The 69868-nt window shown below is 45.9% G+C and overlaps 14 protein-coding genes across 14 annotated transcripts; 8 read left to right on the top strand and 6 right to left on the bottom strand.

Moving 5' to 3' along the window:
- Positions 1-2883: 2883 nt before the first annotated feature.
- On the top strand, positions 2884-3216 carry F5891DRAFT_962309 (uncharacterized protein; the record flags this gene model as incomplete). Its single annotated transcript, XM_041375892.1, has 1 exon — positions 2884-3216. A coding segment is annotated over one exon (333 nt), but the record flags the coding sequence as incomplete, so codon positions are not given.
- Positions 3217-4946: 1730 nt separating this feature from the next.
- On the top strand, positions 4947-5415 carry F5891DRAFT_924962 (uncharacterized protein; the record flags this gene model as incomplete). The annotated part of the gene is made up of 2 exons (XM_041373857.1): positions 4947-5175; positions 5228-5415. Coding segments are annotated over 2 exons (417 nt in total), but the record flags the coding sequence as incomplete, so codon positions are not given.
- Positions 5416-5676: 261 nt separating this feature from the next.
- F5891DRAFT_898351 (uncharacterized protein) lies at positions 5677-5994 on the top strand (the record flags this gene model as incomplete). Its single annotated transcript, XM_041373411.1, has 1 exon — positions 5677-5994. A coding segment is annotated over one exon (318 nt), but the record flags the coding sequence as incomplete, so codon positions are not given.
- A 1887-nt stretch (positions 5995-7881) lies between these two features.
- Positions 7882-8696, top strand: F5891DRAFT_1195837 (uncharacterized protein; the record flags this gene model as incomplete). Its single annotated transcript, XM_041368199.1, has 3 exons — positions 7882-8097; positions 8152-8448; positions 8496-8696. 3 exons carry the CDS (start codon positions 7882-7884, stop codon positions 8694-8696), a joined length of 714 nt encoding a protein of 237 aa, XP_041219486.1.
- Positions 8697-17108: 8412 nt separating this feature from the next.
- F5891DRAFT_985452 (uncharacterized protein) lies at positions 17109-18245 on the top strand (the record flags this gene model as incomplete). The annotated part of the gene is made up of 7 exons (XM_041377595.1): positions 17109-17125; positions 17147-17195; positions 17246-17461; positions 17513-17654; positions 17856-17903; positions 17928-18120; positions 18146-18245. The coding sequence occupies 7 exons, from the start codon at positions 17109-17111 to the stop codon at positions 18243-18245; spliced, it is 765 nt and encodes a 254-aa protein (XP_041219485.1).
- Positions 18246-18480: 235 nt separating this feature from the next.
- F5891DRAFT_1195833 (uncharacterized protein) lies at positions 18481-19886 on the bottom strand (the record flags this gene model as incomplete). The annotated part of the gene is made up of 6 exons (XM_041368198.1): positions 18481-18858; positions 18902-18919; positions 18978-19160; positions 19211-19402; positions 19449-19700; positions 19749-19886. 6 exons carry the CDS (start codon positions 19884-19886, stop codon positions 18481-18483), a joined length of 1161 nt encoding a protein of 386 aa, XP_041219484.1.
- Positions 19887-33889: 14003 nt separating this feature from the next.
- Positions 33890-34491, top strand: F5891DRAFT_1256826 (Alpha/Beta hydrolase protein; the record flags this gene model as incomplete). Its single annotated transcript, XM_041370036.1, has 2 exons — positions 33890-34043; positions 34091-34491. 2 exons carry the CDS (start codon positions 33890-33892, stop codon positions 34489-34491), a joined length of 555 nt encoding a protein of 184 aa, XP_041219483.1.
- Positions 34492-35453: 962 nt separating this feature from the next.
- Positions 35454-36746, bottom strand: F5891DRAFT_1195829 (uncharacterized protein; the record flags this gene model as incomplete). The annotated part of the gene is made up of 5 exons (XM_041368197.1): positions 35454-35641; positions 35704-35956; positions 36018-36371; positions 36426-36500; positions 36570-36746. 5 exons carry the CDS (start codon positions 36744-36746, stop codon positions 35454-35456), a joined length of 1047 nt encoding a protein of 348 aa, XP_041219482.1.
- A 6346-nt stretch (positions 36747-43092) lies between these two features.
- F5891DRAFT_1131121 (uncharacterized protein) lies at positions 43093-45051 on the bottom strand (the record flags this gene model as incomplete). The annotated part of the gene is made up of 6 exons (XM_041364629.1): positions 43093-43124; positions 43253-43379; positions 44245-44460; positions 44515-44645; positions 44667-44751; positions 45037-45051. The coding sequence occupies 6 exons, from the start codon at positions 45049-45051 to the stop codon at positions 43093-43095; spliced, it is 606 nt and encodes a 201-aa protein (XP_041219481.1).
- A 448-nt stretch (positions 45052-45499) lies between these two features.
- On the bottom strand, positions 45500-46224 carry F5891DRAFT_985447 (uncharacterized protein; the record flags this gene model as incomplete). Its single annotated transcript, XM_041377594.1, has 2 exons — positions 45500-45979; positions 46045-46224. The coding sequence occupies 2 exons, from the start codon at positions 46222-46224 to the stop codon at positions 45500-45502; spliced, it is 660 nt and encodes a 219-aa protein (XP_041219480.1).
- Positions 46225-46651: 427 nt separating this feature from the next.
- F5891DRAFT_985446 (uncharacterized protein) lies at positions 46652-48621 on the top strand (the record flags this gene model as incomplete). Its single annotated transcript, XM_041377593.1, has 8 exons — positions 46652-46804; positions 46857-46866; positions 46978-47050; positions 47515-47549; positions 47654-47711; positions 47766-47942; positions 48003-48149; positions 48351-48621. The coding sequence occupies 8 exons, from the start codon at positions 46652-46654 to the stop codon at positions 48619-48621; spliced, it is 924 nt and encodes a 307-aa protein (XP_041219479.1).
- A 462-nt stretch (positions 48622-49083) lies between these two features.
- Positions 49084-50843, top strand: F5891DRAFT_1195822 (uncharacterized protein; the record flags this gene model as incomplete). Its single annotated transcript, XM_041368196.1, has 10 exons — positions 49084-49123; positions 49176-49285; positions 49341-49472; positions 49525-49765; positions 49814-49923; positions 49973-50041; positions 50095-50239; positions 50297-50393; positions 50445-50613; positions 50673-50843. The coding sequence occupies 10 exons, from the start codon at positions 49084-49086 to the stop codon at positions 50841-50843; spliced, it is 1284 nt and encodes a 427-aa protein (XP_041219478.1).
- A 2175-nt stretch (positions 50844-53018) lies between these two features.
- Positions 53019-54415, bottom strand: F5891DRAFT_1131120 (uncharacterized protein; the record flags this gene model as incomplete). The annotated part of the gene is made up of 7 exons (XM_041364628.1): positions 53019-53142; positions 53199-53327; positions 53511-53524; positions 53579-53711; positions 53777-54082; positions 54136-54229; positions 54382-54415. 7 exons carry the CDS (start codon positions 54413-54415, stop codon positions 53019-53021), a joined length of 834 nt encoding a protein of 277 aa, XP_041219477.1.
- A 3134-nt stretch (positions 54416-57549) lies between these two features.
- Positions 57550-60247, bottom strand: F5891DRAFT_985444 (uncharacterized protein; the record flags this gene model as incomplete). Its single annotated transcript, XM_041377592.1, has 8 exons — positions 57550-57662; positions 57760-58024; positions 58276-58344; positions 58535-58617; positions 58703-58722; positions 59451-59718; positions 59919-60028; positions 60090-60247. The coding sequence occupies 8 exons, from the start codon at positions 60245-60247 to the stop codon at positions 57550-57552; spliced, it is 1086 nt and encodes a 361-aa protein (XP_041219476.1).
- Between the last annotated feature and the right edge of the window lie 9621 nt (positions 60248-69868).

Genomic DNA, 69868 nt, shown 5'->3' with positions numbered 1-69868 from the left:
CCAGTTTGAACAAGGTCTTTGAAGACTTACAGAGGGTTCTTGTTATGGGGAAGGAGGTCTACAATCCCATCAGTATCTGTGAACATAATACAAGCACGAGTTGGCGACTTACCATGGTTGCATATGTTACTTATACAGGTGTTTCTGTGTCCTCGGTGCTCGTGTCAACAGTGTCATTGCCATGATCGAGACGGTCTTGGGGAGTGGTATCTGCTATGTTTGCATGTATGAAGCTTCCAGAGAGTTGCTCGCGTCATGAGTAATCGATAATCAGCGAAACACAGGGCACAGGAAGAGACACGGGCCCAGGACCAGATCAACCTGGGATGAAGCCATCATACTAGTATGTAGTTGAAAGTGAGGACACGCGTCGCGTACACTTATCAAGTTAAAAACAACACAAACAAGTGACAAGTGATTCGAATTTCGCTGTGTTCGATTGATTGATTGACCTATGTCTGCAAAAATGTGCAAGAAAATATTGACAAAATTGTGTGTTTGCTTCTTTTAATCGAGACGACGCACGTCAACTTTCTCGATAATATGCTGAATTCACGATTTGCGTAGCTTTGACAATATTTGTAAATATATCCATTGTTTTCCATCGATACGGTGAGGTCCAGTTCTCACTGGGGATGAACTATTACAGCAAGCTCTGGAGAATGACCTCCAGCATGTTTCCACACCTTGTTCCAGTAATGCCTTACCCTCTTCATCTACTGGACATCATATTGACAAAGCACATTGCAAGGACCGATACAGAGAGCTCATGAGGGTCGCTCGACAGTGGAGACAGTTGAAGACAATGAAATAGCATGGCTTTGGCCATCATTCTGATAACCTGAGCACAGGAGAACTCGCATTATTTTGTCCAGTGTCTTCTTAGATAGATGATCTATAGATAAACACCTATAAAACAAATATCTCCACGGTCAGCGATTCAGACAAATACCAATGACTGATAACGTGGTCATTTGTGGGTGGCTAGTTGTATACTACCCAAAGTATATTCAGCTAAGGATACTTCTGCAAGATCAGTAATACAATGGTCAATCCAATCTATGGACTTTGACAGGAAAACAAACAAACAATGGTCAGCCTGACAGTATGGCAATGACCGAAAGAATATACGGGATTCTTCCTCAAGTTCCCTTTCAACAACAGTGCTTTGTACCAACTATACTCCAAAGAAATGGTGCAGAATTTACAATGATAAACCCCCTCAGCACAAAACAGGTAGAATCAAAGGTCAAGACTAATCAAATGCTTTATTGTAGAACTCTTAGCTCAATATTGAACCTGCTGTCAAGGAACTCTTCTTTGAGTATTCAAACAGACTCAGGAACGGACGTCCTTGGGTTTACTACCAAGTCCCCTCTTCAACGGCTAAAGCCTAGCAGGCACAGAATATCTTGGCTCAGTATCACTACTCAGATGAGTGAGGTCAAGCTTCACTATCAATTCCTAAAGTCTCCCCACTATGCTACTTCTGAGTCTTAGGTGGACGTAGAGACAACATGAATATTTTGAAAATATATTTCTGGACAAAGACCACCAAAGGTTGGTGAAAGTAAAAGAAAAGAAAAAGAATAATAGAAATCAGAATATAACTGTGGCTGTACCTTGCTTGCTGGTTGTTGCACACAGTGAGCTCACAGCTGGTTGTTCAGTATGATGAGCTTGCAGTATTACTGTCTCTTGAGAATGTTCCTCTCAGTCTTGAAACAGTTCTTGACACTGGTACTGACACTTATCACACCTTACTCACAACTTGATGTTAGATGGGCTGAAAAACACCCACTAGAAGTGCTGCTGTTCACTTTTTTTATTTCAAAAACTGGGGTCATTATATACACAATAAATGTGGCTGTGCTACTAGTGTATTCAAGAGTCATCAAGAGTCATAATGAGTCATAGTAAGTATCTAGAGTGAGTCATAGTGAGTCGTTGGGTATTTTGCTAAGTCATGTGACCTGTCCAACCCCTGATGACAAATCCAGAAGGAGAGTAAGAATTGTCACATGATATGAATCCTGTGTGTGGCTGTCTTTGCTTTGCTTTGTTTGAAGGATGAGAATGACGCGAGCCTAGTATTTAGGGGTTTACTAATGTTTTTCCAGGACAACATATGTGGGAAATATTTTTCACAGTCCCCTGACATGTGTGGGATTTTGTCTGAGTCATCACCATGGCTGACTAAGCAAAACTCATTGCAGAATTAAATGTACTAAAATATTCAGGCTGCTGGTATACAGACTTGGAAAATAAAAAGAAAAGCAAAAAATATTCCTTTAGCCTCAGTCCAACTTCAGATAAAAGGGAAAAGGGTTTCATAGTAGTATTTCAGGGTATATGACTCATGAGAGAGTATTGGTCATCCATGCACCGAACCGGTTTGGTGCAGGTCACCGGCATGTCCTCAGCCTGGGATTAATGTGCTGTTGTCAGAGGATGAATCTCTTGATGAGTGAGTCCTATTCTCAACCGCTGTGGCCTTCATAATAATACTAGCAATCCAAGCTGGAAATACACCTGGTCATTTGTGATGGACGGAAATTTCAAAGCCAAACATCTGCATCCCATTGAGCCATTCAATGAAGTTTGGCTGTCTGATGGGCTAGGATTCATGGTAGGAAAGGACAGGTATAAAATGCATCTGGCAGAGGCTGCTGACACAGTGGAAAAATCAAGCTGCAACAATCACCAGGCAGTAAATCAAGCTAATGCTGCTCGGCACAAGCTGGAGTCCACCAGTATCGGGGGAGTTGCCTGTGCCAGACACGGTTGCTTTGTCCCTCACTCCATGGTGGATTTTCAGAAAGGTGAAAGGCAAGCCACATCCACCATTCCCCATTCACGAGTTAACCATGGGTCACTTGCAGACAAATGAACATGGACTACACCCTTTGCGAGGCTTCCCGGCACAACATGGAAGGCATCACCAGGGCTGTCACCTTCTATGATATTAATTGTCAATACAACAAAGACTTTCGGGTTCGGGTGGATCGAAGTCGATTTCTAGAAATGGCACCACAACTAACCATCATTCCCGGAATTGGGTTGTGGCACGTTCATGGCCATCAGGACAGCTGCTATGTCCGATATGCTTCTAACTTTATTGAAGGCATTGGTCGGATCGATGGAGAGATCATGGAGACGCTATGGGCACGGCTCAATCTGATCTCCCTTCTGCTCGGTGTCTTCTTAGATAGATGATCTATAGATAAACACCTATAAAAACAAATATCTCCACGGTCAGCGATTCAGACAAATACCAATGGCTGATAATGTGGTCGTTCGTGGGTGGCTGTTTATACTTCCCAAGCTATGTCAGACCACAGTACTTCTGTAAGGTCAGCAACAATGCAGTCAATCCAACAAAAATAAAACTGAAATGAAATCACTCCAACGGTATGGCAGTGATTGAAAGACGAAAGAAAACTAGTCAACCCAACGGTATGGTGATGACAAAAAGAAACAAAGAAAAAAAGACACCTCTTCAAACCTTCCTTCAACAACAATGCCTTGTAACAATCGTATCTCGAAAGAGTTGTGTGGAATTACAGCAATCAACTCCCTCAGCACAAACAGGTAGAATCAAAGGTCAAGACTAATCAATGCTCAGTAGAACTCTTAGCTCACTGTTGAACCTGCTGCCAAGGAACTCACAATGAGTATTAAACAGAATCAGGAACGGACGTCCTTTGTTTCAGTACCAAGTCCCCTATTCAACAACTAAAGTCTAGCAGACAAGGAAGATCCTGGCTCAGTATCACTACTCAGATGAGTGAGGTCAAGCGTTACTGTCAATCCCTAAAGTCTCCCCACTAAACTATTTGGAGTCTAGATGGACGAAAGAGACAACACAAAAGCTTCTGAAAATATGAATGAAAGCTTAGCACTGAAACTTGAAAGAGAAGAAAGAGAGAGGATCACAGAGAGAGAGAAAAGAGAGAAAAAACAAAAACAAAAACAAAAACAAAAACAAAAACAAAAACAAAAACAAAGAAGAAAAAAAATAAAAATAAAGTTCTGTCGGTCATTGAGCACAGTGAGCTCAAGGTCTTGGTCATCGTTGGTGGTGATGAGCTAAGGGTGTTGCTGATTACTGAAAGTTGCTGGCTGACTACTGGTTACAATGACTTTGCTGAAGGTACTTGACAGCCCTGGTCACTGTTGTTGACAATGATCACACTTCACACACAATTTTATTCTGAAAGTGGGGCTAAAAAGCTCTCTTCTTTGGGCAAAAATTTGGGTCTTATATACAAAAAAAGGGTGGCTGTGCTACGTTTTCCCGCCATCTATGAGGGGTGAGCTTAGTCAGCGGTACCAAAAATCATTTTGCAGGGGTTGCTTATGTTGCACCAAATGAGACCATAATTAGTCAGCATTAGTCAGCATGCTTGGGCTGAGTGTTCTGTCATCACTTGATTTGGATCAAAAGTCACCTGACTTAAGATCATGTGATTTAGCATCATGTGACTGAAGGGTCATGTGACAGGCTGATTGTGCACTGCAAGAGAAATATTCATGATCATTGGTGTTCCGTTCTGATGTCACTTTGTTGAATGAGAAAATGACGTGAGGCAAGTATTTAGGGTTTTGAGGAAGTTTTCCCAGGGTAACCCATGCGAGAACTATTTTTCACAGTCACCTGGCATGTGTGGGATTCAGCCTGAGTCCTTGTTGAGGATGACTAAGCAAAATTCATCGCAGAATTAAATATACAAAAATATTCAGCCTGTCCGAGTTCCATTGAAAAGATGAAATGAAATATTTGTCTGAGTTGCATTCTGGCTTTAGAATAGAGGGAAATGGTTTTGTAGTGATTTCTAGGGTATTAGGCTCATGGGAGAGCATTAGTCATCTATGCACCGAACCAGTTTGGTGCAGGTCATCGGGGAATGTCATCTCCCCACCAAAAGGAATGCCTTGATTATCAGATGAATGACTCCAATTTCTGCAAGATGATTCGCATGAAAAGGACTCTATGCCAGAAATACAAACTGGCTAGGAATGGCATCTCAGAAAGTGGAAAGGCATTCGACAGACTCGATGAAGCAGCACCCTCACATTTGAAGACAGAATGGTTAGCCAGGGAGAGGATAGCTCAGTCAAGCAGATTGAATGATCCTTCAGCCATGGATAAATATGAGATCAATATCAAAAAGGGTACATTGAGCTCCATTGTCTCCATTGAGGTCTGAATTAATATTGCACTCAGCACCTAGCAAAAAGGAGATCGAGCTTAGATTGTTAGAGGAGGGTAACGCCCGCAATGCAGCACCCTCTCGCAGATCTGTGGCAACATGGATATCAACAGGGTTAGCAATTGAAGAGGCTCAGATTGCATTGCTCACTGAGGTCCGAAGGATCGGAAGAAGATCCACCGAGACACAGAGATTAGACATCACCCATCAACGGGATCGGCTCCAAGGCCAGATAGATGGATTTGCTCGGTCTGCTCTAACACATCTCAGGGAGGGATTTGATGCAGATGATGAACCTGAGGACTTGGACGTAGACATTCTAGATGATCTCGATGATGACCCGGCGGATTTCACAGAGACATCTCATACATGGACAAACTCTCCCGAGCTCACTGTAATCCCATTGCCATCGAACCTGGGGGTTGATAGATGCAGACAATGCATGGCAGAGGATCTGATTCCCCTGGAGATGTCGCTTCATGAAGGGCAGGCCAATGATGCCCTTCACAATCTCCGCATTTACCTTTGCAACAAGGCCATCCTGTTCCGAACAACTGTTAGGCAGGCCAAATCTCAGGCCCTGAAAACTCGAGCTTGGTCCCAGGTGATGTCGGTGCAGCAGGCAGTCTCCCTCCATGCCAGCATATATACAAAGACAAGGAAGCAAATGATGAAACTTGAGCCGGGGCAAGACCAGCTTCAGAAATACAAACCCCTGCTTCACGAGCAACTCAAAATCAGCACTGCAGTGGGCAACCCAAATGCCCGAGGTCAACGAAATGAATCTTTGGCTTAGGTTTGGTCTGTTGAAGTCGACCTCGGGGGTCCCGATCAATCGTGGAATGAGGAATGTGAGTTTCTGCTTGCATGTCATATCCAGAGGTTACCTGACTGGACCCATGCCAAGTTTACCAAGTCCATTGGCTGAGGGCCAAGGCACTATGAGATCGATGGAGGGAAGAAATGCTATTGGTCAAATTGGAGATGGATTGGACGTGTAAGTTCTTTTTGTGGAAAACAACCCAATGGGGCGACCACATGCAGGAATCATTGGAGAAACACCTTCCGGGTCACGGATGCTACACCGGAAGGCAATCCCAAATATATTCATTGCTTGCACAGGATGCGCAGGCAGCTTTTCAAGACCTACAAAATGTGTTGATAGAGGCTGGAGATGAATGAACATTGTTTTCTCATGAAGTCCCTTTTTCCACATACACAATTGACACTGGGGGCAGGAACCAATTTGCCCATGGGACAAATGTTGAACCCAGTGTGATCTTAGACAAACTCAGGTCACCTTTGGTTTTGGCAAAAAATGTTAACAAAAATTTAAGTTTTGCCTGCATATTTCTTAGTTTATAACAGTTTGAGTTGTTTTTTAAAATATAAATTCTGCTCAGCATACATATCTACACATTTTCATCAGACATAACATTTACCCTGTCATATGTTTTTGTTGTCATTTTTCTGTGGGGCCACATAATGTTCATATTTTCAACATGTCACAGACTTATATTTTGAGTGAATTTCAACTGTGATTAATTTTTCTTTATTCTTTTTTCATTGGAATCAAGCTAAGAAAATTTTGCTTATGAATGCAAGCAACATGTCACTATGATTCTAATCATATTCTAGAGAGTTTTTAATTTATAACACCCTACATTCCTCCTATTTCTACACTTTTGTTTCTTTGAGATATGATGAAAAAGACAATGTTAGTTGATGGAAAAAAGTTTGACCAGATGTTAAAATAATATATGCTTTTCTCTGTGAACAAAATTGGTAATAAAGTAAAATTTGACTTTTTTTGTCAGCAAATCAAATTTTGATCAAAGTCAACATCAACAGTCAGCAGTCAACAGTTCACAGGTCGACCTACCATAATCAATCAACCTGTTGACTGTCGACTGCTGACTGTTGATGTTGACTTTGATCAAAATTTGATTTGCTGACAAAAAAAGTCAAATTTTACTTTATTACCAATTTTGTTCACAGAGAAAAGCATATATTATTTTAACATCTGGTCAAACTTTTTTCCATCAACTAACATTGTCTTTTTCATCATATCTCAAAGAAACAAAAGTGTAGAAATAGGAGGAATGTAGGGTGTTATAAATTAAAAACTCTCTAGAATATGATTAGAATCATAGTGACATGTTGCTTGCATTCATAAGCAAAATTTTCTTAGCTTGATTCCAATGAAAAAAGAATAAAGAAAAATTAATCACAGTTGAAATTCACTCAAAATATAAGTCTGTGACATGTTGAAAATATGAACATTATGTGGCCCCACAGAAAAATGACAACAAAAACATATGACAGGGTAAATGTTATGTCTGATGAAAATGTGTAGATATGCTGAGCAGAATTTATATGTCAAAAAACAACTCAAACTGTTATAAACTAAGAAATATGCAGGCAAAATTTTAATTTTTGTTAACATTTTTTGCCAAAACCAAAGGTGATCTGAGTTTGTCTAAGATCACACTAGGTTCAACATTTGTCCCATGGGCAAATTGGTTCCTGCCCCCAGTGTGAGACCTGGGAATTGTCCGGGTCAGCCCATGTCGGAGTTTGAATTTCATATCCATCCATCAGTGATTCTTATCTTCACATCTTCACCATCTTTCACTTGCATTGCCAGCGCCATAGTCCTGTATTAGCCATGTCTGCAACTCCTGCATCCACTTCTGGCATTCTGAATGCCAGAAGCCATTACCGACCCCTGAAGCTGAGCCTTGCAACTATTTCCTGCACATTGGCAATGGCTGGATCGCGCGTCTGTGCATGCATCTCTCAATATCGGACGGAAGCTGCCAACAATGGTGTATCTTCTGACTGGATCAAGTATTTTAAAGCTGGGCTGCAATGGGAGATGAATGTATGTTACCACTGCCCTGATGACTTTGTTGGTCAATGCTAAGAATTTGAGCAGACTTTTGTCACACCACTCCTGCAGTACTCCACTTCACAGAATATCGTGTCGGTGGTTCTGGTCCCTGTTGCTTATATCCTTAAGTTGTATCCCATGCTAACCTGGAACACGGTTCCGGACGACGTCTTTTCATTCCACCTCCTTTCATTTCATGATGAGCCAATTGCAGGACATCCGTCCCGGATTGTGTTCACATATACATGTCCATGGTGGATGGGAAACACCACAATCCCTGATCAACCATGGCAGTGGGATGAAATAATGGCTTCCTGCGTCTCTCACTACCAGTATTGGGCAGTAAGATCTTAGCTGAATTACCTTGATTGATGACTTATCTGTTTCAGCTTAATGTTGAGGATGATGCTTTGGTTCTTCCAGAGAAGTTGAAAAACACTTTGACTCCACCACTTATGGGACTGAGGTTCATTAAAGAACACATGGAAGCATTGATGGAGGAGCAAGATCAGGGCATCAAAGCCAAGATGGGAGAGGTGAAGATGTACACTGACATGTTAGAGAAATTGAGGAAAGGCAAAGGAGTGTAGTCCCATTCAGTCTTCATTGTATACAAGATGTAACATATTCTATGCATTCAAAAATCTCACATCCAAGTCCTGGATGCCCAGGTCCCAAGTCCCAAATTTCGGAGGTCAGGGTTCGGCGACCCGGAGCTCAGCCACTGGGGTGGGTGTCAGGGTATCCAGAGCATTGGAGATAGCATGTGTCAGTATTTTGTGTTTCATGGTTCATGTTTCGTGGTTATGGAATCGGGTGTCAGGGACTCAGTATTGAGAACAGTGTCGAGTCCCAGGTCACGAACTCCAAGTCCTGAGTGCCGAACCCCGGGTCCCGAGTCCTGAATTTCAGAGGTCAGGGTTCGGCAACCTGGAGCTCGGCAACTGTATTTGGAGCATTGCAGATATTATTTTCTGTTTCATGGTTCATGGTTCGTGGTTATGGAATCAGGTGTCAGGGACTCGGTATTGAGAACAGTGTTGAGTCCCAGGTCGTGAGCTCTGAGTCCCGAGTCCCAAACTCCAGACCCAACAGTTGCCGAGCTCTGTGTCGCCGAACCCCGACCTCTGAAATTCAGGACTCGGGACCCGGGGTTCAGCACTCGGGACTTGGAGCTCGTGACCTGGGACTCGACACTGTTCTCAATACTGAGTCCCTGATGCCTGATTCCATAACCACGAAACATGAACCATGAAACACAAAATACTGACACATGCTATCTCCAATGCTCTGGATACCCTGACACCCAAACCAGTGGCCGAGCTCCGGGTTGCCGAACCCTGACCTCTGAAATTCGGGACTCGGGACATGGGCTTCCAGGACTCGGTATTCAGAACAGTGTTGAGTCTGGAGTCCACAATGTCAGGGCTCAGGATTTTGTCAAATGTGTATGGCAATAACAAATGTTAATTCGAGCGTATTTATACATCTTCCCCCAGTCTCAAATATCACGTGCTGAGGTCCGGGTGTCGGGACTCAGTAACCCGGCACTCGGGACTCCCGCATGTCAAGTCCCGAGTTCCAATTATCGAATACCGAGGCTTGCATCCAAATTATTCAGTCCCATATATCACTTTGCAAATGCTCAAAATTGAGTATTGAGGTCCAGATAACTATTGGTACATGGTATTCATTTGTCGGAATGTATATAGGTCACAATGCTTGCTCTTTGTTTGATCTTTCACACGCTGTATGGACCATCCACACTAGCCCATCCACATGATGGAACACCAGCGTAAATGTGAACAGCATCCCTCATATACCATGCCCAAGCAATCCGATCCCCTTCCATATCATAAACTCCATGTCTCACAATCCTTCTGGAAAACGCAATCATACAGCCGGAATTGTACTTGAACTCCAGCTGAAGGCTTGGCATTGTCATCCGAGCATTAGAATAGTTCCCCACGGTGGTGAGAATGTCGAAGCATTCAGCAATGGACATGTGGTCTCGATGATGGGGGGTTTCCCGATTGGAAATGATGGAGAGGGTGTTAAACACGGATGCCCAGTACTGCAGGGCCTCCGGCATCTGTGGCAGATCCTTGCTTACTGCTATATTTCCAAGCTTTGACAAGGTTCTCAACCCTGCCCAGTACTGCTCAGGATGCATGACTCTGAGTGCTGCGGACGCAATGGCTGCTGGCCTTGCAATGGCTTTGAGGATATTCTCACAGGAAGGTCCCTTCAATGATGCAGATACCTCCGGATCTGATACATTCTTTGGGATTGGTGAGTATGACTGCTGGAATCACCATCTCATCAGATCCTACCTCGTGTCCCTGTTGAAACCATGCCGGAGATAGATTGATGCATCCGTGAGTTCAACATCTTCCGAACCCTGGTTGAACAATGTTTGATTAGTTCGCCAATTGCCATCAGCCCTTACACTTTTTTCAAGGCTTGGAGCGAGCAAATCGGTGGCCTCCCTGATTTCCTTCTGTAGGTTTCATTAATATTCAATATCCATTGAGTAGCAATGTATATTACACACCTGGGTGGTGTCGGTCAGGGTGTCTGGGAGGTACCATGCAATGATGGCACCGGATGCATCGAGAATTGTGGCAGGTTTGTCGACCAACCTTTTGCCTTCATGGCCAGGAGGACACCTCTCAAGCAACCTCGCCTCTCTATGTTCATTATGCCCGGTGTCCTTCAGGGAGATCAATTTGCTACAGTGGCTCAAAAAAGTGTCCCAATGTTTGTAGGTTTTCATGTAATTGTGTTATTGCGAGCCAGGGTGTGAGAATCTGACTAAGTCAAAGGGAGGTCCCAAAAAGCTCCGCTTCTCGGCTACAATTATGTCCCCTATAGCGTGAGAATCCATTGACGCCGTGCATGCGAAGATATGGCTATTTTAATTAGGTGACTCATTGGGACACTTTTTTGAGTTTCTATTAAAATATGAAAATCAGATCATTTAGACATGACACCATTTACAAATATATATATAAATGGTCCCATATTGACAATATGGTCTCATTTTAATATCCTGTACATATATAAACCCTTCCAATAACATCATGTCCCTCATAATCAGCATGAAGTCTATTTCCTCTTCTCAAAGAGATAATATCCTTTTTCTCTCCACCTCTGGTCTATCTATCAGGCAGATTGCCTCCAAAACTGGTCTGGGGAAGTCAACTATTGCCAGGGTTATCAACCAGAATATTCCCAACAAAGAAAATGTCAAAATGGGTCGTCCTTCTAAACTTACTCTGCATGACAAAAGAGCTCTTGTTCATCATATTATATCTGGAAAGGCCTCTACTGCTGTTCAAGCCACAAAATACATCAATTCCATCATCACTACCACTGTCTCCACTCAAACAGTCAGGAACACCCTCAAGGAAGCCAATCTTAAAGCTGTAGTCAAGAAGAAGAAACCCCTACTGTCACCAGCCCATAGGAAAAGGAGACTAGCATTTGCTTTAAAGCACCAGCACTGGACTATAGAGGACTGGAAGAGAGTTGTTTGGTCAGATGAAACTAAAATCAATAGGATGGGGTCAGATGGTCAAGAGTATGTTTGGAAAAAGGCAGGAGATCCACTTGGAGAAAAAGAAGTGAAAGGTACTCTTAAGTTTGGAGGAGGAAATATGATGGTGTGGGGCTGCATGGGGTGGCATGGGGTGGGAAATCTATGTGAGGTGGAGGGGAGGATGAATGCAGAGCAGTATGTCTCCATTCTGGAGGAGTGTCTGCTCAAAAGCATGCAAGAATCAGGTATTGATGAAGAAGACATTATCTTCCAACAAGATAATGACCCCAAGCATACCTCAAAGTTGGCCACCAAATGGTTTAAGGACCATGATATTACTGTCCTATCATGGCCAGCACAGTCTCCAGACCTCAATCCCATTGAACATCTTTGGGAATTACTCAAGAGAATGCTTGCTGCCTATCAAGACCCACCTAATGGACTATTTCAGTTATGGGAGAGAGTTGTAGTAGAGTGGGGAAAGATTGCTAAGGAGGAGTGTCAGAAATTGATAGAAAGTATGCCTAGGAGGGTAGCAGCAGTCATTAAAGCTAAGAGAGGAAACACTAAGTACTAGAATTATAGAGATTATGTATAATTGATTCAAACTCAAAAAAGTGTCCCAATGAGTCACCTAATTAAAATAGCCATATCTTCGCACGCACGGCGTCAATGGATTCTCACGCTATAGGGGACATAATTGTAGCCGAGAAGCGGAGCTTTTTGGGACCTCCCTTTGACTTAGTCAGATTCTCACACCCTGGCTCGCAATAACACAATTACATGAAAACCTACAAACATTGGGACACTTTTTTGAGCCACTGTATATCTTGCAATATCCATCTGCATCTGAACTGTCATGCAGGAATTTGAATGACAAAATGAATTTTCTGAATCTGCACAAAGACCCACTGGGATTTTTATATGCCTTTATGAGTACATCAGCCAAGCGATTGCACGCCATCACCTGATCAGTGTCTAGGTTGGGAGAAGGTATGACTGGGCCTCCTCCAGTCTTCTCTGCCTTGAATTTCTGTTTGGTATATTCCCCTGCTTCATAAGTCACAGTCAGGGCCCAAGTGCGCCAGATGTTTATGCTATCAGGAGGGGAAGGGGAAGAACTGTTCATGCTGGATGTTAATCTTGGGAAATCAGACGCTGAATGCTGGATGTCCGGACTTTGGTGTTATAGGGGGTGGAGATAGAGAGGATCAGATAAGGGAGCCTGGGATAATTTTGGCTGTCAAAGATGTATTATTATTCATTGCTCAATGAAATACTACCTGATTGGAAGTGTGCTGGTCATCAGATATTCATTTGTTGACTCCCGGGTCCCAGAACTTGGAAGTTGGTACGGTTGACCCATATTTGGGTGGTCGGAATTTGGTGTCTCATAGGGCAACACAAGCTTCGCACAGCCATGTCAGGAGATCACCTGCTGCTCTGGGAACTCGGTAACTTTGATTTATTACCTCCTCTGAGTATGGTTGACTCACATTTTGGTGGTCGGAACTTGGCTTCTCGTAGGGCAACACAAGCTTCACACCCCAGATTCCACATTCTGCAAGACAACCTAAGCACCATCAAAGGTCATGTCAAAAGAGCACCTGCTGCTCTCTTCAGAAACATCTCAACTTCAGTTGGCCATTTAACATGGAAAGTATTAACTAAATTATGTGTTGAGTTCCGGGTCCTGGAACTCAGTACAGTTGACTCAAATTCTGGTGGTCGGAACTTGGCTTCTTGTAGGGCAACACAAGCTTCGCACCCCGGATTCCACATTCTGCAAGACAACCTGTGCACCATCAAAAAGTATTAACTAAATTATGTGTTGAGTTCCGGGTCCCAGAACTCGGAACTCAGTGCAGTTGACTCAAATTCTGGTGGTCGGAACTTGGCGTCTCATAGGGCAACACAAGCTTTGCACTGCCATGTCAGGAGATCACCTGATGCTCTGAGAACTTGGTAACTTTGATTTATTACCTCCTCTGATTTGGTTGATGTACAACTACCTCAGCTCCATCATGTCTACAATTATGATACACATGGGCCCACTCATCTATATTTTATACCACCATCAGCCCACCCGTCTAATACAACATCCCATACAACACCCTCGGCCCACCGGTCTAATTAATATGTGTCTGGGCCCACCCGTATAATACAATATTTTATAATACCCTCGGCCCACCCGTCTAATACAATATTTTGTAATCCACCCATCTAATTTAATATGTGTCTGGGCCCACCCGTGAATGTGATAACAACTACCTACCCATCTATCCCATACACATCTACCTTAATACACCCATCTGCATAATATCCAATTACCTTGGCCCACCTGTCTACCTAATATTCATGTACATCGGCCCACTCATCTACTCTATATATTCCCTGCATGGGCCCACCCGCCTCCATCAGGAATAATTTGCCTCCTGGCCCATCCGTCATAGTCGAGGATATTGTTATCCTGGGCCCATGGTCCGCTGGCCCATATCATACGGGATATTATGCACGTCCGTTCCCTTGTATTATATGGAGATAGGTCACTGTAATATGTGCATGTACTGTAATGGGCAATGTAGAGACTCATGCCTCTCATGGTGCAATATGGCACCTTTCACTAGGAAGTTCACAGCATGAACTTGTAGTATCACTCTGTGTGCTACCCACAGCTATCCCTATATGAGGCGCAGCTTTCCTGTGCAATGCGCGCACCCTTCCCGCGCTTCGTGATGTATATGCGTGCGCACGTGTTCCTGTGCTTGAGCGCCCTATAGCACCAGCCATCCAGATCCATCCATCCACTGTCCTCTAAGTTCTCTAGTGCGTATATTTCCGTTTCTCTCATTTGTATATTGTTCCACCTTATTTTTATCATGGACCCTTACTTATAAATATCTTTACATACCTTACTCAGTAGCGCTTCGGCTCCGCATTACAGCGCTTAGGCGCGCTATATAAGCGCCAGCAGTAGATACTACTCCGGACTATTTTTTTTACCTTACTTCACCTCTCACTTTACCTAGCACTTACTACTTAGTAGAACATAGTAGAAATCTATTCCTCTACACTTCGCATCTCTCTTCACTTATCTTGCATTATATTATCACTTAAGCTTAGTCTCTCTATCATTTCCGCACGCGCTTTCCCACGCTTCGCGCTAATACGCGCGCATGTTCCCACGCCTTGCGCGCACCTGCATGCTTTCTCGTGATTCACTTCAGCGCATATCTCTAGACCCTTGCTGCACTTGCTTCCTCTTAAGGGTCGAACGCGCTTGCCACCTCAAGCATAGCAGACTAGGCAACGCACGACCTACAACATTTTTTAGATACAGTCAGGAGCATCATTTGTTTCTCACAGTATTGTTGTTTCTACAGTGAGCCCATCACTTTCATCGGGCCGTGATATGGGCTTGCTGGTGCAGTTCTATACATGGTGTTGTAGAGACTCATGCCTCTCATGGCCTGATATGGCAGTTTTCACTAGGGAGTACATAGCATGAACTTGTAGTGTCACTCTGTGCACTACCCGCAGCTATCTCTATATGAGGCGCAGCTTTCTCGCGCTTCACGATGTACATGCGCGCGCGCTTTCCCGCGCTTGATCACCCTATAGCGCCAGCCATCCAGATGCATCCATCCACTGTCCACCAAGCTCTCTAGTGTGTGTATTTCTGTTTCCCTTATTTGCATATCATTCCACCTTATTTTTATCATGGACCCTTACTTATATATATCTTTACATACTAGACCTTACTCGGTAGTGCTTCGGTAGTGCTTCGGCTCCACATGACAGTGCTTAGGTACCATATATAAGCGCCAGCATCACCTAACCACCACCCCACCTTACTTCACCTCTCACCTTACCTAGCACTTACTACCTAGAAAGTTGCAGTAGAACTCTATTTGTTTACATCTCACACTCCCACATCTCTTATCTTGCATCATATCATCACTTAAGCTTAGTCTCTCTCATTTCCACATACCTGTGCGCACTTTCCCGCGCTTCGCGTTCCCACACCTTTGTGCCTTGCGCGCACCTGCGCACTTTCTCGCGCTTCGCATTGGCTGAACAGTAGCGCCTTCAGCGCATATCACTAGATCCTTGCTGCACTCGCTTCCCCTTTAGGGTTGAATGCACTTGTCATCTCAAGTATAGCAGACTAGGCAATGCGCGACCTTACAACATTTACAGATACAGTCAGGAGCCTCGTTTGCACCTTGCAGTATTGTTGTTTCTACAGCGTGAGCCCTGCCATACCAAGTAGTTGGCCCAATTTCCACCTGCCGAGGTTATGGTGGGCTTACTTTATTAATTTGTACCTCTAGGGTGGGCCCATATCCGTCCATTTTAACCTCACTGTGGGCCCACTATTATTTTTTGCATACTGCTGGCAGGCCCATTTGGAGTGTTATACATTTTGTGAGCCCCACCACACCAAGGTCACAAGCTAGTGGGCCCATCTATGCCTCTGGCAGATACGGCGGGCCCCCTTTGGTATTTAGTAATTCTGGGGTGGGCCCTCATCACTCAGTTCAGTCCTTGATGTGGGCCCACCCCCGTTGTTCTGATACTGCTGGCAGGCCTGTTTGTTCTTCAGAACATGATCTGCACCTGCCTCACTAAAGTGCACACCGAGAGTGGGCCCATTCCTGTGCTCATGTGAGGTGGCCCTGCCGAAACAGCCTCAGCGGGTAATGCACATTGGCAGCAAAGCACTGCCGACGATTACGTGATGAGGATAATTCTGCCGGATGTGCGTGTCATTTCCTTATTTCGGCAGACGCTTGCTGACAATTTGGAAATGCATTCCTCAATCATAATCGGGATCATTCAGCTGGTGCAGATTGCAATTTAGATCCGCCGGGATGTCCCATGTGCCATCTCTATATTCTGGTGGACGCTTCTGAATATCCATGCACCAGTTATAATTGGAATCATTCAGCTGTTCAAATTCACATTTTGCATCCACAGGTATATTTGATGTTCACCGACCCTAATGCCATCGGCGGAGGTAATTGATCATTCAGCTGATGCAGGTCGATATTTTGATCCACCAGCGTGTGCTGTGTGCCATTTCTAAATTCCGGCGAACACTTCTGAATCTGCAGGCACAGGTTATAATTGGCATCTTTTGGCTGTCCAAATTCACATTTTGCATCCACCGGGATATCTGATGTTCGCCAACCCTGATGCCATCAGCGGATGTAATTTCGCTACATCGGAAAACCACGGGCCCACTCAAAATTCTTGAGAGATAGCCTTTCTGCTGTATCATAGGCCCACTCGTAAATAAAGGTTTCTTCAATCTGGACACCCCATGGGACCACTCTACAGTTTTGAGTAACATAGGTAAGGGCCCACAGCCATCCCTTGGTACACAGCATATAGGAGCCCACCCAGACATATATACTTACAACATATGCTGGGCCCATAGTGGGTTGACCCTGGTGTCATGGAAGAAATGTCAAGGTGAGCTGACCATGTTTATAGGGTTAGGTCACTGAAGGGACTCTTTGAATACACTACCGAGCTAATACATGTAAGTCTTCCTCACTTAACTGACATTTACTGACATGCTTTTACTACAAGCTGTATAGTTCTGGCTCAGTCAAACCTAACCATCACTTTGTGACCCATGTTGGTGCTTGTGTGCGCAATTTTGGCCCTCTTAACAATTTCTGGACTTTCCTGTTCGAGCGCCTCAACAAGTTGTTGAAATCGTACAAGACCAACAACCATTCGAACGGTGCACTTGAAACAACCTTTTTCATGGAGTTTCACAGGACTTGTGAGCTCGGACGACTGGTAAGTTGTTGAATCTCTAATGTGCGTCTCAACTAGTAACAATATCCATAGACGTACACATTACAGCATTATCCTAAGGATTCCCTTCCAAGTCAGACAGCATCAATCATGCTGAAGGCCTCCAACGACGAGAGGGGAACAGTAGCTGGACTTGCAGCATTGTCAAAAGACCTTGATAATGCTGGTGCAGATGGTATGTTGAGTTCTCTTACATTTTGTCATGATGACCATCTCAGAAAACATATTTAGCTGGTCTGGCTTATTCACTTAGTCCTCGACACTGAAAGCAAGGAGTGTCCACTGAGACATATTGACTACTCGCATCCACCCTCTGCTATCATTTTCCTTTGACTCCAGTTCATTGTCATTTTGACCATGCCATCATACCTCATAGCCTTCCACTCGATCATGACAGTCTTTTTTGACTATGTCATGATTGATAGTAAGCGCTACTATGCTTCTAGAGCTGTTGGGACAAACCGTTCTTCTCTCGTTTATGTCATCATCCCTGGTACAACTGTGATTCATGCATATGGCGAGGTTCTCAAAATATTTCAGTTTAATCAAAGGTTTCATAATGTGGATGACTCACTCTGGTTTGCCCGCATGTGCTGGTTCGTACCTTGGAGGGGAGAGCATGAAAAAGTTTGGGATGATTTGTGAGTTGGATGCCGTATCTCACAGGATAAATATTAATATTCTTCTACCCAGCTATTCAGCTGATGTCCACCTATGGCAACTGGGAGAGTATAAGAGCCAAGAGACCCACCCTTATCAACCCTGACTGGATCATTGGTCACCTGGGGATGACCACAGTATCAATTGGAAAGGACAGAACAAAAGTTTGGGCGACAATTGATCTTAAAGGTATGTGCTCCATTCATCACAACTTACTTGACAACTATTGATTGAATCACAGTCATTGACACTGATACATGACAGGCTTATGGTACAAGTAACAAGCTGGCACTTCGTGATTTGAATTGCACTGACCCACTCACAGTACTGTTCAAGATAATTCACTGGTCGCCACTCTTGTCACCTTCATCACCCTTTTGTTTGTGCCACTCCCCCAGCTCTTCCAAATACTCGTAGTCCTCCTTTATCAGATCATCTCTTGTCAATGAAGCCCAGAATCCCTTGAGCCATGGAACTCCCTCAAGCATCTCCATGTCTGGATGGCTATTCTTCCAGCTGTCCGCAACCATGTTTTCAAACAGCAAGTTCTTTTTGGCAGATGACGGTGCGTCCTCATTCATTTGCTCCGGGCTGATGTCAAACATCTTTTTCACAATTCTCTTCAACCTAGTGCCCCCTTCTGCAGTTTTGTGATGCTTTTTTGGAGGCTGAATGGTGTTTATTTTGTCAGTGTCCACAGTGGTAGCTTTATTGTTCCCCTTCATTTGTCACAAAGTGAGGAAGCGCAAAAATGCAACATACTGATTTATATTTAGTGAGCTATAACCATGCCTAGACACAAAGGACTTACATCACTGGATCACCACTCTAATCCTACAACCATATTTGCCAAGTTCCCTGCTCCTGACTTCATCCACCTGGTTAATGTGTCTTCACTCAAGTCATCTTCTGAGTAAGACAAAATGTCTGATGCAAAATCAGTATCAATCATCGCAACTGCACCCTCCCTCCCTGTCTCTTTCTCATAGATAACTGCAGTTGCATGACGGCTCTTTGTAACCTGGTGATTTGGGTACATCATATGTTTCACACACAAAGCACAATACTTACTGCTGCACGATGTGCCCTTTGACGTCCATGTTCCTTCTTCTGTTCAGCCTTTTGAGCTTTCGATGTGTTGCTACAGCACATTGCCTGCTTGTGTATGTTGCGAAAATAATCCTTCGTGCACTGCATAATGACTTGCATATCAAAGTCTTTGTCAGGTACCTCAGCCTTTAGGTTTGGACTTTCACGGTGACACTGAGAAAATATGTGAGCAGGAACTCTACAGACTTTGGGGGCTCACCTTCTCATTGTTATAGACATGGTCAATTATTTCTTTGATGAACATAGCATTCACAGCTTCGTCGACATGACCTAACCAATTCGGGTGCCAGGTTTTACCACCTCCTTCCTCATCTCTTTCCTCACCCTGGTGCATCTCATAAGCATGACCATTTCCTAACAGTTTTACCTTCATTAGTGCTTCTGTATGTTTGTTTCTCCCCATGGATGATTCAATCCCACAGAGATCACAAAACATTGGCTGAATTAAGCGCTGCACAGTATGAGTTTCATTCACACAGATAGTAGTACTATTGCTTACTTTTAGGGCAGGGTGGTCGTTTGAGATATGCTTACCCATCACCTTCTTCTGTGGCTTCTTGGATTCAGCTTGCAAAGTCTTGACAATTCCATCAAGTCCATTGACTTGCGCTGTAAGTGCATCATTCGTAACTGACATTTGTGCATTAATGAGACATGTTCTTTGAACGGACTCTGATAGGTGTTGATTTGATTCATTTGATCTCACTACATCTGCAATGAGGCGCACAACAGTTGAGTTCAAATCCTGAATTTGACCTTCGAGTGTATTGCATCAGCAAACTACCAATTTCATCACAGGTGTCACAAGGTTTCACAAGGTGCCACAAGGTTTTACAAGGTACCACAAGACACCACAGGTCCTACAAACTTCACAGACACATAATCAAATACCACACCACTTATAGTGTCTACTATCCTTAACCTACTATATGTTGTTGTAATTACTGAAAATATAGTTGAAATATATATTAATCTTTACTGTACAAGATCTATTGACTCTGAATGAAAATTGAATAGGATATATAATCAGTAAATTAGTGTATAATTCTATTGCAACTATCTGAAGCTACTGTAGTCTTTTTATGTAGTAGTAAATAGAATGGTAGTGTTGTAGTGATAATTGACTAGACTGACTTGGTAGAATTTTCGCATTTTGGTCATGTGACATTTCTTTGGTATATATTGCTATTATTAATAAGGTTTATCAATAGGCTATGTGAAGTAAGATATCTATGTCAACAATATCTAATGATCTGCTCACTCTCTTTGTTGTATCTAGACCACAAGAAAAGATGTCATCAGGCTGTGGCAGCACATGGTTTCCGACGAATAATGGCGATGCATGAAGTGCTGCATTAATATTCATCTGGCCTGGGGTGCGATATGCGTCTGTCATCTGGTGAAGGTCCTCTCGGTCTATTCCTCCAGCACTTTGGCTTGGATTGGTCACAGCACCGCTGGGACGGTGTTGACTTGGAGGGGCTTGACCAAACATTGAGGGCTAGAAGGAGCGGAGAGGGAAGGAATTGATTGTTTCAGGAAGGCCCACCATGGGGAACATGAATCCCTAGAGGCCATGGGGAACGCGAATCCCCGGAAACATCATATAGAAGATGCGATGTTTATCTCTACCTTAATCCAACCTCTATTTGTTATATCCAGACATGATTCAGACATTGAGTTAGGAGTAAAAACGGCTATCCTACCCCAGTGCACATGGTATAACCCACTTTGGGATTTAATCTCGAATGGTCACTTTTCTCTACTTCAAGCGGTAGTGATTCACACACTAGCTATTGTCTAGTTATGCTATGTTTATTGTTGCTACTTCTACCTCAACCCTATCAGGTTAATTTCTCGTTTCCGCAGTGACTATTGTTCTATCATAACGAAAAATATCACCAAGTTGCAATTGAAACTCACTGTATTTAGCATCAGTAAGGCGAACAGCAGAACTCATCTTCGCATCCAAAAAGATACTAACAACATGAGGTTCGTAACCGTTCAGAACCGTTCAGAACAGGTTCAGAACCGATGAAGAACCATCCCAGACAACACAGACCGAGAACCATACTTCAGTTCGGTTAGGTTCAATGGTGTAACGGTGGACCGGACTGTCTAGAACCAGACCGTTGGTCGGGTTCGAACCACAGTTCTGGACCAGACCACGGCAGCACTAAGCACCGGTTGCAGAGCTGAGCACTGAGCACTTGATCTACTATCCCTTCCACTGCAATCAGCACCCCACAGAAGTCGGCACTTTCACAAAACTCATATAATGTGAGTCGTATTTTGTCATGTTACAATGCACATGGTCTCCCTATGTATCCACCTCGATTTTACAACTACGGCACTAATAACAGTCGCCCTTGTACTTATATACAGTGGCTTAAAAAAGTGTCTCAATGTTTGTAACATTTTATGTAATTGCTTTATTATGAGCCAGGGTGTGGGAATATGACTAAACTATAGGGAGGTGTCATAAAGCTATACTTCTTAGCCTCATTTGAGTTCCCTATAGTGTGGGAAGCTGATGTCATCATGTGCAGATATGGCTATTTTAATTTGGTGACTCATTGAGACACTTTTTTGACTTTTAGTTTGATCAACACAATCTCAATAATTATGATACTTTATGTGACCTTCTGTTGCTCTAATCACTTCTGCCACTCTTCTACACATGCTATCTATCAATTTTGAATATTTCTTCTTAGCACTCCTTTCTCACTCTGCTGCAACTCTGTCCTACAGCTGAAATAGCCCCTATGACGAATTTTGATAGGCTGCAAGCAATTTCTTGAATATTTTTCAGAGATATTCAATAGGGCTTACCAAGTGGTACATCTCTATTTTAGATGAGAGTCTGCTAAGAAGCATACAGAAATCATAGATTAATGAGGAAGGTACTATGTTGCAATAAAATAATGATCCTAAATATATGTCTAAATTGGTCACTAGCAGCTCAAATACCACGATCTCAATGTTCTATCATGTCTAGCATAGTCTCTATACATCAGCCCTATTGAATATCTCTGAAAAATATTCAAGAAATTGCTTGCAGCCTATCAAAATTCGTCATAGGGGCTATTTCAGCTGTAGGACAGAGTTGCAGCAGAGTGAGAAAGGAGTGCTAAGAAGAAATATGCAAAATTGATAGATAGCATGTCTAGAAGAGTGGCAGAAGTGATTAGAGCAACAGAAGGTCACATAAAGTATCATAATTATTGAGATTGTGTTGGTCAAACTAAAAGTCAAAAAGTGTCTCAATGAGTCACCAAATTAAAATAGCCATATCTGCACATGATGACATCAGCTTCCCACACTATAGGGAACTCAAATGAGGCTAAGAAGTATAGCTTTATGACACCTCCCTATAGTTTAGTCATATTCCCACACCCTGGCTCATAATAAAGCAATTACATGAAAAGTTACAAACATTGAGACACTTTTTTGAGCCACTGTATATCTACTATTCAATACTATACTTGCTCATTCAAATGAATATTAATTGACCTTGCCCACTTGCTTGACTGCCGAACTGACTTTAAAATTGGCCTACATGACATATCATGACTCACAGTGACATTTGTGTGACTGCCGACTTCTGTGGGGTGCCGATTGCAGTGAAAGGGATAGTACACAGCAATAAGCTGTAAAGCAAACACGAGGATGATGCATGGGACGAACCTTAAAAACGACTTGAACAAACAGGTGCCCAACTTCCTCAACTCCCAACTAAACACATTCTGATCGCTGGTGATCGAGGGGTCATCTACAGCGTTGTTCGTAAGTGGTACTGTAAGCTTTTCTTGCAGGACACAACTGCATCAGCAAATCCCCGGGTTCCTTTTTGTGCCTTAGATTCCTTAAAAATGGAATTAAGGCGGCTAAGGAGAACAAGGACTATTAAGGAGTGATTTCGTACTTAATCATATTTATTCTAAGGCACATGGTGGCTGCAAGTCAGCCTAAGGAGAATTAAGGAGGTTATCTGTGTGCCTGAACTTTCTTGAACACACCAAAGTCTTTCTAGTATTTTGCTTATAACTCACTAGGATGTCAACCAAAAAATGTCATGAGACTATGGATAGACTACCCTTGACAAGGGTTACAACTTTGATTTTCTTCGAAAAAGTTCACATGGTCTACCATCATCACTTATCAAAATCCTAATGGTAGACTTGTATTTTATTCTAAGTCCAATGGATATGGTATATATATTAATTGCTGCCTACATATGTACAAGGTAATATAGCCTACCGGTAAAGATGCTTAACAGTTTGAGAATTGATCATGTGATCTTGCTGGGTCACCTGGATGGTCGAGAGTTCAAACCAGCTCTGTGGTAGGAAACAAATTATACTTTTTAAGATCACTTTGACTGCCTTAATTTCCTTATTCTAAGGAAAGTTAGTTAGTTTAAGGCAAGGGACCTCCTTATTCTCCTTAGAAAAAACAGCCTTAATATTCCTTATTATATGAATTAAGGCATATAAGGACAAATAAGGAACTCGAGGAATTGCTGATGTGACGAATAACGACTCGATAGACAGTCCTGAAGTTAGAGCTCTGGGTAACATCAGGAAAACGTTAGTGTGCTTAAACAGGCTTAAACGTTCCTTAAAGTGTCTTATTTGCCTTAAGTTCGACTTAAGGCCAAGATTTTCGTTGCTCAAAACAAGGAGATTAAGTAGGTCCATCTCCAATTTGTGTTGCGAAATGAAGATCTGGACGGAGAATAGGTTGCATAGGAAAACAAAGCACCATCCGTGCGCGTGCTAGTCATCGCCTTAGTTGATCTTATAATGTTCCTCCTGCAACGGTTGGTATTATCGAGTTCGATACATTGCACGAGTTTCATGGCGAGGAAACAAAATCGATGCACATAATTGCCAGATGATATGAAGAGATGAGTACTGAAGAACTAGAAGCAAATGTGAAGTAGTTGTGTACCTGTATTGATGAGCATCGGCGTGTGGGGGAATTGTACAGTAGAAAGGATTATGAAATGAGTCCGCCATAGAAGGGGCTGTAGCTATGCGCTTGCTGCACTTGGCGCGGTAGGACTAGTCGCAGGGGCAGGCGTCGTAGATGTCGAAGCGGCAGTAGACTGAGTCTGCAATGATTATGCCTGGGGCTGGGCTTGACTTATTGATTGACCTTGCTGCTGTGTTGGTTGTGCATTGGCATCGACATGTTGAGGAGATGCGCAGCAGAGAAAAAGCACGAGATGACCCAACAATCGGACGGGTAGTGAATGCGGATGTCTGGGACGTGGTGTGGTAAGGGCAGGCTGTGTCGTGGATGACCCCTGGAGGGGTGATTGGGTTTGCTGTTGTGTTTTTTCTGGTGGCAACGGGGCAGTGAATATAACCTGAACAGAAATCATTAAACCACGGCGATAGGGAATGTACGCGAAGAGATGTATACCTCTCTGTCCTTGACTGCAGCCACTTCGACGATACGAGGCCCGCGAGACAGTAAGGCTCGCCTTGAGCGTTGCTGGGGTTCAGTATTGGATTGAGACCGGCGGAAAGACAACGAAAGGCGACCGAAGAGTGTATTGACACTCCCAAAAGAGGATGCGAGAGAGCGAGGACTGCGGGAAGAGGAACGGTGATAGTTACCGTGCATTCTGGAAGACTGAGATCAAGAGGTCAGCACTGGAACCGATTAAGAACGCTGATGTCACCACATTAGCACCACCTGTGGCATCGTTGAAAAATTCTGGCGAAAGTTCATCATCCACGGCCTGCGTAGCATCCGCCTAAAGAGAATATGCAGGTTACAACCACTGGGAAGGTTGAGAGACAAATCACCCACATCCATTACCTGCGAGGGTGAGATTAGTATACTTTTGACTGAGGAAGCATGAGCTTTACATCAGATGAAGGCAGAAGGAGGTCTTCAAGGCCAGCTTCTTCGAGGATGGCTTGGATGTCCCACACGTACGTGTCTCCGTTTCGGCAGCCGGTGACTAGCAGCTTTCCATCGGTGGAAAAGGCTGCGCAGTTTACGTGACCGTCGTGCTGGAGGAGTGGTCCAACTGGAAGGTTTGTGTCAAGATTCCATAGACGCACTGTTTTACCCCATGATGCAACAAAGAGGCGGTCGTTCTGAGACAAGATAATGACGTTGACCCAGAGTGTGTGACCCTCCAGATTCAGAATGGCGATCTCCTGCCAAGTGGTTGTGTCATATATCCTAATTGGGCTATATGAACCGCAGATAAGTTTCTTTCCGTCGGACGTCCATGCCAAGCGGCGAACTGTGAAGTCGTGTGTGAGCGTGTTAAGCAGCTCGCCCGTCTTGGCATCCCAAATTTTGACTGCATTCTCGTCGTCTCCGCCCGTTGCAATTTTCATTGCATCGGGCGAGTATATCACCGCGTTCACCCATGTGTGCCCGGTTTTGATTGTCAGGACAGTTTTGCCGCTCTCGACATCCCAGACTCTTGCTGTCCCATCCCAGGATCTGCTCAACACTCGTTTACCATCTGCACTCCAGCACGATGCACCCACAACTCTGCTGTGTCCTGACCATCTGGCGATAACTTTTCTCGTCTCGACGTCCCATAACTTCACTTTCCCACTACCGCATCCACTTGCAATTGTCTTGCTGTTTGGAGACAATGCTATGGACCGCACTCCTGACTCATCCTCTTCATCTCGCCAGTCCTCTCCTATCCGTGTGCCGCTCTCTAGGTCCCATAGTTGCAGTGAGCCGTCCATGGAAGATGTGATGATCTGTCGTCCGGCATGCAGATGTACAACGATAGTTACCCACTCAATATGCCCTCCGAACATTCGACGTGGCGTGATCGCCCGCGTCTTACCGGAGGAAGACATGGTCGGCGCTCGGTATCTCAACTACGGCAGATTAGGGACTATGTGAGAGAGGTAGGATCTTGAAATCAGGTCGAATTATCCGGCAACAGCAATAATTGCTGGCAAGTCCTGTTTTTGTCATATTACTTCTTGTCAGAGCACGCAGGTAATTGTTAACAAGACAGCCTACTTACGGGTCTACTCCTTACCCAGAACTCTCACTTCAGGACTGTCTATGCAGTCGTTATTTGACAAATCAGAACGTGCTAGAGATCTTTGTGGTATTCAAAATTGCTGGTAAGCATAGCGTCAGTTGTGTCCTGCCGCAAAAGCTTACAGTACTACTTACGAGCAACGCCGTTTAGACGATCCCTCGATCACCAGCGATCAGAGCGTGTATAGTTGGGAGTTGAGGAAGTTGGGCACCTGTTTGTTCAAGTCGTTTTTAAGGTTCGTCCCATGCATCATCCTCGTGTTCGCTTCACAGCTTATTGTTGTGTAGATCAGGCGCTCAGCGCCCGGCTCTGCGACCGGTGCTATGCCTATACGTAAGGACTACATCGATGGCTGTGGCACATATTCGACAAGGTGCTGCACTCCTTCCCCACTCCGCATATCACATTCGGTCTATCTTACAACTCGGTTCCATCAACCCTTCCAGCATGTTTGCAGGCGATACGGCAGCGTCTATCTGTGAACTTATTCGTATTATAAAGAGGTCACTGTTCACATCAAACAGTTGACAAAACGATTCGCGGGTGTTGCCATCATCGCTCCCTCTTAAATGCACATCTCAATCCAGAAATCGATATTATCTCGAAAATTCCAGATTGCACAACCTGAGCGTCGACATGGGTTTTGAGGAACGTCAATGCGATCCCCGTCGTATCATGTAGAAGGTGTCTTATGAAAATGTTATCTCATGGACAGGAGCTGTGAGTCTAGGTGTTTCGTTCGCAATGGCCATCTCATACATATGTATCAATTCTCCGATCCTTGCTCAGACACGAAGATGACGATGACGCTTATGCCACGCAGGAATAGAATAATACGACACGAATATCTACCACTTCATTTTTTTTTTTTTTTGGTTTCCAATTTTTGTCCATTGAGAGTGAGACTCTATGTAGGACATTACTATCTAGTCTCGGGACCCCATGTCCTGTCCCCATCTTGAATCCCCAGATGCAGTGATGTAGGGCGTGCCCCCATCAATCCGCCGTTCCCGCCGGCCGTTTTAGGTGGGCAATTCGTCGAAGAAGGGGTGACTGTAAGTAAGCTAGCGTGTAGGTAGTACTGGCTGTGGTATAAAATAACGCATGCTCGGCTGCTTTCGCGGACCTAACAGTGATCAAGTAAGGTGTGCAGAAGGTTAATTGTGAGCGTCCAGAAGGACGAGTGAGACAGGGACCATGTCTCGAGTCTCCCACAGGGTGGTTGGTGCGTGTGGGTTTATCTGGGAAGTCATATTCTCCGATTGACTGAGGCCTCAGGGTTGTACCATTGATCTCGTGTTGACGAGCGAGAAGGGTTTTAGTTGGTTCTAGGAGCTGTAGCATATATTAGGGTGGAGTAGAGTTATGCTGAATTAGGGAGAGTAGCGGCATAGATGTAGGAGGAGGTGGGGAAGGCGTCAATGTGTCGAGTGTTGGGGTTTCGCTGGCATGTGTTCATCTGTGTTTGTTGTATCTGCGAGGGGGACATCAGGCTGGATTCAGTTTGGGCATCAAGATTTCACCTAGTGTGGGTTTCAGACGGCGGGTTGCATTTACATAACGGGCAAGATGGGGGATGGCATTCTCATCAGCCAACAGGTAGGGGAGGGAGGTGGCTTTACGACCTAATGCGCACACCAGAGTATGGCGTTCTCTCTGATACTGCCGACATTCAAACAGGAAGTGGCGGACAGACTCTTCGATCTCTGGACAGTGAGGGCAATGCGAAGAATCTGCCCTGGCAAGACGAAACAAGTATTTGTTGAGTGGAATGTGATTGATACGAAGGCCTAGGATAAGCCCCGTCAGGCGTTTGGAATAGGTGGAGGTGAGCTTGAGGAATGAACGCTGTAGGATACGAGGGTCAATGCCGTGGAGATGCTGATGTCTAGGGGATGCAGGCCATAGTCTGGACCATCTTGCGTGTGTTTGTGCCTGATGTGCTTGTTTGAGCGCGGAGATGCTGAGGGGTAGAGTCTTGTGACGAAGATAATGTGGGAGAGTCAAGTTGGGACTGCTACAATGTCTGCCTTCCGCTGCCTTCTTCGCCGCTTTGTCTACCTCCTCATTGCCGTGAACCCCCTCATGGCCCGGCACCCAACGTATCGTGACATCAAAGTCAGGGTTGTCGTGCTTGATTGTCCGCATCATTCACTGAAACTTGGATGCAATATAAGATCCTGGACTTGAGTGAAATCTCTCACCAGATAGAAGCGCTGCTTGGTTATCGACTGAGATGGAGAGTGGGAAGATAAGGTCTCTTTCCGTTGCAAGGAGTCTGGCTGCCAATGTGAGTCCCACCATCTCGGCCTCATAGACCGTGTGCTCCTCGTCCGTGCCTAGATAGTATCAAAGAGTCCTTGGGCGTGCTCCGCCGCGGAATAGCACCGCCACTGCGCCTATCCGGCCGTCATGACCCGAGCCATCGCTGAATACTTGAATCTTGTCTGTGAGTGTGTGATGCTCTTGCGCTGCTTCTTCACGGCTGATTCCGATGTGCGTCTTGTAGGGACATTTGGTGGTGGGGGCGCATCTAGCAGGAGTAAGTACTTCGATGTCGTCGGGTTGGATCTGGAGAAAGTGGGTCAGCCGGTGGAGGGATGAGCGGTGCAATGATACAAAGTGCTTTGCTGCGCGTCTGATTGGGACATATAACGGGTGAGTGTCTGGATGAGCGGCTAGGCGGATTGTTGCACGCTGGCAAGCATTCTGTAGGAGCAGGGTCATGGGGAGAAGATTAGCATGGACTTCTAGTACATCAGTGGCCGTGCTTCGCATAGCGCCCGTCATTGCAATTGCAGCGATACATTGAATGGATGTGAGTTTCCGGGCAACTCCTATAGACCCTCGTTGGAGGGTGTCCGAGCCTTCATGAAAGGCTGGTGCAAACCATAAGTCCGCCGCATAAAGCATTTTTGGGATCGCTGTGGCCTGGTATAATTGTCTCATCAGGTGGAGGGGTATGCCCTTCGACATGGTGGACAGACGGCGGAGTTGCAGGATGTAGGCCAAGCCTTTTGCGAGAGCATGGTCAACCTGTGCCTTCCATCGGAGCTCCTGGTCAAGGATGACTCCGAGGAAGCGATGTGTTGGCACCAGGCGAATGATAGCACCTTGTATATTCATAGCTTGTCTGGCGCGTTTCCTGTTCATAGAGAAGTCAATTAAAGCAAATTTGTTAGTTTCGAAATGTGAGTTGTGGTCGCGGGACCAATGAAAAGCCCCCCCAGGCCGTTCCAACATGTTGTTGAGGATGCAATGCATATCGACAAAGTCCTTACCAATGGCCACAAGGGCTGTGTCATCCACAAAGGCTAAGGTTAGTTCTGCGATAGACTCACATCCCCTGCGGGGTTTAGCGATGTTGACCAGGTCCGCACTATAAATAATATATAATATCATAGAAAGAGGATCACCTTGCCTGATACCATTGTCGATGCTGATCCAATCTGACATAAAGCCATCGAAGTGCAGCTGCGTCTTGCGGCCAGTGAGGACTTGCTCCGTGAATTTGATGAGCTCCAGGGGAAGACGTTGCATTTGCATATTGTGCAGGAGACGCTTGGTGACTGCGTTCGGGAAGGCTCCCTCGATATCCAGGAAGAGAATGGAAGCGACCTTGTGAGATCGCCATGCATTCTTGATGGTATCTTCGAGCAGATGTAGCGAGTCAGTGGTGGAGCGGCCTGGTTGTCCACTGAAGTGTGTATTAGGTAGGAGCTGGTGGTGTTCTAATAAATAGGTCAGTTGATCCGTGACAACAGCTGTGAGTAATTTGCAGGTGGTGTTGAGGAGGGCGATGGGTCGGTAGGCCTTTGGGACAGTGTAGTTAGGCTTGCCGGGCTTCCGTAGTACCACCGTGGTGAACTTCTTCTTCCAGGGGTCATAGTAGGTGCGGTGCGTGAAGACGGCATTGAAGAGTGATACCAGGTAAGGGGTTAGGACAGCAGCGCACTCCTTAAAGACGATATTCCGTATACCATCGGGGCCTGGAGCCTTATAACCGCTAAGTTTAGCTATGGCACGTTTGATTTGATCCGAGGTGATGGGCGTATGGGGAGCGATAGGATCTGGATAAATCTGGTCAGTGGGAACTGAGTTTATATCGGGAGGGGGGGGAAAAGGCTTCAGCTATCAGTGTGCTCTTCTCGGCGTTAGTGGTTGCCTCAATTATGCTGCCGTCAGGTTTCTTCAGTGCCAGGGTCGGGATGCGAGCCTTGCCACCATCGCTAGGGTTGGAGGAGATATAACGGTTGGCTGTCCAGAGATCATTACCCTCAATATCTTCCAGCCAGTCGAGCCAGTGCTGCTTTTTTGTTGATGCGATCTCGTCGGCATATTGGTTCTTAATTGACTTGTACTCTTCATGACAGGGGTGAAGTGGGAGACCGCGCATCTGGTGGGACTGCCGGCTGAGCCGGCTGACGCACTTGTGCATGTCGGTCAATGTGCGAGTCCACCATCGTTTGGAGTGGGGACATGGTTTGGATTGAGGTACGAGTAGCTTTGCAGTTGATGTGATGGCCTGCGTAATGTGTTGGGCCATCTGCTGGAATTCATCAGCGGATGCGAGAGGTAGTGGAGGGAGGGGATCTAGAGCAGTGCTAAGGGTTTTGTTGAATTTGGTCCAATTGACATCGCGCCAGTTCAGGTGTGGGGTACTGGTCGTACGTGGGACTTCCAAGTTGAGTGCTAGAAGGATGAGTAAGTGGTCAGTTTTCAGTCCGTGTAGATAGGGTTCGGTGGTGCATGATACAACGGCATTGAGTAGCCCCTCCGTACCAAATACATTATCAGGGCGGGTCCAGTTTCCAGTGGCTGTAGATTGCAAGGTGGGGATGTTGCCGGGAAGGAGCTGCAACATACCATAGTCAGTGATCAAGTCAATGAGTGGACGTACGAGGGGGTAATTGAAAAGATGCTGATTGCATATCTCTTCCCACATAGGGTGATGGCGGTTGAAATCCCCTAGCCAGAGCATGTGATCATTTGCGGTGGGACGGAGCGTAACAATGTTCTGAGCAAGGAAGGTGTCTAAAGCCGTTAGAGTGTCCTGGTGAGTGCAGTTGTTGTAGATGTTGATGATGGTGCAGATGCCGAAGTCGCCGCAGATTTGAATGATGACCACGTCAGAGGAGGGGAAGGGAACTTGCTTCCAGGTGTTTGTGTCGAGTGAGGTATTAACGAAGGTGATGGCACGTGAACGTTTCTGAGGGTGTGAGTAATGATAAGTGGGATATATGACGTGCCAGTTGTGACTGGCCCGAGTATTACAAAGGAAATTTATATGTGGCTCCTGGATAGCCAGGACATCTTGCTTGGTGATTTCCGGGCTATTCATCATGGATTCTTGGGCAGCTAACGAGGCGTTAAGGTTCTGTTGCCAGATCTGAAGGCTAACATTAGTAGGTTCCGGTTGTTCAGACATTAAGGGGGGTTAGTGGGGGGGTCGCGCTAGGAGTCGAGTAGTTTGAGGCAATGGAGGCAGGAGAGGTAGGTGTGGGGGTTGAGAGGGTCGAGAGGGTCGAGTTTGGAGTCCGTGCCGGGATTGGGGTGGTTGGGGTCGAGTCAGAAGGGGGAGAAGATGCAGAGGCAGATGCGGCCGGTGTATTGGGTGCCAATGGAGTCAATGGTGTTACGATCGTCGAAGGAGATGTCATCGGGGCAGGAGAAAGTTGGGCTATTGGTTGAAAGTGCAAGGTGGTCTGTTTGGGGGGGACAATGTGCGAGCATGTAGTTGGGTTGGCCAGGAAGGAGGGAGGTGGGAGTGAGCGGGATGGTGTGAGTGGAGCTGGGGCTGGAGTCTTGGGTTTGGCAGGGCGTGTTACATGAGTCCAGGTAGATGCAGTAGGGAAGAAGGGTAGTTTATTCTCTGGATGCATGTCATCCAAGGTTTGGCAATGACGAACGAACTCTGGGCATTTACGGCTCCAGCTAGAGTGGGTTTGGCTTCTGCAGTTAGCGCAGCATTCAGTTTGGAAGGCATTGCATTGAGAGGTCCAGTATCGGCCACCACAGGTACCGCATACATCATGTGGGGTGGAGCAGTTACGTGCCATGTGTCCAAACTTTTGACATTTGGCGCAGCGAAGAGGCTCCTTCTTGTCCTTGTGGACCATGTACCGGTGGGCATTGATGCAGATGCCCTCCTTGAGAAGGTCGTTAGCCGTAGCAGCATCCTTTACCTGCATTATAGCAAATGCAAAGCGTTGTTCTGGCGAACAACGTTGAGGGGGTTTAATCCAACGGATGGACGCAATGGAGTTGGGAGGAAGGTGATTGTCCCTTTCGATGAGGTGCAGGAAGTCCTCACGGGTGACGTCAAGGGTGATGGGAAGGTATTGCGCAACAATTGCGTAGGTTCGGTCGTGGATGTAGGCTGTGGAGTCAAGGTGAGATTCCAATGCCAGTCGTCCAACTGGGCTCCTCAGCCAATTTGCTAGGTTCTCGCTGTCCAACTCGACGATCAAGCCCCCGTTGTGGAGACGCTGGATGGCTCTGACCTCCCCAGGGGGGTATCTTCGGTCTCGGTCTTGGCAAGGATATCCGAGATTTTCTTGGCGATGGAGGCATTGGTAGCATCTGGAGCGAAGAGCGAGTTGCCTGGTGTAGGATCCAGGAGAATTTGTTTTGCGCGAATGGAGGCTCTTGTGACAGCTTTCTCCATTGCTGGGGGGATGGATGAGGCAGCAATTGAGCTGTAGGTAGGGCGAGATGGGGCGGACGCGTTCAGCAATGTTGACTGTACTTGAGGCTGCTGTGAGAGCTGGGTCGATAGGGTGTTAAGTCGATCTTGAGTGAATTCAAGGGAGGGCGTGAGGAGTTTGTACGAGTTATTGCAATCTTCAATAGATTCATATAGCGTATCCACTGCTTCTTCGAATCTTTCCGCTGTGACTTTAAGCTCACCCTCCTGCTCATCTCTTTCCCGGCTAATTTAGTTTTGAAGTGTCGTCGATTGGACTAGCATGTCCCGTAGGGTTTCAGAGGTGGTGAGGATGTGAGGATGGAGGCGACTTGCGGGGCGATGGCTGCGATGATGCTGTTCACTATTTTGGGGGTTAAGGATTCTGTGATTTGTTGTGCGACAGTTTCGGCAAGTTCAGAGGCCGCCTATTGCTTCAGGATGAAGGCTACCGCGCGGATAGCATTGATGATAGGGCGTGGTGTGGTCTTGACCATTTGCGTGATTTGGAAGAGGATACCAACCAGGTGTGGTAAAGTGAGAGGTTCGTCGGCTTGGCGTAGCAAAGCGCTGGCTAGGTATTGCTCAGCCGAATCATAATCTTTCACGGCACTCGTGATAGCTTCAATGTCTTCCTGAGGTAGGGGGGTTTTTGCGGTGTTGGAACTACGAGTGGCTGGTGGGCCTGGGCCGTTTAGACCCTTCTTTTTAGGCGCCTTTCCTGATGCCATGATCTGTGAAAGTTAGTATCTAGGTTATGTTTTTTGAGGTTTTTAATTGGTTTTTGATTAAAGTCGGGTACTTGGGTATCGCCGTTGGGCGCCGTTGAGCGCAGTGACCTGGTGTGGTGTCCGGGGTTCTGATTCGGGGTGCCACTTAGTGTGGGACTAAGAGGCGATCTACCACTTCATTAATGAGCCCCAAATCCATAGAGACATTTCAGTGTTTCTGGAATGAAACTACCCTGGATAGTCAAGCGTCTGGTCGACCGGTCAGCTGCTACATTTTATCAAACTTGTCACTCGCGCCTCCCACCCCCATCATCTTCCAGCTATTGATTATGCCTGGTAAGCATAGAGCACCACATATGCCCATCTCTCTCACCAGCTTGCAGTGACTGACAATATGGCATCCACCACTGACGAGAGATACCCGTCTTGGAAAGAGTGCCAGAATACCATTTGGCTGTGCAAAGGGCGGATGATGTGGTTCCGCAACATGTACCTTCCTGACCCTGCGACCTTGACAGAACCAGACAACTCACTTATCTTCGCGTCGGACGCTTTGCTAGCCAAGGTCCCCCCTGCATTCGTTAGCGTCTGCGAGCTCGATATTCTGTGGGATGAAGGACTGGTGTATGGCGAGAAGTTGAAGTCGCTTGGGGTAAAGATAGAGGCAAAGGTTTACCCAGGAGCGCCACATCAGATTCTTGGGATGGATGCTGCGCTGAAAGTTGGGAAGCAGCAGGCTGACGACGCCATCAAGGCTGTGGGAGATGCTTTCAAGGCGGCATAGGTATTGATATGAATGTCACAGAGAAGAGCGATGAATTATGTACGATTACATTGAATGCGAAGACATGCAAGGGCCGCAGTTACATTATAAGGCAGCCTTGTCATTGTCTCTCGGAAAGATGGTTTGTTTGCCAAGGTCCAGTCTGCGTACATGTCTGTGAACTAGATATTTTGCAGAGTTAAAGAATCGCGCGTCAAAGTCTCTTGGAGTGGATGCAGAGGTGAAGGTTTACCCAAGAGCCAAAAGCACCACGTCAAATTTTCGGGATGAACAGAGCACTGAAGGGTGGAGACAGCGATATAATGAGGCCATCAAGCTAAGGGGAATAGCATATCAAAGTTAGCGTACCAGAGGAGACCGATAAGATGTTACTATGGGCATGATTCGAGGCGGATGGGCATTAGGTTAATATAAAGAATTTACGGCGGCAGAATTACCCACGACCACTATGCTGCTGAATCTGCACAAATATTATTGTGCCCCCCCAAAATAAAAAGTGTGCCCCCCCCGAAATTGAATTTGTTGACACCCCAAAAAAGGAAATTGTGTCGCCCCAAAAACTATTGTGTGTGGCCCTGAAAACTGCAACATGTGTCGCCCCAAAATTATATCATGTCGCCCCAAAATTAAAATTGTGATACCAATATTTGACAGAGTGTATTTTATCATCGTCATGCTCATTTCCACCCAGGCTTACATGAAACAAGTCAATTAAAAGCATTGTAGTAAGAGATAGTTACTATGTACGAGTACCAGAATATAAACAGATATAATAAAGTCAGTGTAAAAGGATTATAATCAGTGCTGTCAATCGGTGATGGGTATATTTCAAGTTGAACAATATAGGTGCCAAAAAAATCTAGAAATTGAAAAGACGATTCCCTTCCCATGGGTTGTCAATGCTGGTATCGAGAACAAAAGACCCAGAGGCCTGCAAGGTTGGGGGGTTATCAAGACTGGGATCAATAACAAAAGATACAGAGGCGTGCCTCTGGCTCGGCAACAACATCATGATTATCTAAACTGAAAGAACCAAAAAAGTCACCAGTGTATTTGTCATCACTTGCAGTCAAGTCAACTATAGTGGCCAACTTGGATATGGTTTCAGAGTCTGATGCAGGCATAATCTTGTCATCAGTTTCTGTTGATACTGATCACAAAAGTTTAATATGAGCCTCGCTCGCAATCAACAAAAAAAACAATATACCATACCTCGACAATATTTGGTCTTGCGAGGGGGCTCTGATAAGCTTGACTCAGATGAGGTGGAGCTGTCTTCTGAGTCACTGGATATACTCTCAGACTCGGTACGACCATGGTATGCTGAGCTAGATGAAAGAGTGGCCTTCTCCTTCCCTTTTGATTTCACCCACCCTTGCAACACTGACAGTGGGATGCTTTGATGAGTGACTAAGAAGGCAAGAATTGGCATAGTCTGTTTGAAGCGAACAACCTGAGGAGTGACCTAGAATCACCACATTTTCATGAAATCCACCTCTCGAATTCGTCCTTGCATTTTGTGCCACCAATGACCCATCAGGGAATTGGATACCAGGAGGAATTACGATCCTGCGCTTCTCTTTGACACAAAGATAGTATTGGGGCAGATACTGAAAGATCTCATCTTGGTCCTCCTTGTAATCTGGATTCATCAACTTTGGCAAGGCATCAAGATAAAGGAAGAGCCGAGGGAAAAATTTGCGAAGCTCTAGGTCAAAGAGCTCGAAAGACCAGTTCTTGCTGATGATGATACCATCGACATAATCTGTGATCGCCAGTCTCATGACCTCAAGAGTCTGGACCTCCACCAAAGTTGGTGCTTGGGGATTGCGAAGAACAGGTATCAGAAGTGGGATGTACGAATGTGAGGTCTTCTTAGACTAAAAAGCAGTCAGCAATTTCAGCCAATCACAGTTATGATACTGACAGCTCACCTGTTTTGTTCCACAGGGAATAAAGATTATTTCTCCAGCTTTAAAGTGGAAGTTAGGAAGGCGAGCTGGCTTTGACTAATAAACAAACATTCCAACAGTCACTTGCCTGAGCAACAACTCATTTTAAAACATGCTGACACTTACTTTAGAGACCATCTGAGCCTTTGGCCTGCTGTGAGATTGAGAAGCAGACTTTAAGCCTTGATTAGCCTCGCTATTGGCCTTTTTATAGGCAGTTGATGATCCAGCTGAATTACTGAGCAATTCCTGCAAGATGGAATTAACTGCTAGTGTCGAGGTTGACTTTCTAGCATTGTCCATTTGGCTGCTGGCCTGTCATTTGCTCTATGCTTTCAATGTGTGGTGGCTCTTCAAAGGTAAAGGACAATGAACAAGTTAATTGGTAGGAGAAGGAAGATACATGAATCTTGCAGCGGGTACTAACAAGTGGGAGAGATAGGTAGTTTGGGTAAAAGCCCGTAGGGCTTTTCGGCCCGGTGTATGTGTCTGGACCTAAGGGCTTCGATGATGAGCTGTGATCCCGCATGGAGTAGGAGGGTAGCGACGCGCACTGTGAAGCTTGATGCCCATGAAAAGTAGGAGCTGTACTCACTTGGATCTATATCAACGCACTGGTGGTAACGTTTGACGCAAGAAAGGATCAAGCGCAGGTGATAATGCTTGAATATATGGGGCGATAATGACTGCATGCTCTCTCAGGTATATAGTGAAGGCATCACCAGACCACCTGCCCATGGACTTGACAACGTCAAATGGTACTCCCCTCAGCAAATACTCTAATGTTCTGCCGATTCTGAGACCATGTCCCTTGAGATCCGGTGTAGAGACTCATGCCTCTCATGGTGTGATATGGCACTTTACACTAGGAGTACATAGCACAAACTTGCAGCATCACTCTGTGTGCTATCCGCAGGTATTCCACTATGAGGTGCAGCTTTCCCGCACAATGCGCACCATGCGCGCACCATTCCCGCACTTCACGATGTATATGCGCGCGTGCGTTCCCACGCTTGAGCACCAGCCATCCAGATGCATCCATCCACTGTCCACCATGTTCTCTAGTGCGTATATTTCTATTTCTCTCATCTGCATATTGTTCCATCTTTATTTTTATCATGGACTCTCACCCATATATATCTTACATACCTACTCGGTAGCGCTTCGGCTCCGCATGACCGCGCTTAGGCATGCTATATAAGCGCCAGCAGTACATAGTGAAACCTGGGGGGATTTTTACCACTTACCTTACCTTACTTTACTTTCCACCCACTATCTGCCTAGAAGAACATAGTAGAAATCCATTTTGTCTATACTTCACATCTCTTTTCTCTTATCTTGCATCATATTATCACTTAAGTCTAACCTCTATTGTTTCCGCATGTGCGCGTGCTTTCCCACGCTTCACGCTAATATGCGCGCGTGTTCCCGCGCCTTCGTGCCTTGCGCGCACCTGCGCTTTCTCACACTTCACTTCAGCGCGTACCTCTAGATCTTCACTGCACTCGCTTCCCCTTTAGGGTCGAATGCACTTGTCTCCTCAGGTAATGCAGACTAGGCAATGCGCGACCTTACAACATTTTTTAGATATAGTTAGGAGCTTCATTTGTTCCTCTCTGTATTGTTGTTTCTACACTGGTAGATTGGCTGCTTGGGCAATGGACACGAGTCTTTTCATTAATTCTCTCTTGGAGAGAGGTCTCATACCTTTGGGATGTTTCCACGCAAAAAGGTGATCATCATTTCCTGCTGGGTTGACACGAAAGTGATTCTCTAGCGCTGGTTTCGGGTCGGTAGGCCCTACTTGCGCTGCCCAGAAAGCTTCTTCCCCATTTAATGGGGAAGATTTCGTGCTTGGTATGTGAAACTTGGTGACTGGCAACCCATTGCGATTGATTGCAGATGAGACGTTGTTGCAAGAAATATGCTTGGCTGGATTATAGGACTTGATTGTTTGGACGGTAAACTCTCCCAACCTAGCAACCGTGTAAAAGGTTGTGGTGATGCAAGCGAATATCGCGGTGTCACGGTGGTTGCTATGATTAATGAAAGTGCTTATGATAGAGAGTATATTGACAGTGAATGGTTCTTGTTTCAAACATTTGGATGACTCTGGTGCCAGAGCAGTGGCACCGTCTAAGATTGCTTTGAGTTCTTTTGCGTTAACAATCCAGGGGCGACCGTGCAAGAGGTGCCAGGCTTTTAAGCCGGCTGTATGTGGGAGAAACTGGACATTGTTGATTTTCTGGAATTTTTAAGGAGTCGCAATATACGTGGAATACCAAGAGACCTGCTCCATAGGTCTCCTTGGTAGACTGAGCCCACAAAGAACCCATGACCTCGAGGATGCGATCTAACTGAGCGTCCGATATGACTATGTTTGAGGGGTCAGTGCAAGAGATGCATGTGCTGCTCCCAGCAGGTGTCCATTTGCGAAGCCTTTTCGAGCTAAACAATGTGGTCTCAAGGGAGAGGGAACGGGGGTAAGTCCAGGTTTGTATGGCTGGGGGGAAGGAGTGTTTGGTGTGGAATGGGGAATTGGTGGTAAAGGAGCACTGAAACGTAAATGGGGAGCACTGGAATTATTCTGCGATAGCGTTACTGATGATCTGGTCTTCCTCTGTTCTGGAAGACCTTGCACATTCGAGGGCTTGTTGACGCAGGAGGGTACAATTGATAAGTTTGGAGGCAGCAGGGGTGTACTGCCCATCTCGGAATAAATGGAGCTCCGTGGGGGTAAGAGGGTGAGTGGCGTCGACGAGGAGATGTTGGAGTTGGTAGGGAATGTCGGTTTCAGGGAGTAGAAATTGTTCAGGTCTGAGTTTGCCTCTGGAGAAAGGGTCTACTGGGTTTGATTTGCTAGTGACGTATTCAGTATGGATTTCAAGATGTCTGGGTAGAGCATGGATAAGGTTGTGGATGTGTCTGAACACACCATTAACGGCCTTGTTGCGATGGCGTCCTTTCCACCATCCCTCGACCACTCCCATGTTGTCGCCATAGACGATGATGTTGTCGCCAAGGTGAGGGAGAGAGGTGAGAGTGTGCACCAGGAGTTCAAACCCCACTGCCTCTGCCCATCCAATGTCTCTTTTTGCATTGTCCGCGGTTTTCCACCCTGGAATGAGTCTCCACATGCGCCAACGTTCTCCTATGGTTATGCTGATGCCGATGCCTGAGCTAGCATCAGAAAAGGCTGCTGGAATGGCAAAATGTGCTGGGGGGAGAATAGGACGGGAAACACTGCCTGATTGTAAGAGGTCTGACCACCAGTTCAAGTCCGATTTGGTTTCTTTGTCGGGTCGATGCGGCATGTGAGGTTTCTCACGACAGATAGTGATCGTGCGCTCTAGACTAGTTAGATAGGATCTGTTACGACATTAGTTGCGTGTGGACTGGGATAATCTAACAGTGACGATCACGACAGTGATACCTCATGCTGAGAGTCCAAGGTTGGCTCCTACAGACAAGTAAGAGTTGCGTACACTAGTGGAGGCGAGTGATGATAGCGGTTAGAGGCAGAAGGGGTCTCAAGTCCTTCTGAAGGTGCGAGTCGGATGTCAAGCAAGTAGCTTTAGCAAGACAAGGAGTTCAAGGTAAAACCCAGTAAGATTAAAGTAAGGAACATTTACTTTAATCTATCGACCTTATATAAGGCTACTCTATCATATCTAAGCTCAGCTTGAAGCTGGGTTCTAAGTGCTTATCTATCGAGTCAGAGATACCATGCACGAGGCAGGCTTCTATCTATGATAAGGACTGTGAGGCATCCTTCTATCAGTACATGAGGCAACCATGAGGCTTGCCTTCTATCTTGATAACAAGAATAGGTCTTCTAGACCTATGTCGTCATATATCATGTAAGTGATCCAGACCGCTTATCTAATCCGGCATCTTCCGGGCTTCTCTTCTAATCATCATTAGTCATCAAGACCTAAAGGTCCGGGTATTGTGTCATTGCCGTGCAAGGTGGCAGAGGGCATATCTGTAGCTGGGGGCTCACGTCATGTTACTGTAACAGGATCTGCCCCTTAGTACTATTTCACAGGCGTGCATTAACTTGCCATAGAGTTGCAAGGTCTCTTGCAGTGTGTGTGCAGGCTTCTTTCTCCACGTGTGAATAGCTAACAGGTATTTATTAACTTTTGGTTCGCTCAATGAGACTGTGCGAAGGCGGATGTTCCAAAAGTAACCAATATAAATGGTGGATGTGGTGAAAGGTTGGTCTTTCTCTGGTTGCCAGAAAATGCCTAAGTCAGAGGATGTGTCGTCTATATCTTGGAGCGCGTAGCCGAAGAGGCTATCGTGCTTGGACCTTCGTGAAGCGTCGGAGAGGTCTCTCAAAGGTTGAGAACAATCTTCACTGAACTCCTCAGTTGAGCCATCGTCAAACATATGGCCGCCGAACCAAAGTCTGCTCCCTGATTGATGGAGCCCTCATTCAGCTAAGTCCTTATGCCATTCAGCTCGCTTCCAATTGTACTCCGTCAGGAATTCTTTTCGGACCCTAAAGAAAATGTGGTTGTCGACCCATTTGTCTAAGGGTCCTATGCCTTGATGACAGAATATTTCCATGCCAGTGTCAGCTACATGGCCATAGGCGCCTGCTGATGGTGGCGCTGAAGGCTGTGCAGGTATCAACACAGAATTCCAAGTCCGATGTTCAAACTATGGCCGTAGGCCACTGAGACGGGTGCAGAGGAACTGTTCAATAGGCTTCTGCGACGTCTCGTGTCACAGCCTCGGATCCCGGAGGGAGCCTTGAGATTAATAAATAAATAATTGAAAATTTGCCCCATGTGGTGGGGAAGTTGCTAGTGTCAATGTAGGAATTAATAGAAGGATTGGGGAACAGGGAAATGAGGGAATGCGGGAATGAGAAGTCTTGTATGAGTCTATATTTTCCTGGCTTGCCAGGTTTGGGGATAATGGATAGGGAAGAGGATTGAAATGGTCCTATAAGTTTAGAAAGGTCAATAGTGGAGAATGGGCCTAAGTAACGCGATTTTTGAAGTTCTTTTTGTATGTTGGAGTCGAATTGATCTTTGTACATAGCTATGGACTGATTATTAGGGGGAATCTGTGTGGATGATATAGTAGGGAAGTTTAAAATGAAACCGTGACGGAGGCCGTCTGGTATCTTGGCGAAGCGAGGAAAGAGCTTGAAGTGATGCAGCTCCTTAGCCCATGCTTCTGCTTTGTACGGGGTGATAGGGTTAGACTTTCTGCGCTCTAGGGCAACACTGAGCTCTGTGCGTGACGGCGCCGCATCCTGAGCAAATGTGTTGTGAGTCGTGTTTGTTGCTGTCGCAACCTTCTTCTCATTGCCAGCCTGTGCAGAGTTGCTTTCCTTCCTTAGTCCAGAGTGCTTTGTGGATCCGTTCTGAGATGGTGTCGTGTTTGCCATCCCAGGTGAGAGTCACTGCGCAGTCGATGGTGCGATGAGGGTTGCATCCGAGACATATTGCACAGCATGGGAGGGGAGCGTTGGGGTCTCAAAAGGTACGAGGCTTCTTACTCGTTCTCTCTTCTGAAGACGGCAAGGGGGAGCACTTACGTGTGCTAGAGGAGCGTATGTGTTGCTGTTGGGGCTTGTTCGACCCTGCTACTGCAATGGTGCGGGTCTGGATGAGTGGCATGCGATGGCTGCGAGTATGGTGTGGCACGTGATGGCCATGAGTATGGAGTGGCACGCGATGGCCGTGCAGGTAAATGTGGCATGTGATGGCCATGGTGATGAAAGCCAACATGCAGTTTGGAGCGTGATGTCCGAGCAAGAGAGTGCATTTGGTAGCGGTGTAGAAACAACAATACTGTGAGGAACAAATGATGCTCCTGACTGTATCTAAAAATGTTGTAGGTCGTGCATTGCCTAGTCTGCTATGCTTGAGATGGCAAGCACGTTCGACCCTTAAGGGGAAGCAAGTGCAGCAAAGATCTAGAAGTATGCGCTAAAGCGAAGCACGAGAAAGCGCAGGTGCGGGAACGCGCGCGGGAAAGTGCGCGCACGTATGCGGAAACAATAGAGAGGTTAGACTTAAGTGATAATATGATGCAAGATAAGAGAAGAGAGATGTGAAGTATAGACAAAATGGATTTCTACTATGTTCTTCTAGGTAGATAGTGGGTGGAAAGTAAAGTAAGGTAAGGTGAAGTTTCAGTTGTAAAAAAGTAAGTAAAATGGAAAGTGAGGAGTGGTATGTACTGCTGGCGCTTATATAGCGCGCCTAAGCGCTGTAATGCGGAGCCGAAGCACTACCAAGTAGGTATGTAGAGATATATATAAGTAAGGGTCCATGATAAAAATGAAGTGGAACAATATACAAATGAGAGAAACAGAAATATACGCACTAGAGAACTTGGAGGACAGTGGATGGATGCATCTGGATGGCTGGCGCTATAGGGCGCTCAAGCGTGGGAAAGCTGCACCTCGTATAGGGATAGCTGCGGGTAGCGCACGGAGTGATGCTACAAGTTTGTGCTATGTACTCCTTGGTGGAAACTGCCATATCACGCCATGAGAGGCATGAGTCTCTACAGCAGAACATGATGTCCACAGGTAGGGTGAATTTGGACATGATGCCAAAGTGGAAACCCGATATATATAGGTGTGGAGGAGGAACAAACACAATGGTAATTGAATATAATTCTAAGTTGAAAGATTACAAGGATGAAACGCACCTGAATAGATATTTGCTGGATTCTGAATTGGTTAAAGATAGTCTCGCATGCTTCGTTAAGCAATTCTTGGTTGATTTTGGCCAAACTCCAACTGTTGGAGCTGCCTGTGGAGAGATGCCAGCGTCTACGTTGCTGTGCTTGGTAAAGCAACAAAGCACGCTGTTTGTGCGCGTCAAAATTGTGACACCATCTGTGGTTCTGCAATGCGGACCAAAAGGAAATGTGCATGTTAATCCTGTCGTCCGGCCAGTCATTCTCTTTCATAAGACTAATCATGCGAGGTGCAGTGTAGAAGAGGAATGGGAAGTGGGTGAATATGAGTGGTATGAGATAACTCAAGTAGTCCTCGATGAGCGAGATATATGTCGGCCCAAGGGGATTGCTACTGAGAAGGTTCCTCTAAGTGTATAATTTGGAGGGAACACTGAACCGGGCGCTTGGTCAAGCCTGGTAAGGCATGCAACATGAAGTGTTGATGAGCGATAGTGGCCGATAATAGATAATGGTGCGCGACTTATAACGGAAGCGCACGCTAAGCGGAAGCGGTGCGCGTGCGGGTGGTGGAGCGCAGTGACTCTTAATGAGTCAGAAAACTAATGGGCAGAGTTTCTAGTAATGTACGGCGACAGCGCTCGTATTGTACTTTAGATACTTTAGATTTAGAGGGAAACTTAGACTTATAGTCCAATGATGTGTGGGCAGATGATAGTCATTATACAGTTTATGCACGTCTATATATACTAAGTAATGTTAAGCGCTGTCAAGCGCTAAAGCGAACCGAGAAGCGAAGCGGACACGAGATAATATGTAATAAAGGGTCCATAACGGAAAACATATGAAATATGGCCATAAGCGCTGGAGATATGTCAGAATCAATGAAAATAGAATCGGAATACGCACCGACGAACCGAACAGACATGGAATGGACGGAGGATGTGCGACGGAACCGAGGATGCATGCGCTGATGCACGACTATTGAGCAACCAGAGCGCTGGCGCGCGCGAGCGGCCGATGAAGCACTTGAGCGCACTGGGTGAGATATGAATTGCGCTATATTGGGAAGTGATAGAGACAATGGGATTTTATGTCCCTGCAAGCCCACAGAGATATCAGTCTCTACAGTAGATTCATTGAATTGTTCCCATGTTATATTTTCATCCTTGATGACTTGGGCTTTAGGGTCTCTGATGGTGCCAGCGGGTACCCATTTATGCAGACCATCGGAGGCATGCATCATGATGAGAGCGTCGTCATCAGCTGTGAGAGTAGAGCATGATGCTTCTTCCAGGCCGCTGTTTGTGAAATAAAAGAGTTTGCAGTACTCGCCTGACTTCATCTTTTGGATAGTGTATTGAGACAGGAGGATGATGGGGTCTGAGGGAACATCAACATCCTTGATTGGGGCATACTTGGCTTTGTTCTTCTTGCGTTCTTCTTGAATGGCAGCTTCTTGTTCTGCTTTCAGCGCTTGTTGGTGTTGTGCTTCCTCTTCTGCGGCTTCTCTGTGTTTGGCTTCGGCTTCTCAAGCTTCGTTTTCGATACTGGCAGTCCAAAGGCGTTTGTCTGCGTCATTCTGGATGTGCCAGATATTGGCTAATATGGCAGCTGCCTGTTGATCGTCGATGTTCTTGGTAACGAGTTGAGCTCACGCTTCTGCATATTCTGGAGACTGAAAGTTGGGTGTGATTATGAGATTGGGGTTCCCAGTGAGGAAGGGCATTGTAAAGACAGATGGTGTATGCAAAGAAAGACAGAAAGATATAAAGAAGACACTGAGAGACGACTACTAATGTAGTAATCAAAGACTCGACCTTCCGACGTGGGTCAGAACAAGGTGTGTTACACCACCTTACTAAACTCACATGTAGACTAAATTCTGTGACAGCCTCATGCCTCGGCTGTCACAGAATACCAGCTTGGGAGCCATATGAAAAATTAAGAAGGTAGCAGAAAGATAAAGGAGTGATTGGTGACAGAAGAGACAGTAGTAATTTTTAAGTTGGCTGTAGATTGTTGTAGTATGAAAGTGCTCAGTCGTAGTTGAATTCAATCACATTATTCATCACATGATCTGTGGCTGTACATGCTGTATAATTGCATGGACACTTCAAACTGAATATCATCGACTTTAAGCCAGTCTGCTTGCTTGTATATTGAGAGTCTAGGTACTATAATCGTAGTTAGCTATCAGAGCCATTGTGATGCCCAACACTATCGGTATTACTATCTGTGTCACTACTAGATCCAACATTGGTATTGGAAAGCTCCAAAAGCCTGAACATAACATCGAGTGCTTGACACCATTTTATTGCCCTAGGTTGCCAAATAAAATCAGGCAAGGGGATTCGTAATTCCTTGGTCCCCTGTCGTCCTGATCAGATTATTTCATGTGAGGGATACTCATCACCATCCCATTCATGTGGAAGAACACCAAATCCTTCTGGGATGTGTCCTGCCTCTCGTACTTGAGTAAAAGCTTGATGAAAGGTGTTGTGAAGAGTAGCAGAGTTGAATGGACTGACATGCTTTGGAGCATGAACAGGCTTATAGTGTAAATGAGCATCATGATCAGCAGCAATGAGCTGGGGAAGCTCTTGTAGATCTTCTATTTCGCCACCTGGGTCCTTGAAATCATCGATGTCTTCCCACTCCTCCTCTGATTCTTCATCATCTGATTCTCCATCAGTAGAACCAGAAGCCGAGTATACCTCATCTGAGGGGTGACCTGCTTCAGTCTGATGGGGAGCATGATGTATAGGCTTGCCTGCAGTTCCATAGTACTGTCTGATGATGTCAGGATGGATTCCTTCACAATCATCGGCATATAGCCCATGTTCGAGCTGGCCCATAATATCCTAATGACCACAAAAGAAAAACTTCCCTATTAAGCTGATCATGTTTAAGATATTGGACGACATACATTTGGGCTCTGATCATGTCCCTCTCCTGAGATAGGGTGTGCATTCCATTCAGCTTGAAATGAGCGACAGTCAGACTCAATCTCCTTGAGGAAAAGCTTGTGTAATAGCCAAAGATGCTGAGCATTGGACACATCTAGGTCATAAAGCCTCTCAAGTCGATAGAAAAATGCACGCCACATGCGAGCAAATTGGGTGCCGACTTCAACCCAGGACCGTTCAATCCTGCTGTTGTGAGTCGATCTAATGAGGGGCAGATTTTAACTCAACCAATATAAGCAATGAAATTGTGTTTACTTATGATCCCCACATAAAGCTCGCATGGTTGGGCCCTCTAGTCATGATCATATAAACCGAGACCTTTTTGTTTTCCCCACCTCTATCTCCTCATATTCTTGAAGGTGTGCCATAGATAGCGACAGCATTCAAAAACACCCTAAGCACTGTGGATGCACTATTGCTTGTGCTGGGATGAATGGCAACTATCTGAAAGTCAATGAAGATCAGATGTAGGCAGCTAGTGGAGAATAATAGCCTACTGTGCGGCAATATCCATCAATGATACCATGAATTACGATGCCTCAACGAATTAGCTTATGGTGCCCATCCATGTGCCACAGAGCATTTGGTCGTGAAACCTTGTACTGCCGCCGTTGGATCATAGTGCATTGGCGGATGACAGTTCCCAAGGGATCGACATGGTGGATAGAGGAAATAACTCATTGTTACTGTATCTGCAAGCCCAACTGTCGCAAATGGCCAGTAAGATAGCGAACCCCAGAATTTGGCTTCATCTGATGAAATTCTTGAACAGCTTGATCCAGGTCTGCATCTGAGATCAGGCTATACTTATAGCTAACATTGTTCTGCTTCAAGTAGGAGTGTAAGGTATTACAATGGATGCCCATGACTCGTGCTAGCTTGGTTTGTTGTAGATGACGACCAGGAGAGGCAAATTCATGCAACAACTGGACATTTGGTACCTTACGAGGTCTCCCTGGTTTGCCAGTGTGTGCGACCATGATTGGCTATGGGACTGAAATATTTGATGTTTCACTAGCAATAGTCTAGATATTAGAACTACTGTGGTGAATATGATAGGCTCACCCTCCTTGTGCTGTTGTTTCAGCCTGCTGTAGCTGCCTCAGTAGCATTCCAAATTTTGCTGTAACCTGAAGGACCCAAGACATAGGGACACCGACTACTGCAGAAGAGTTCTCTAGTGCTCGTAATAGTGGTATGGCATTGTTGCTGATGGCCTCAGCATGAAAACATATGCGATGCAGTTCACTGCAAGTCTGGAGTGCCTGAGATGCATGACAATAGATATGGAATAGAGTATCATGGGCTTGATGCAGATGATCTGGCCAGACACCTGAGTCATTAGTAGGCTGTGGTAATGGTGGCAGATCTATTGTAGTTCGAGTTAGATTGACAGTGCTTTGACTGATATTTGTTACGTAAACACACAGGTGTTTATTATTGTTGATTCAATGTGTGAGCCACAGTGAGTGTCAGGTATAAACACGACTTGAACTTCATTTGAGCTCTATATAAGGCCATCATATACTACTATCCAAAGCTCTTTCACACTATGAATGTGAATCACAGGTTGGCTCTCCAAAGGCATAGTGAGTTTTGGTTTGAAGATGGAAATATTGTCTTTCATGTAAGTCCTACTATGAAGGTCTGCCGAGCCTGGCTTGAATTTTCTCTACTATAGGCTGGCAATACCTTATTTTGTGTACATCATGGTACTTGTTCGCCACTCTCCAGCTTTGGAAGAAATTTTGGCTATCCCATCAGATTATGATACCGATGGTACAGAGCAACTTCCAATCGTCCTGCAGCAGATCTCTGAGCAGGAATTCACACATTTTCTCAACTGGGTGTACCACATGTATGTGTATCTACTAGTACAATATCACATAGGCGATAATTAAACTATATCTTCTAGCAGTTCAGTCCCTCCTCCACCTGAGGAGCAATTCCTAGTCGCTATCCTCAAGATTTCGCACCTATGGATGATAAGAAACAGCATCAAGTTTGCTATTGATGGACTGGAAAACCTCACTCTGCACTCTACCCGACGACTAGAGCTTGCTCGGTTATATTCCATACCCCAGTGGATCGCCCCAGCAATTTGAGAGATCATGACATCATCACTCATGAATACTACCGATAATGAGGCTACACAGATGGGGTTTAAAGTGTATACAATTATTGCCTGGGCACAAGAGGTGATGGAGCGTGAACGCAGGGCATTGGCTGCTTACCCACCCTCGCTTCTTGTTTCACCATCCTTCAGCTGCTCAGCTCGCTCACATAGCCAGTGTAAGGAGGCATGGTCAGGATTCTGGTGGAAGAAAGTGGCTCGTGCAATTCTCCATCCAACAAACCCACTTCCACTGACACAGACTCTCCAACTCATCCTTGAGGCTCCATTGCCTAATGACATGAATGCTGCATGCAGACAAGCTACGGTTGATGCGATGATAGAGTTAGATGGACTTGAGGTTGAGGAGAGGATTATTGAGGGGGTTATACGGGCAGTCACTTTGTATTTCAGCTCTCTCTAATATATCTGCTATGGGTGTAATGATAGGCTAAGTGCAAGATGTTAGGTCAAAAAAAAGTCAGCAGAAAATGCCCCTCCCAAAAAAATGGAAACAAACAAGAAATATGGCAACATGAGGGAGTTGAACTAGCAGAGCTGAATGTTATCACAACAACATAATGAAATTTCAACACTGGCAGGAGTTGAACTCCAGAGCAGCTTCCTGGCCCACACTGACCAAGTTACCACTACCAACCAACAACAGAATTGAAATCATAACATTGGCAAGAATTAAACAGCAGAGCAACTTCCTAGCCAAAATCCCATACAGTATCACAACAGGGACCAGGTTACCACTACACTATCCAGCTGATAATAAAGAAGGTGGTAACAGGTATATGCTATCCCACAAGCACCAAAACTCCGAAAATGCCATAATCAAAATTTTCACCACTGCTGCCCACTGCACTTTCCAACCACCACCATGGCCCCACAACCCACAGATCAGACTCATCTGAAGCAATGTAAGTAATATGTTACCACCACTGTCTAGACTGATATATTGGTGGTACATAGACTTCCAGCATCTTGCTGGAAATTCAACTGTTATGCATGCACTTCAGATAGGAGCAGATATTGAGAAGGATCTTTTTGCTTTTGGAGATAAACCAGGCCTTGCAAATTCTGTGAGCATGTTTCTAATGTAGTATCTATGTTAGATCTAACTATTTATGTGTGCAGATCAGCCATCTGAAGTCCCCAACCACCAAGAATGCTGGATTGGTGCCAGGATCTCTCTACCAAGCTTTAGAGGTATATTTCCTCCAGTGCTGCAGGAGGAAGAATGCAGCTCACTCTGAGAAAAGGACTATTGTGAGTTTTCTTTCTGCTTATTACTGGCTTAGTCTAAAACTGTACTTCATAGGCAAGGGTTCTGGGCCTTCATGCCACCCCACTACCGGCCAAGTCTCTTGCAGACACTGGTACAGTCAGGATGGTCACTTGTGACCGTCCTGCTAAAACCAGCTATAAACGGGGTATACTTTTAGTGGACCGTGGCAATGAGGATCTGGTTGGTAGTGGGGATACTGCCCTTTCTGTTCCTGTGGATGATTCATGGTATGTGATTGAACCAGATGAAAGCATTATTTTTGTCGATTCCAAGGGTATGAATAGTCTTTCTGTCTCCTGCATGTGGTTAATTGGGTGTATAGGATCTGTTACACTTGCTGTACTCTGTGGCAAGTGTGGCCAGCATCCTGACCTGTTGACTTATGTCAATAGTATCATTGACAAGGCTGTCAATGACTGCAAGGGGGTCAGGGTGAGTTTTTCCTCCTTTCAGTTTGATATATTTCTGATAGGCTGGATAGCCTACCCATGGGGGGGGGAGCTGGTTCAGTTCAGCTGAAATGCTGGTCCTCGTCATGCACGTGTCTTCAGTCTGGTGAACAACCTTACCAATAAGAAGAAGCTGTCCATGACTACGAGGCAGCAGAAGGACTCCCGTGCTTTAGGAATTCTGGCTTTGAGCTGGAACTTGCTCGTAGCTAGTCTCCCTGCTGAGGTCAGTACATCATGTATTGAGGCAATCAATGAGGCAGGCCGGCCTGCTATGACAGTCAAAGGCAATGACTTAGGTGAGTGTCTTACATATGTATAATCTTCATTACTAATAACTTACATATAATACCTAGACTTTGGGTATACCCTAGACTTACTTGGTGGTCCTCTCTGCTTTTTGACAGCTGAGCGGGCTCCCTCTGAGGCATATATGTCACAGAATTATGAGTCGTAAGTGGATTGCATCTAATTAGTAATGCCACTTTTCAATGTCGCATCTAGCCCCATTCACACAGACCAACTCTATGCCCCTTATGCGATGAACTGGGTTACTCTTCATGCTATCATGGATCCAGAGCAATGTCAGCTTCATGGTGGTCGTAGTTCTGGTGGAAATTATGTGGATGTCTCCCTCAAGGTAGTGGTGAAATGTGCCACTGACACAGTCATGGTATTTTTGTCTCTCATTGCAGCTCCACACTTTAATTCTGCTGACAACTGGTGCCACAGAGTATGCAACCCTGTTTCCAGCATGGTATGACCCTTGCTCGAGATGGTGTCTGCAGACAAGGAACTGCCATCAATTTTTCGAAGCACATCAAGCAAGCCTTTGATGAGGCAATTGCAATCGAAGGTGATGTCAAGGCAATGGTTACCCGACTTGTAGAGGAAGAAGAGTGAAATTATGGGTCGTATTCAGGTAGTCATCCAGTAGTATACATACTAGTCTACAATCGTCACTCAAGTTTGCCTTCAATAAAGTACTATTCTGAATTTTTCATACTTTTTTTTTGGCATGAGTCTTTTGTTTTTTGGGTGACATGATATAATTTTGGGGTGACACATGTTGCAGTTTTTGGGGCGACACACAATAGTTTTTGGGGCGACACAAGTTCCTTTTTTTGGGTGTCACACAAATTCAATTTCAGGGGGGGCACACTTTTTATTTCAGGGGGGCACAATAATATTTGTGCAGATTCAGCAGCATAGGAAGCCGCCAAATATACAATTATGGCAGTCCAGTTGCAATAGTCCACAACTAGGTGACAGTGCTCGCGCTTGAAAACTCTGTCACGGTGGGCGGGTATTATAATATGTGTCATCTTGGTGGTAAGTTGGCAATACACGACAATTTTGACTTGCCACGGTCATGACATGCAACTCTTGACGTTGTTGACTTTTTCTGCAATCTATGAATAGGTGTCAGTGTCGGTTATAAAATTATATGGCCGGACTATGTTGGACTGAACTACCTACAACCTAAAGGTGCCAAGCGTCCGCAATGCGGTACCAAGCTGTATCAATGTGGTTGCCTTATGCAAGCACAATTTGACATTGCACCCTTAACAGGAGCTTCCCCAGCGCTGACATCAGGTAAGTGGTTGTCACGCTGTCCTGTGCTGCTTACATCTGCTAGGTGCACAATTCAGGTGATAAGCCACAGTGTGTTGCTGTTAAGGTCGTACTCTTGTAGGATCGGATCCGAAGGACTTCGGCCTCAGCTCGTATGCTGTGCCCCTTTCCCAAGTACTGTCCCTTATTTCAAAGTACTAACGATAACACGTCCGAAGGTCCGGACGGGTCTCGTAGTATATCTGGATGTCTTCCGGATATCGGAAACGTATATAAGACTAATCCGGACGTATCCGAACTAGAAACTAACAGAGTAAGACTACCCGAAGGTAGAGCCGAGGATATAGACTATCGGAATCTATCCGAAGTCTCGGAGGGTGACAAGAGTAAGAAGGACTCAAGTCCGGAGGACAGAAAGAGGACAAACTAAGATGATATTCGAACTGAGGTACTACAGGACATATACACGAGTTTATATACTATGAGGATAACGGAAGTATCAGTAAGCAAAGGTCCGAGGCTATGTAAGAAGCATGTGCAAAGGTTATCAAATGTGAGTCGGAAATGAGACATAGGTTAACGGATCAGTAATCATACCGGTAATAAGTATAACCGAAACACCGGGAAGAGGAAATACCGAATAGGCTGTGTTTAACGTTATATGAACAGGAAATGAATTAGAAAGCTTATCGTAAATCGGATCGGAAGCAGATCTATACATCAGACCAGATCGGATCTCAGGGTCCGAAGTCCGGAAGAGAAGCGTGAATATATGGGATATGACAGTTGCCATCTGTCCCGACCTCGATGAGATATGATAAGTGTATATAAAGTTGGTTTTTCATTTTATGCACCCCGATATCTGAACAAATGCTAATGTGGGACAAAGTTTTGAATGACCAGACTATGTTGGACAGGACTGCCTACAATCTAAGGGTGCCAGGCATCTGCAACGCGGTACCAAGTTGTATCAACGAGGTTGACTCATGCAAGCATAGCGTGCTATTGCACTCCTAACAAGAACTCCTTCAACGTTGACGTTAGTTATGTGGTTGTGATGTTTGCCTGTGCTGCTCAGATATGCAAAGTACACAACCCAGACAGCGCGTTGGCATCCTGCCCAACCTTGTTTAGATATGGTAACTGCACACAGGGTCAGTTGGTCACTTCATGCTCTGCATTCTTTCTCTAACTGCTGGAGTCTTCCAATGCTAGACTGTTGTGGATGGGGGCTGCTTTCAGTCTCATGATGCAGAGGCATGTCAGTGTGATGCCCTTCATCAGCCAATTGCTGATGTATAGTCATCAGATGCAAGGCAGTGAGGGATTTTGCGATGAGCATCAGGTAATATTTTATAATGCCAGGCTAAAATGTACCAAGACGCAGCAGTGTTTACATTTTTCATCTTGTAATCGCTTCTGTGGGCTAGAAGAGTTACAAAAGCCGAACCAGGCCGTCATTAGATTGTGTTTATATTAACTAATATTTAGATTTAAATAAAATTATGAAGAGATGGTATTTAAATTCGAAGCTTGTTTGAGGGCCAAACATTTTTGTCGAATCTTGGATAAGGCGCTGTTGGCACTGATGGGTCTCTTGGCCGCAGAAGAAGTGGGGAAAACTTGGCTGAGTGAGTGACAATGTATCAGCCTTGGTGACATGGTGAAGAGCGAAAAAAATACCGATTCCACCAGGTTAGCAGCTCGTTGATTTCCTTGTATTCTTCAGGGTCTTGTAAGAGGTCGAGGAGGCTATGATAGAATGTTTCCAAGTCTGTAGTTGTGTCAGTATGAGAGAACACCGAGGACGAGCTCAGGGAAAATCATACCTTCAATCATACATCAAAACTAAACTGCCACAGAATTGATGCTTAACGGACCTGTGTTGCAATATACGCTAGGGAGGCGATTGTGACAGAATTCATGCCATGGAGGCGTGCATTTCCAGATCATATGGCCTTTGGCTCCCTGTCAACTGAACTTGGAGATGTGAACACGTGCTTGTAGGCCTGATGGGATACCTCATAACAAATGAAATATCTGAAAAATAAGTGCGTACTCACGTAGACTAGCAAGCGGCTCCTAAGAAGCCCACACCACAGGTCTTCAGGGTCATAAATATGGTGGGCATACAAAAAAATGGGCCATTGATCCCCACAGACCATCATCTCGCCACTTTGGAGGTTCTCTTTGGTCCTACATTAAAAAGAAGTACAAAAGAAGATTCAGGACTACACAGATTCCAGCAAACAGAAACGTACTGAGGGTCGTTCCAGTCCAACCCAGCGGGACAAAGAAGAGATCCTGTAAGGTCGTGGTTAAAACTGCGGTCAATCTTAGAATTTCTATGTAAAGGAGGCTGTATGCCTTCCCCTTTGGGGGAAATCCAGTCAAGTATCGCAGACTTCAACGTTTTGGTATCATCACCTCTGGCACCTGCGGCTCCCTTACTGATCTGTAAATCGTAAGCATAAACTCTATCCACGCAGAAGACGGTGCACCAGCTCTCCAGAAGACCAGGATAAGAGTCTAAAAGTTGCTCAAAGACATGATGTTCTCGCCGCTCTCTGTCAAGTATGTCAGCCAATGAGCAAAGAATACAGATATGAATATGTTTCACTCAGCAGGAAAATATTCCAACGGAATATCTTCAATTTGTTCAAGTCTCAAAATTCCATTGGTGAGCAACGAGGGGTAGTTACACAGGGTGAATACTGTTCAACCGAAATGACGTCTGTGGGACACTAGTGGATTGGATGAGGAGCTGGGAGACAGCCTTATTAGTCTATGAAAATTGCGGTCGAGTATCTGGGACAGCCTACACTTTTGTGAGGTCCCATTTGGAGGGCTGAGGAGCCACATTTACTCAGGACACTGGAAGTGGTTTCTTGGATGGTCATCAATGACTGGAGAGGAGGAAAATAGCGAGGGCTCTGCAAATACTGGAAGTAGTTTTTATCCCCAGCACTATGTAATATGACAGGGCAACTAGTGGCAAAAGCAGTAAGCCACAGCAAATGACAGCAAAATTGATGATGGCCAAAAAGTGGCCATTATTACGGCTACCTAGAATGATGGCCACCATTTACTGCCACTGTTTATGGCAACCTTGAATGACAGCCAAACGATGGCCAGCCGCTCATTTTTTGTGTACTGGAATGTGTTAAACTTGAGTTTAGATGGTCAAAAGAAAACGTGATACATCACCATCCAATATATAGCTCCCTCGAACTTTCAATGTCTCATTATAGCTCTTCACCAGAGAATAGATCCGATAACGCCCAATATGCCACAGCCTGGATGTTGGACCTCCAAACTGCAAGGACATAGTATCAGCTTGAACCTGCGGTAAGCCTAATAGACCCACTTGGCGGCGGCACATGCTAATGCCTTTCCTTACAATCGAGTTGATAGACAACGTTAATGCCAACAGCCCCTCGGCATGGAAGAACGAGGTTCCACTTCTGCCAGTGATTAACGATGAAGAGAGCCATGTGGGCTCCACGACCGAGCTTAAAGAGCGACTGCAGTAGGCAGAAACGAACTGCTCTAGGCTGGAAGGGCTGTACCAAAAGTACAGACTTCGTTGGTTAGAGGAAAATTATCGGGCAAGAGTGTTGAAAGAATACGCACCAGATTGGGTCAGTACTTGCTCTCCCCGTCAAATCCCATGGGATTCTCCCTCTCCTACTCCAAGTACGTCGAAAATGTGTTCACTTGAAAAAACCTGATTGTATTACTCAGCTGAATACGATGGCGAAGTTGAGGACAATACCTAAAGGCAGGAACTGTAGTAGATTCCCACTTTTCGGGGCTATTCAGCAGTGGCTCGATCTGAGCAAGGGGATGCAATGCAACTGCAATTACTACTAGTGTATGCTGTTCACACATAGTTAGCAGACATTGTACATGATCTAAGATTCGTAAAACATTGTAGAGACTGATATCTCTGTGGCCTTGCAGAGGCTATATATGCGACCTGTCTCAGAGTACAGTTTGATGCACAACTTGTGCCAATACCTTTCCAATCATTCCCTATGCGAAGCGAAAATCTCCCACGCCAAGCGCCAAGCGCGCGCTACCTTCCCGCGCATCGGCCGCCCCAAGTGCAGCATTCTTGCGCGCGCATTAGGTGTGCTTTCCCGCGCTCGAAGCGCCCTACATCGCACGTCCATCCATTGTCCAAACTAACCTCACTGGTACGTGTTCATATCATTTTCTCCATATCAGACCATATTCTATTTAATGATTGCTCAATTCTCATGTCATGGACCCTTATTACATACCTTACCTACTCGCTTTGGCTCCGCTTCAGGGGCACATTTTTAGACATACATATATAAGCGCCTGTAGTTCATATTTTACATGATCGAATCATATAGAAGCTCCCTGCACCTCACTATCAGTGTAAAGCTCATCCGTCACATGCCATAGTCAGTATCTATTGGCAATAAGAACATCCTTAACGTCTATTACAAACCTCTGCTTGTAAACCCACCTTGCGCTTTTCCCGCGCTTCGCGCCGCTCAAGCGCTACCTTCCCGCGCATCGGCCGCCCTAAGCGCTTCGTTCTCGCGCTCGCGCCTCACGCACTTTCCCGCGCTCTACGTCGGCTGACGAACGGCACCCTTTGCACCAACCCGCAGATCTCTGCTGTACTTACTTCCCCTTTAGGGTCGAACGCACTTGTCACCACAAGCATAGCAGCTTAGGCAAGCAGACCCAACACATAGTTCAGAATACCACCATCTGGATAGTTGTTTCTACAATGTGGTTTACCATGAGGTGGAAGGAAAACGGGTCCCATGGACATGAGAGCCCCCATCCTCAGATATAGTAGCACATGGATGGCAGCATGCTACTACACCATTTGCGCAATGAAAGGCATCATTATCTGATATCCCTTAGAAGTACACGTGTCCCGATCGCCCTGACATATATCTGAGACACCAAGACAACTAAGACTAGTCCATGGACAGTAACAATAGACACAGAAAACACCACGTACCAGTGGAGCTTCCTCTGCTGACTGACCATCCAAAGGATCCAACGAATGAGTTTGTGAAAGAGACGAGGTTGAAGCTGTATGCCTGGAAAATGGTGCATTCGTAGCTTCCTGCAAATCAGAAGTTACGGAGCTGTATGTGAGTGATAAGATTAAAATTTTTGGAGAACCACAAGCAGGCAGCGATTCAGGATGTGTTACAATGCATACATTAACAGCACCTGCTCAAATGTACAGAGGATTACTGTGAGCTAGGGTGAGGTACCGCTGTTTGCAAGGGAAAGGAAAGGGCAAAGCCGTATGTGGAGTTAGCTTGAGTGTCGTATCCTAACACGCAAAATGTACCACTTCCAAGGCGATGATGAGGTTGAATGGCAGCACATTTGTAAAGTAAACAAATATGATACTGATGGGAATCATGGGATAGTATTAGGTGTCATAATCTCAGAATGTGATGGAGAACTCACAGATCGTGTTCAACCACAAATAGTGGGAGTGAGCAGGATAGGCCTGCCAGACAAGAAGTAAGATAGAGTGCCGATGCATTCCGAACTTTGGAGTACAGCTTTGGTGTGGCACGGGCACAAAGGTGTGCACATACAAATATATGTCAACAACTTTGAGCGCACCAGCTATGATTCTGATTCATAGGCTGGCGTCACAATGATAAACACCATTTCAGAGTGCAGAGAACTTTACAAGTATCTTCAACAACCAAATAGAAGGCTGGCCTCACAGGCTAAGTTTATAAGGGGATGGTATTCGGTGTCCTCCAATACATACACTTTGATATGAATGTACTAGAGAATGAGGAACAGCATAGAAGTAGCGTGAGGCAAAGACAGGTTTTAACCGATTAACCAAACAAGAACAGGATTTCGTAAGAATGCATTAACAATACACACTTCTATACATGGTCAATAATAATCTGAAGTAACAGTCGATAAAAAGGTGAGAATAATTTATGAAGGTCAAAAAATACAGTCCCATTCAAAAAAAATATGCAGATGTCGATGAAAAATTCCAGTATCACTGAATGTCGAGCTCTTCGCAGTCTTTGTAATCTTCGTAGTCTTTGTAATCTTCATAGTCTTCACAGCTCTCCTCTGTGCCGTCGTTGATATCCTCGTCGTGGTAGTGCACTTCATTACACAGAGGTCAGACAATATTTGAATCTGAAGATGTCAATGAACCTACGGTATCATTAGCATGAAAAGGAGCATGATCAGTTGTGCTCACTAATATCGCAGAGGTTGTGTCCATAAAGATTACTGATGGCCATTGTATATAGCGCTATCTCTGCATGGGTGCGGCGTCTCTTGGCCTGCAAGATGAGTAAATCCAACCCAAGGTTACGCAGGTAGGCATTGCTACATCTGGTAGCCAGGGATGTCACCATTAACTCCCCCTGTATGGTCAGTTCCTGCTTGAATAACTTATAAAAGGATTTTTGAATGTCGGCGGTGACCCATGTACTCGACAGGGGCAATGAGGAGCCAATACACTGTGAACAGTCAGTCAGAGCAGCTAAGCCAACTGTCAAAGCACTGACATTCAGACAGACAGACGTCGGTCTTCCTTCCTGCGAGGTGGAATTACCATGTACCAAAGAGAGAGGGATATGTAGAGGCGATAATGTTTCCATCAAAGATGCTGCAGTTGGGTCGAGGGGGGCATCGTTGCTCATTAGCCAAACTTCACACATCCCTCTCGCTGCTATTGAGCAGGCCAGGGGTGTGCACGGTAGAGGGGTACAGTCTGTCGGAGCAACCATTTGCCTCGAGGGAGGCCTGATGGGATGCTTGGATCAAGCTCCAAGACGTGCTACAAATAACAAGAGCATCAGACTGCACATCCGCACCCAGACAAAAACAAGCTCACACAACCAATGTTGCTCCAAGACCTCAATAGCCTGGGTGTACAAAGACACCTCTATCTGACATCATTTCCTCCTCTCTTCTAAGAGAATCTGTTCTACAGCCACGTGTCTTCCGGTATGTCCATTAGTACATACGCTCTGATGTCTTTGCAATGTTTCCTCTTGTTTCGCCTCTATGCTGCGCTCCCCAACCAGTTCCCACAGATCGCCGGGATAAACTCGATTTTTGAGCAAGAATGACAGAACATATAATTTACATGAAAAGATTTAACAGAATCAGGATTACAAAAGATTCCCACTGACCTTCTGATTTGCTATGAGTCCTATGTAGGCATCCAAGAATTCATGGCCTAGGACGTTCGAAAGTTGAAAAATGCTCGCGCAAGCAGTTGAGTAATCGAATGATTCTGCTGAAAGACACATCTTGTTGGGGTGCAAATATTGTATGTACAGTAAGGTGCGTGCAAGCGAGCTTGACTGTGAGAGTACTATTTATGTGTAAGCGGGAGTTGATTCTGAAAGCAAACAGGCAATTGCAGTGTTTAGAAAAGGTACTTGACTGACACCAACTAATTTGTGCCAGATATTATGTAAAAGGGATGGCCATCAAAAGAAAAATGATGGCCATCAGAAATGGCCATTCATGACCGCTGCATCCGAATGAAGCCTATGGTATGATAGTATATTAATATATTTGCCCTAGTAATGATGTGGATCACATGCATTGCATCTATTCAGCCGACACATCCGATGGCCTTGTTAATTGTCCATCGGGCATTGAACATTTGAACGTTGAATTTACAGGCTGAGGCCTCTGAGCGCTGTGCATGATGGCATGATTGGCATCAATGTGTGAACAGTGCATATGGCGAAATAGTAATATATGAAGAGCCGAAATCCCTAAGAGTTGTTGGTGCTCTCAATTTGCAATCTACGGTTTCATGCGGTGATATCAATAAGTACTAGATGCCATTATGTAGACCATATAGAATGTAGATTAAACTAATACTGAGTAATGAGCAACAATGATCATGCAAGTCGACCTTCTCACTTTTTCACACCTCCCGCGCAGATGTGGCGCTTCATCACTGACTTCACCCCGACTCGCTTGCATTTTTTGCATTGGCTAAACAGAATTTGGAACTCCCTGCTGGTAATACCATTTCCAACACAGGAATCGAGTCTGTTCAGTAATTCACTTTGTTCCTTGTAGGTCCACTCTAGCTGAATAGGCAAGACTCGCTGTTCTTCATCATCCATAATTTCAGACCCAGTACTGCAGCAAAGGAAGGACGAGCGCTCATACCTCTTCAAGGATACTGTAAGGTGGATATAGTCAGCAGCCTGAAGTACGTGTCCATTTTTACTAGGCGATGTTCACTCTTCAGTTGTGATCCTCTTGAGTGTGAAGAATGCTAACCTCGATAACCACATTCATCAGATGCGCATCTTGCAGTCCAATTGAACTGATCAGTGTCCTTATTCCACCATGAGTACACCACAAACTCTATGTACGCACTCCTGCCACTACCATCGGCGCATAGACAGCATGGGTATTTCAATTCATATTCTTTGCAGTGGATCTCTAGGTTGAATGGCAAAATCTTCATTCCATCACCGTCAATAGGCCTGCATTTTTGTGGAGCAGTGTCATAACTCAAAATTTGCATAGAATATGGGTGCGTCTCACCACCACCATTCGACCATGTATTTTGAGGTGCTGTCATAGTGTAGGAGGGCGAAGCGACAGGTCATAGCCTCTGCGATCAATTTAGCTAACCTCCGAGCGGTTTCGTGATAGTCAGGTGGGGCAGTGATGGTAGACGAAGGTGAAGATGGGGCTTCCATTGTATGGTCCGGTGCAGCAAATATGCGGTATCTACTCTGCTTTTATGAGACCGCAACATGTAGTAATATTATGATCTGCCCAGCTTATCTTGCCACCATGAAATGTCCCCACCTTTAGCCTGCTGCCAGAGGTTTTGGCCTGTGGGAATCTAGACTACAATGGGATCACCATTTGGGCTAGGCATCACTGGTGCCCTCTATATTATGTTATGCTATCAAAATCGTCAGTCTTTCCACCTGTCCTTCAACATTGAACTGAACCGCATTCTCACACCTTCAGCTCCCCCTCATGGATTGCGCAGGTTCATTGCCGACTCCAACCCCTGTCAGATGCACCTGTATTCATGAGTTCACGCAGGAGAGTGCCTATACAAAGCATCAAGGCTCTTGTAAGAAATGATTGTTCTCCGCTTTATCCAAAGCGAAGCATCTTCTAGGTGCTATGAAACAGTCACGAGTTAACCACAACCTCGGTAGACAGATCCCTGGCCCTGGCACGGTGCCGTTGAGCGTGCAGGCCCACCTCTCAAATAGCTCTTTCCCATCTGCTGACCTGCTACAAGAAAATGCACCCACATTATCATCAAACACCAATCTTGGTGCCTCACCTATTGAGATAGACGGGGAACAAGGCTTGTCACTGGTGCAGTGGAGGAGTCAACACATTGACGTCTCGTTGCCGCTCCGTTATAGGCAATATGAGGATGTGCTTCCACAAGCTCCCCCAAGCCTTCCCTCCGGATATACTGCTCTAGCACCAGAGCCTGACGCACCAGCCAATGCAACGGACACATCTACCAGTACTTGTGCATCTTTGCAAGCTCCCCCTTTCCGTACCGCTAGAAATGTATTTGGGCTGATATGTCAGTTCTTTTCATCCACCCCCCCTTCTCACGACCCAGAAGAAGCCGTAACACTCCAAGACATCAGTTCCGTCCCAACTATAGCTTCAACTGAGCCAGATGCCCTTGCAGAGCCCAATGACATTTCGTTTTCCCCTTACCCCAATCGATCCTCCTTTGAGCTGGGCCATTGGTACTGGCATGGAGGCGCACAGAAGTCCCAGCAGAGTTTCAAGGAACTTGTTGATATCGTCGGTGATCTGGATTTTGATCCTGACGACGTCTGGAGTACGCCATGGAGCAGAATTGACTCACAGCTAGGTGCAAGTGTTTACGATGATGAGGGGGAGGAATGGGAGGATGAGGATGCCAGTTGGCACAAAATGCAAGTCAGCATCGAAGTATCTTTTTCCAGAACTACAGCTCAGCCAGGCCCTTGACCTTACATCGCAGCTGAACTTTACCATCGATCTCTCACCTCCGTCATCCAAGAAAAGCTTGCAAATGCTCAGGGTGATGAGCTTTTCCATTATGAACCCTACCAACTGTGATGGAGTGCTCCCCATCTTCCCCGCGAGGTTGACATTCAAGGCGAGCTTTACACCTCACCAGCTTTTATGGACACCCACCATGATCTCCTTGAGTCTCCTGGAGAGCCGGGGTGTGATTTACCCCGCGTAGTTGTCGCATTGATGTTTTGGTCAGATGCCATGCAACTGACAACATTCAGTAACGTGAAGCTGTGGCCAGTGTATATGTATTTTGGAAATGAATCCAAATACCGCTGCTGTAGGCCATCCTGCCATTTGGGGAACCACATCGCATATTTTCAAAAGGTATGATGTCCTCCTGAATTAATTTCCTTCTTGTGAAAGCCCACACCTTGGCAGCTTCCGGATGCATTTAAAGATTTTGCGGGACTTATACCAATGGCAAGGGGATTGGCTGTGAATGTACAATGCATTGCCAGTGTGAACTGTTTCAAGCTCAATGGAATATCTTACTCGATGAAGAGTTTTTAGAGGTGTATGAGCATGGGATGGTAATTCTCTGCTGTGACGGAATCAAATGCAGGTTTTACCCGCGAGTCTTTACCTACTCTGCAGATTACCCTGAAAAGTGAGTCATAATCATTATCCATAAGACATCTAAGCAGACCAAACCAGGGTCCTTGTTGCAACCATTCAGCAGCTAGGAGGCTGTCCTTGCCCGCATTGTCTCATACCAACTGCGCGGCTTCAAAATCTGGGGATGAGCTGTGATCGGCAACAATGTTTAACACTGGCGCGGTCCAATGTCTCGAGGAGTCAGCCCATTGCTACTGCACGCAACCTTATTTATGAGAAAAATTATGGTGTTGACAGTACGGCAGTCAAGGCGCTTCTCAAACCTGATTCCTGAGTGCCGAATTCAGTGAGCATAGTCATCAGTCTCATTTGTTGCCTGAACTAATATTTGATAAGAATGTGCTGTCTGACAATCTTAGTGCATTCGGATTCAATGTGTTTGCAGCGCTTGTCGTTGATCTCCTACACGAGTTTGAGCTTGGGATATGGCACATGCTTCTAATTCATCTACTGAGAATTCTGATTGCATTGAACAAGGACTTAGTGCATGAGCTTGATAGGAGGTGCCGAATGTGTTTTGATGATGCCTGGGGTACTCATGTCCATCTTTGACAGGTACAGGCAGGTTTCCCCATTTGGTCCTGCAACCATTAGGTGGTTCTCTGCGAAAACATCCGAAATGTCAAACATGGCAGCATGCAACTTTGAGGACCTTTTACAGGTATGCCTTAAAGACAATTCTCATATGTCTGTGGACTGACTTTGTACAAGTGTTCTATTCCAGTCTTCAAAGGTCTCCTCCCTGACACTCACAACAAAATTCTTCTCGATCTCCTTTTCACTATGGCGCATTGGCATGGTCTCGCTAAACTGTGTATGCATTCCGACCTTACCTTAGAGATTCTCGACCAGCAAACCACTGACCTTGGCGAGAAATTCTGTTACTTCAAGTCAAAGGTATGCACTGCATACCACACACAAGAACTTGACTGCAAGGTCGATGTGAGGTCTCATCGGCAGGCAAAGAACATCACTAGATGCATGGAGGGCAGCGTGGCGAATGGCGTTGGGCAAGGGACTGCAGCTGAAAAGAGGGTGGGGGGTAATGGTAAAGGGAAACATAAGCCAAATTTGGAACTGTCACAGGATCCACATTCACCAAGGCAATCGAGGAGGAAGAAGTCACTAAATTTTCGGACGTACAAATTTCATGCGCTAGGCAATTATGTTGCTTCCATTCGTCGATTTGGTACAACAGACTCGTATAGTACAGAGCCAGTAAGTTATGATTTGCTCCCTGTCTGCTCCCCTGCTCAGTTGCTATTAGGGAGAGCTAGAGCACTGAATGTCGAAAGGCAGATACCGCCGAACTGATCGCAGAAACTTCATACACCAGCTAACTCAAATAGAACACCGTCAAATTCGCTTACGTCGCATCAAACAACGGCAAACAACATGGACTCCTCACACACAGGCTGACGAAACTGTGATCAACCCTCAGCTACACCATCATATTGGACTAAGTGAGAAGAATTTCAATGAGTTGGGACATTATCTCCGCAGTCATGCGGGGGATCCTGCCATGAAGGTAACTTTCGGGGGCTTAATTGTCGTCGTTCTAACATATGACTGAGGACTTCCTTCCATGATTGAAAGATCATATTCTGGACCGCATGAGGACTCTTGGATCTTCTGTGCAGAACTCTGCCCATCCCGACCAGGAACACAGTTCAATTCTTTTCAAGTGCAACAGAATTATCACCACAACCTCATCAGGTTTAATTATACAATGTACGACATTTGAAGGGCTCAAGATGTGATAAACCCCAGGACCCCCCATTGTAACATCATGCTGCTACAGCATGATGATGGGGCCCATGACAAATATTGTTATGCGAGAGTTCTCGGTATCCACCATATCAATGCTGTGCACTCAAGTAACGTGTATGAGTCCTGCCGAATAGACTTTCTATTTGTCTGGTGGTATGAACTTATACAAAACCATTCATGGGAAACACATGCTTTGGGATGAGTTCGCTTCCTACCTTTGACAAATCCAAACACTTTCGGCTTTGTGGATCCAGGAGCGGTTCTGAGGGCCTGCCCTATAATTCCGGCTTTTTCGCGAGGCCAGTGTAATCTGAATGGCAGGGTTTCTCCCCTTTCTGGAGATAAACATGACTGGCTAGAACACTACGTTAACAGGTGAGCAATCCTATCCATATGGGTGTTACGCACTCAAATAGATCTGTTATGCGGAACCCTAAGAGGGGCGTCGTCCGCTAACGTTCGTGACGTAACCGGAAGGGTCCGGTGTAGCGACTGAGACTGGCGACGTCGAGTCGGCAGATATCAGAGACGCGCGTGTCACGTGACTTCTAAGACGGATGTCTTCAAGTCACTGACGTTCTCAAAGTAAGGACAGTCTTGTCCGAACGATGAGGTGGTCGATCGAGGTAGACTTAGGCGCGATGAGCACCTAAGAAAAGATACTAGAGACTGAAGCTGAGGGGGCTTCAGAGGGAAGTATGTTCGAGGGAAGATTGAGTAGATTCAAGTTAGGGAATCTAGTACAGAGTGACCGACTACTTATACTAAGTGGAAAGGGTTAAGGGCAAGACTACCGTACTGTAGGTAAGGGCAAAGGGGAAACGGAAAGGGTATAGGTACGATGGTGGCAGAGCCTGATTAGTGATGTAAGGTCGAATGCGGAATGAGACCGAGAAACGTTGGAACGAGCCAACGGTAAATGATACAATGTGCAGCATGCACGAGTCAAAGGAAAGATAAGACAAGATAAGGAAAGCCACATTGGTGGCACGAGTCAGAACGAGTCATAGCCCGAAGGCACGTGCGCACGTTGGTGCGATAGGAGGGGGATGAGGGACGGGAACGGTCCCGAGGATCCGGTCAACGGATAGTCGGTAGAGAAGTGCGAGCCGGAGGCATACGAGGGCGAGGACGAAGGGGAAAAATGATAGGGGGGCCATGTAGCCGATGTTACTTGTAACAATGGGTCATATCTATATCATTATCGTAACTCCACCAGCTTCGCTGATCATGATACACTCATGAGGTTCCATTATGGCCTCGGGGTAGGCCATGTATACTCACATTGGTTAAGGATGTCTAATACATAATATGGCCGGAAATTATTGATGGCCATCAATTGAATCAAGATCGCCAGCAATTTTTGATGGCCATCAGTCAGGGATCAGCAGCCAGCACAAACAGCCACCAAGTTGCGATACCGAGAAGTTATGTCCGCCACAGATCAGTAACGAGTTGTTGTATCATCTCTAACGTTTGACCTTTGCTAATTTCTGACAGGCTTTGCTACTTTATAACCAGCCTTTATTGATATCGTTTGTTGCCATCAATTCCCTCCCTACCTACCCCATCCTGGTACTTGCAGGCCAATCGATGTCTCCAGTATGGTTATATGTACCTGCTGTGGGTGAAATCCTTCAGCTCATTCAGCTTGCTGTAAGTACAAGACTTTGTACAGTGGATCCGCTGATGCGACGACCTTCTCCTCTAGCATGAGGAGGTTTGTCGCCGTCCGTCAACCATGGTTTTGTTTTACCTTTTTTCCCCTCAGCATCTGTTTGTCACCATTACTACAGGATCATATGTTACCGTAGGGTACCTTGCTAATTACAACCAAGTATCGCCTATCTACATGAGTTTCCTTCTCGAATGCAAAGATTTAATCTCATTGTATTTATTTGTAGTGTGAAAGATCCTTCCAGGAGGCCCAGCCTTGGACTGGTCGGCTTACGCAACTTGGGTGGCTAATTGTTCCTGGTGAGAGGGATACTACCCACCTTCATGAGTTATTCACAGCAATGGTGAGCTGTTTTCCGTATCAAATATTCCATCTTTGAAACAATAGATCTAGCCAACTGGCAGTGCTTATATCAGTGTGATAACCCCTACATGCTGTAGGGCTAACGCGAGAGGTATCCCAATGCCTACTTGGCTTGTGAGTGTTGTGCTCAAGTCCTCGTGCACGTCCTTCACTGATACATTGTTAGCTCGAAGAGCTGTTGAACGCTTCAGTTCAATTCTCTTATGCTCCATTTCCAGATGGGTATTTCCCTCCCATTGTCACCTCAGTACAACAACCCATGTACAATGTGCCGCCTCCCGCTGTTACAAGTAACATCGGCTACATGGCTCCCCTATCATTTTTCCCCTTCGTCCTCGCCCTCGTATGCCTCCGGCTCGCACTTCTCTACCGAATATCCGTTGACCGGATCCTTGGGACCGTTCCCGTCCCTCATCCCCCTCCCATCGCACCAACGTGCGCACGTGCCTTCGGGCTATGACTCGTTCTGACTCGTGCCACCAATGTGGCTTTCCTTATCTTGTCTTATCTTTCCTTTGACTCGTGCATGATGCACATTGTATCATTTACCGTTGGCTCGTTCCAACGTTTCTCGGTCTCATTCCGCATTCGACCTTACATCACTAATCAGGCTCTGCCACCACCGTACCTATACCCTTTCCGTTTCCCCTTTGCCCTTACCTACAGTACGGTAGCCTTGCCCTTAACCCTTTCCACTTAGTATAAGTAGTCGGTCACTCTGTACTAGATTCCCTAACTTGAATCTACTCAATCTTCCCTCGAACATACTTTCCTCTGAAGCCCCCTCAGCTTCAGTCTCTAGTATCTTTTCTTAGGTGCTCATCGCGCCTAAGTCTACCTCGATCGACCACCTCATCGTTCGGACAAGACTGTCCTTACTTTGAGATCGTCAGTGACTTTGAAGACATCCGTCTTAGAAGTCACGTGACACGCGCGTCTCTGATATCTGCCGACTCGACGTCGCCAGTCTCAGTCGCTACACCGGACCCTTCCGGTTACGTCACGAACGTTAGCGGACGACGCCCCTCTCAGGGCTCCGCATAACAGATCTATTTGAGTGCGTAACAAAAGATTCAAGTTTCCTTTTTTGCGCCCTGCCATCCGCACGGCCATTAACCGACAGACACCACGACTACCTGGACCCCGAAGTATCCTTGGGAACGCGATCCCAACACTCCGGATTCCGAAGAAGAAGAATCGGAAGAAGACCATACGTCCTCCGACGAGTTTCCCGACGAACAACCGTACGGTAACCTCAACTCGAACCCTGGAACAAGAATGTCCGGAGGCCCCACCCTGCAACTGACAGTGGTCGTATCCAGGCCTGAACTAAAGGCTGGAGTACCACAGAACTATGAAGGAAGCATCGATGATGCCGAGCGCTGGATGTACTCGGTGGAGACATACTTCCTCATCAACTCGACGATCTACAGCTCCGACCAAACCAAGGTCGCTGTTGCACTCCAGTATATGAACGATGGAGACGCCCGCGTCTGGGCTGACACCTTCTACCGAGCAGCCTTCGACAAAACTCCCGTCGACTTCGGTAGCTGGAAGGACTTCAAGAAGGCTTTCACTGAATCCTTTCACCCGGTCGACCGGATGACTGAGGCTTTAACCAAGCTTCATGGTTTGACCCAGACTGGCGACGTGATGCCCTACATCGCAACGTTCAAAACCCTGTCGTCCACTGCTAGTCTCAAGCAGGACGTCGCCCTCATCCACTTCTTCGAACGAGGGTTGAAACCAGGACTTCGAACCGCCATCTACACGAAGGAGGTTGTCCCCAACACCATCGATAAATGGTACACTGCCGCAACACAGTTGGAAGCCAACTACAAGCGATCAAGAGCAGTTGTGTCCAACAACAGATCGGTACGCCCTTCCGGGCACCGGCAAGTCCCCAAGCCTCAGGTCCGCCAACGCGATCCTGATGCCATGGACGTTGATCGTTCCCTCACGCCTGAGGAACGACAGAAGTGCTTCGATAAAGGCCTTTGCTTCAAATGCAAGGAGAAGGGCCATCGAGCAAACGACTCCCGGTTCCACCCGAAGGTGCGCCGAGGAGACAAGAACGACGAAGAAGACAAAGGCAAGAAGCCAAGCAAGTCTGGCGTCCGCCAGCTTGACGAGTCTTCTAACGAGGAAGACATGGAAGTCAACCTTGTCAAAAGAAAGGATTTTTAAAGAGAGGGCTTGTCGAACGGTCAATTCCCTCTATCTGCGCATTGTATACTAAAGCTGTTGGTAAATCCAACGAGTTTCGTGTCCCGGTGACACTTTTCTCTTCTTGCAGTGCCAAAACCGTTCAGTCGACCGCCATCATCGACTCAGGGGCAGGTGGGACCTTCATTAGCTATGACTTCGTCAAGCGAAATGGGATCCGGACCCACCTACTCAAGAAACCCTTCCGGATCACCACAGTAGACGGAAGCCCGTCCTCGGCAGGACAGGTAACCCTATACTGCATGCTATTCATTCGTCTCGATCGGAGACTTATGTATGGAAAGTTCAACGTAACGAAACTTTCCAAGCATGATGACCTACTTTTTGGAAAACCTTGGCTTAGTGCCATGATGCCCAATATCGACTGGAAGGCCAACACGATCTCCCTGCCTGCGACCAATAGGTCAAAGGAGGTGGAGAGGGAACTCAACGCCTCGCGACGAGAAAGCAAGGCCAAGCCATATCTCTTTCGTGGAGAAAAGGCTGTCCTAGAAGAACTCGACGACGAGGACTTTTCGCCCCTCAAACGACTCCCCAAAGGCACCCAACATTGCCTCGAGGAAATCAAGAAACGCAAGAAGCGTAACAAGAAGAAGACGGCGCCAATCATCGTGCCCTTCGAAGATACCGACTTCAACACCATGGACGATGTCTGGGTCGGACAGACCCATCTCGCGGATAAAGTTGAGGAGATCTCCACTTATCCCCTCACTGACGATGAAGTTCTAGTGGAATATGCTTCGGACGGAACATCCGTCCGGATCATCGAGAACATCTCTTTCGACACTCCGCTCACCAAGGACGGGACCTCGAAGAAAGAAATCCGGAAGGCTCTCCATAGACGAGCAAAACCTCTCCGGAACCTCTGGATCCTCGCCTCTCAGCAGGACTACACGAAGACCTCCAACAAAGCTCAAGAATTTGCTATGGAGGACGCACAGGAGAAGAAGAAGAAATCATTTGAAGAACTGGTACCTTCCTATCTTCATGATTTTGCTGACATCTTCGCAAAGGACGGTCTAAACAAACTCCCTCCCTCGCGACCGGGAGTAGACCACAAAATCGAAACGAAGGAAGGCTTCATTCCGAAGTCTTCTCGAGCCTACCCGCTCTCACCGAAGGAAACCGACGCTGTCAAAGCATTTTTGGACGAACACCTCGCCAAAGATTTCATCCAACCCTCGAAGTCTCCTCAAGCTGCTGGATTCTTCTTTGTCGGCAAGAAGGACGGTTCTCTACGCCCCTGCCAGGACTACCGATACATCAACGAATGGACGATCAAGAACGCGTACCCACTCCCTTTGATACCACCCTTGCTTGCGAAACTCAACAAGGCGCAATGGTTCACAAAGGTCGATGTACGATCAGGATATAACAATATCATCATCCATCCCGACGACAGGTGGAAAGCCGCGTTCTCCACCTCATACGGGCTCTTTGAGCCCAAGGTAATGTTTTTCGGATTGTGCAATTCACCCGCCACCTTCCAAGCTTACATGAACCAGACATTTTCAGAAGAACTGAACGAAGGATGGTTAATCGTCTATATGGACGACATCCTGATCTTTTCAGATAACCTGGACGAACACCGGCAAAGGACCCGCCGAATATTGGA

Source organism: Suillus fuscotomentosus (genome assembly GCF_016647785.1).
Source record: "Suillus fuscotomentosus strain FC203 chromosome Unknown F5891scaffold_88, whole genome shotgun sequence".
Classification (NCBI taxonomy): domain Eukaryota; kingdom Fungi; phylum Basidiomycota; class Agaricomycetes; order Boletales; family Suillaceae; genus Suillus; species Suillus fuscotomentosus.
Note: the sequence above shows the minus strand (reverse complement) of the source record. Positions and strands in the feature narration are given on the sequence as shown.